The following is a 52,788-nucleotide window of genomic DNA, read 5'->3' on the forward strand; positions in this document are numbered from 1 at the left end:
CATTAGAGGGACAATATGGGCAGTCCAACGGGCCCGCGAAGCGGCCGAAAGGCTAGGTCTTTCGGTCCCAACGTGGGAGCGGCCCGCTTCGGCTAGGAAACTAGCACGAATATGGACCTCAATAAAGTTCTTTCATCCATCATAATAATATCTGGGGTTTAACGTCCCAAAACCAAAATATGATTATGAGAGACGCCGTAGTGGAGGACTCCGGAAATTTCGACCACCTGGGGTTCTTTAACGTGCACCTAAATCTAAGTACACGGGCCTCAGACATTTCGCCTCCCACCGAAAATGCAGCCGCCGCGGCCGGGATTCGATCCCGCGACCTTCGGGTCAGCAGCCGAGCGCCATAACCACTAGACCACCGTGGCGGGGCTTCATCCATCATCCAACACTGTTGCTTTCCCTGCCCGCAGCTCTGCTACTCCTCTTGCGACGCAAATCTTGCGGTTAATCAAGTGGTGCTGGTCGCCTTCAACAACGCCTTCCAGGTCTGCTGATTTCTGAGTGCCGACGGAAATGATGACGCTAGAGCGAGGGGGAATGGTGACCTGGTCTTCCAGCACATTCAAGGCGTGCTCTCTTGGCGGAGTGTGCTGTGCAGCGGTAGTGCCTTTTCCGTGGACAGTGTTATTGACTTGGACCTCAGGTCGATGATTGCACCATGAAGGCCTAAGAAGTCCATACCAAGGATGACATCTCTCGAGCAACGCTGCAGGACTACGAAGTTCGCGGGATAAATCCGGTTGTGAATGGTGAGTCTCGCTGTGCAGATTCCCTCCGGCGTTACGAGGTGACATCCAGCTGTCCGGATTTCGGGGCCTTCCCAGGCTGTCCTAACTTTCTTCAGCTTCGTGGCGAACGGTCCACTGATGACAGAATAGTCGGCTCTGGTGTCGACGAGGGCTGTGACGCTGTGGCCGTCGATAAGAACTGAGGGGGTCCGCTCTATGTACGGCTGGTGCAGAAGCCTAGCTCCGGTCCCAGCCGCAAATAGTCGTACCGTGTCAACGTCCCCTTCCCGTAGCGCGCGTCATCGCAGCTACGACGGGTTCGGGCGAATAAGGCAACAGGCTAGAACAACAAACAACACTTTATTGCTACGCTAGCAATAACGCGTAAATGTCGCCTAGAGGGATAGTCCGCTCTCGTAGAAAACAAAGAATAACGCTTACACCTTCGGTCGATGATCGGCTGGCGGGTCTCGGGGCGGTGAGGTGTTACCTCGCAGGTCAACAGGGCACGAGAGACCGTCTCTCTGCCTGGTCGGCAGTTTTGTTCACCTCCCGTGTCCTTCCCCACCGCGAGGGTTGATTCTCTCGCAGAGCGAGTTCTCTTTCCCGCGAGCCGGGAAGCGAGGATTGGCGCGCGGAGTGGCGGGAAAGAAGGGGTTGTCCGGAAAGGGCGACGGTGCTCCTCTCCTAGTGGTCCCCCGGCTCCCGCCGTCAGTTCGCGATCGCGCCAGCCTTAAGGAAAGGAAATGGGCGCGCGTGCTCCCCCACATCCTCCTCCCCTTAAGAAAGCCCTCGGACGACAGAGACTGAACCATGAGGTAATATTTTGTTATTCCTCATCGAGGAAGGCTTGGACGGATCGGTCCAGGTCCGTGCCCTCCTGCGGTTGGCCCTCTGCCGTGGGTGTCGCCGGTGCCCCCACTGGCGTCGCCGCTGCCTCCGAAGTAGCCACCACCGGCCTCGTTGCGGTCTTCGCTGCCGTGCCCACTTGCGTCATGGCTTCCCCAGTCGTCGCCTCCGCCGTCACTGCTGCGGTAGGTCTGGTCTGCTCCTGCAGCCCCGTGGTCCGGACCGCGCCTCCTTGGGCCCAGCCTCTCTGGTCGTTGGTGGCGATTGAGAGGAGGGAGTCAGCGAAGTGCTTCGTTACAGGCGGCTTCTCCAGCATGGTTCGGGCTCCTCCGGTCTGGCGGGGCTCGGGGTCTTCGGCGTACTGCGCCATGGCCTTGAGGGAGCATAGGCCATCGGGGTGTTCGCCATGTTCAGCGCAAAAAAAACGAACACGAAAACACAAGGAAGTGCACGACACAACTGGCGAGTACGTTCCAACTAGCCCAATTTGCCACCTTATATCGGGGTGTCCACACAACCCTGGCACGTCCCGGTGGCTGCGGCCCAGAGGCAGCTGGCTCTCGCAGTTGGGTTGGCATTGGTCTTCGGGCCTCTTCTGTGGAGGCCGGGTGGTGCGGCGATGGGCGGGGAAGTGGCGGTGGGATGTACCAGTCGACCTCCAGACAGGCGTCCATGGCGATGTTTGCCGGTGGTGGTGGGGCTGCAACAACGACGACGTAATGTGGGTGTGGGCTCGCAGTGAGGAGGCGGTCTCCTCTCTGAGCCGTCCCGGCGGCACCTATTTCCCTTTTGCTCATCCAACATGCAGAGTTGTCTCCGCTTGTTTCGCAAGAAGTACCGCGGCTCGGGGCTCTTCACTCGGTTTCGAGCGTTCTCAGCCGCCGCCTGCGGCTCGGAGGGGGACTGATAGTCGTCCCCATGCTTCTCCCGTGACACGTAGCGTTTCAAGTCGCATACGTGCACTGGTCCGCCGCTCGGTTTGCCTTTCATGTTCGCGAGCCGATAAACAAGCGAGGAAACCTTCTCTCGCACTCGGTACGACCCGGACCATTTCGGTGCCAGCGAGGCTGCAAACTGTTTGCTAGCGTCGCTAAGAACATGATGGCGTCGCAGCACCAGATCGCCCACTTCGTAGTGTACGTTCCGATGCGAGCGGTCGTACTGCGCCTTCTGTTGTGCCCTAGCAGTGCCGAGATTACTGCGTGCTTTCCGTAAAACTTCCGCTAGCTTCTCGCGCAACTGCGCTGCGTATTCAGCTCGTGCTGATGACGCCACTGGCACTCCACTGCGATCCGCGAGTACAGTCTCCATCGGATTCGGGAGTTCTCTCCCCAGGTTTAGAAAAGAAGGCGCATACCCAGTCGAGCGGTTCACAGTCGATCGCAACGCAAACCCGATCTCTGGAAGGTAGGTATCCCAGTCCTTGTGCCTTTCAGAGAACGCGACAAGCATGTGCTTGATGTTGCGATTAACTCGTTCTGTGGGGTTCGACTGAGCATGGTAGGTGGTTGTTTTCTTGTGCTTAATGCCAAGCGCGGCGCACGTGTCAACAAACACCTTCGCAGTAAAATAAGACGCGTTGTCTGTTATCAACTGCTCAGGGAAACCAAACCTGGTGAAAACCTCCATCAACTTATCCAAGATCACACGAGCCGTCAGCTTTCTAAGGGGGAAAAGTTCTACCCACTTAGTGAAGTGATCCGTGATCACCAGCAAGAATTTGTTTCTGCTAGGCGTTGTGGGGTACGGTCCCATTACGTCACATGCCGCGATTTGCCAGGGAGTCTGACTATTGATCGGCTGCATGAGGCCGGGCGGTCGTCCGCCGCGGGGCTTGACGCTTTGGCACACGTGGCATGAACGGGCGTAACGAATCACATCCCGCTTCATGCCTGGCCAGGTGTCCTCCTATATGTGACAATATATCTGCCAGGATCCTTTTTCTTATTTTTTGTTGTGGATCGCACGGATTTCAATGAGGCGGAAGGAATGGACTTGACGAAGATATTAGAGTTGGCTGCGAAGCTTGGTATGTCGAGTGGGGACCTGGAGTGTTCTAACGGCAGCGCGTGAGCTTGGAAAACTGGGGACGAGCGTCGCCGGCCTGTGTTCCGGGCGCTTCGGCTCTTCCTTGGGCTACGGGGTCGTACCGTAGCCACCGCCTGTTCGAGGACACGTCCACGGACCTGGACCTGGGACCACCAGCAACGCCCAGGACGCGCCATCGGCTTGTGCACCGAGAGCACCCTACGGCACTGCTCCGTAGGCTTCGACCGAGCCAGTTTCTCCTCCCGGGAGACGCTGGCCATCTCGAGGACCTGTGACGCCCAGGTCACTGAACCCGATGCTGCCAACCCTCATCTACAACGCCAGCCCGCCTTCGGCCACGGTTAAAGCCTCGGGCAACGACTGGGACGCCTACTTCAACGCCTGTGCCCCCCCGCAACGCCTCGGCTCTTCCAACGGGACAAAACGCCGTGAGTGGTGTAATCGATGAACGCCTCGTACATTTAGCTGTTTGTTTCTCTCACTCAATTGTTCTTTGAGCGATAACTGTGTTTAGCGCTAGTTTTATTTTTGTGTGTTCCTTTTTAATGTTTGCAGTGGTTTTTTTTGGTTAAGGTGTGTTTTCTTTTGTGTGTAATTAAAATATAGTTGTGTGTAGCGCTCTCGCCTCGTCCGTTCTTTCTGGTCAGCTGTTGTCCGAAGATCCGTGACAAAAATAACTTATTTTTGTCACGGATCTCCGGACAGCAATCGGCCAGAAGGAACGGACGAGACGAGAGCGTTACACACGCCTATTTTAATTACACACAAAAAGAAAAACACACATTTTTACCTCAAACCACTGCAAACGTATAAAACATACCGGTACTAAACAAAGCTATCATACAGACAACAAACAAGTGATACTAGTTGCTAAACCGTATGACGCGTTCGTCGCTTAATGAACTCACAGCGTTCCATGCGAGATGAGTCGAGGCGTTGCGTTGGTCCCTGGAGCCAACGTCGGCGTACAAGTCGGTGACGCTCTCTTTCTCTGGTGCGGAACGCGAGCTGGCGTTGTCATTGAGGCTGGGAGGCTCGGAGTTCAATGACCTGTGCGTCGCAGGTTATTGAGCTGGCCAGCGTTTAACGGGAACAGGACCTGGCTCAGACGAGGGCTACGGAGCGGTGCCGTAGGACGCTGCGCTCGGTGCACAAGCCGATGACGCTCACTGGCCGCTGCGGGTGTTCGGCCCGCCATCCATTTCCTAGGACGCGTCCTTGAATGGCCGGTGACTACGGTGCGATGCCGTAGAGCGATGGAGCACGAGACTACGGTGCGATGCCGTAGAACAAAGGGAGCCAGAGCGCCCGGAACACAGGCCGGCGACGCTCGTGCCCGCCTCACGCGCTCCCGATCGAACACCCAGGGCCCTTCTGCCCACGTCATCTTCCTCTTTTATATGTTCGACTTCGTTTTTCTCTTCTCCACGTCGTGCGGTTATACGTCAGGCTACGCTTGACGTCTTCCTCTTCTTCGATCACATTTTCTTTGTCACCTCCTATATGTGACACCAGGTAGCGAGGCGACACAACTTAGCATAAGTCTTAGGGCCGCTCGCATGCCCAGCAATGCACGAGTCATGAAAGTAGCGAAGCAGTGCTCCTCTCAACTTGCGCGGTATCACGACCTTGAATGACTCACTTGTGTCATCGTCGGATGGGATGTACCTCAGCAGGACGCCGTCAGAATCCAGCAGATAAGAATCCAGCGCGCTCACAGCATTACCAGCTGTTGCCGAGCGCTCCGCACCGACAGCAATACCAGCTGCTCCCGTGTGCGCGGTGGCCTCGCCACCCGGCTCCCGGAGCCCGTGGAACACCTTTCGACAAAACGGATCTTTCTGCTGAGCTTCTAACAGCTCCCTTCTGCTGAAAACAATCCCCGCGCTAACGACAGCCTCTACGTGGTTCACGCTTGTGCCTTGAACTGACGTTTGTTCTACTGTTTCCGTTAGCGCTACCTTGAGTGTCTCGCTCACAGTCCGTTCCGGGTCAGTCTCGTGACGGACTGGAGCACGCGATAGTGCGTCGGCCGCGGCATTGTTCTTGCCCTTGCGGTAGCGTACGGTGAAGTCGTAACGCTGCAGAAGCAATGCCCAACGAGCCAGGCGGCCACTTGGTTCGTCCAAGCGCCTCAACCACGTGAGCGCCATGTGGTCTGTCTCAATGACAAATGCCACTCCGTCGATGTAATAGTCAAACTTACGGAGAGCGAAAACTATCGCGAGACACTCTTTATCTGTTACCGAGTAGTTCCTCTCCGCCGGCGTTAACGAACGGCTCGCGAACGCAATCGGTCGGAGGGCACCTCCATGCTCCTGAAGCAAAATTGCTCCTAACCCCAGGTCGCTTGCGTCTGTTTGAATCACAAACTCCCTGTTCAAATCGGGTAGCTGCAGTTCAGCCGTGTTAGCCAGCAACTTAGTGAGGCGACGCAGTGCGGCCTCCTGCTCTTGACCCCAAGCCCAACGTTCGCCTTTCCTCAAGAGCTTTGTCAAAGGCGCCTGCACTGCCGCGCAGTCTGGAATGAATTGGCGATAGAAGTTCGCCATCCCCAGAAAGCGCCTCAGCTCACCGATGTCTTTCGGCGACGGATAGCTGACTATCGCTTCAAGCTTACCCTTATTCGGCAAAATGCGACCCTCGTCAAGCGTGAATCCCAACAATGTTATTCGGGTCGCCGCTATCTGAGCTTTGTTCGGGTTCAGAGTGATGCCCGCAGACCTCAGCCTTTTCATCGAACGTTTTCGAGTAAACCACTATGTCGTCTAGATATGCGAGGGCGTGCTGCCACTTTGCATCTCCCAGAACTTGGTCCATTAGCCTCTGATAAGTAGCGGGAGCCCCCACCAAGCCAAAAGACATTCTCCTGAATTGAAAAAGTCCCCTGTGGCATGTGAAAGCTGACTTCTCTCTGTCCCGCCCGTCCATTTCGACCTGAAAATATCCACGACTAGCATCGAGCGTCGTAAAGTACTTCGCCCCGCCAAGGTTGGGTACTAACGATGAAATGGATGGAAGAGGGTATGCCATGCGTCCTTCTTCGTAACCTCATTCAGCCTGCGGTAGTCTACACAAAGGCGATATGTATCATCCAGTGCTGGGCAGTATCGAAGATACATGTATCTTAGATACTATCTTAGATACTCATCGGGTATCTTGTATCTGTATCGCGATACGTCTCGCAAAATGAGTATCTGTATCTGTATTTCCAATGCATTCAATAATGTATCGTGTATCTTAAGATACAAGATACCGCTATCGCAACACCACTATGCGAAGCAATTATCGCTGGTTGAACTCTGCTTCTCAAGCTGGTACTGGCGCCACTGAGCCACCTGAATAAAACTAAGGGCGGCAACATAATTTTATTTTTCTGTCGGAGTCTTCTACTGAGGGCAGGCGACGAGGTCTGCACGTCTCTATTGGTGGAGTAGAGTCAAGTGGCAGCTCGCGCAGTCTCCACACAAACAAGCGCGCGAACGTCTACGTCCAGCCCACGTAGCTTTTGTTTTCTCGATTTTTTGTTCTTTTTAGTTGTGTCAGTTCCATGACACTTGCTCTTAGCCACGGCCCTGCATCGCGTATGAGTGCAGCGCCTATTACGCAAATTATTATGCCGCTTTCGTGCCGTAATTGAAGATTCTCTTGCGTGGTGCTTCGTAACGAAATCTGAAGTATGCAAGAACGAAGTTGCCTTGCGTCTCATGGCTTTCACACATCAGCGATTTGAAGCATCTCGTGGATGTACCTTTGCCTTACATGCGATGACATTAACCTATATGTAAATAACGTTCCAAGGACAATACATCCACCGATACCGATGCTCGAGCTAATAGAACAAGCCTTTACCTAACAAAAGATATCTCTGTGTGCCATATTATTTCTTTTCGTGCTAATTATATGTTCAAAGAATTTTTGAAATCATAATTTGATTATTAGCACTAATGCTTTCTTACCTGTTCCGTTGCATTCCGTACCTAGGTCTCTTTATTGTTTTTTCCAGTGTGGTCGCTGCAATATCGCTTTTGTAACGTGCTGCCAAAATAAGCTCTCTGTTTTATTGTAACTTTTAAATGTCTGCGTTATTTCTCCTACTGTTTGCACATTTATACTTCACTTGAGTTTACTGTTCTGCCAAGGTGATTTTGAAAACAAATATATAATTATATGAGCGTGCCTTTGGTACTATACAGTAAAATTATTATTTAAGATTTAACGTCCCAAAACAAAGTTATGATTATGAGAGACGCCGTGGAGGGCTCCGGAAATTTCGACCACCTGAGGTTCTTTAACGTGCACCTAAATCTAAGTACACGGGCCTCAAGCATTTTTGCCTCCATGGAAAATGCGGCAGCCGCAGCCGGGACTCGATCCCGTGACTTTCGGGTCAGCAGTTGAGCACCGTAAACTCCTCACAGCAGCATCTCTTCGAGATACCACGCCGGCCAGGGCAGAGCAGGCTGCTATAGCACTGGGCGTGGCGATACCCATGCGCACGCGCATTTTCACTGATTCTCGGGCTGCTGCACGAGCGTTCATGACCGGGTCAATCTGTGAGCAGGCGGCCCATATTCTTACCAAAAGACCAAATTGCACAGAAATCGACGGCAACATCACCTGGTTTCCTGCCCACATGGGCAAGGATGTCCACCCTGTTATCCCCAATGCCAATGAGCTTGCCCATGCCCGCGCACGCGAACTGTCCCACCGTGACGGGCAATCGGCATCTAATTTTGGGGATGGCATCCGGCAGCTTGATTCTCTCCTCACATTTAATGAGATCTGCAAACATTATCAATTGGCCAGGCGTAGCTTTCCACTCCCGCACCCGCAACTCTCGAGGACCCAGTCAGTCACTTTAAGAATGCTGCAAACGGGTATTTACCCGTCGCCTTTAGTGTATAGCAAATTTATTGACAGCATAAAGCCGCACTTCCCTCATTGTGACGAGACGATGCACGTTAGCCCACATGCTCTGGCAATGCACGGCGCTGCGCGATTGCGAGAATCTCAGCACAGAGGACGCCTGGAGGACGGCGATCACCAGCTCGGACCGGGAGGTCCAAATCCGGGCTGTCCAGAGGGCCCGCAATTTGGCGGAGGGGCTCGCTCTTCCTGTCCCCACGTGGGTGCGGCCCGCAGCCGACCCTCCCTCTTGAGGGAAATTGGCTCCTCAGGACAATTTATAAATAAAGTTCATTGACCGACCGACCGACCGACCGACCGACCGACCGACCGACCGACCGACCGACCGACCGACCGACCGAACCGACCGACCGAACCGACCGACCGACCGACCGACCGACCGGACCGACCGACCGACCGACCATAACCAGTAGACCACCGTGGCGGGTCTTGAGTATACAGTACCAAACATTCTGCTTACCGCTTAATAAAGCAGCGAAGTTGAGTTTGCGTTATAATAATAGATATTATTAGGAGCCATTTTAAAGACGTTGCTTGGGGGCCCTCGAGAAGATTTTAGATGAGGGATTCGAGAAATATATTTACCAAATGCTCCGTTTTTCTCATGAGCGTCCCAACGAGCCGTTTCAGGCAATTTTCCATGGGCAATGAATTTTCTATTGTCTTACCTTAAGTTAGTTCAGTAAAGAGTTTCATTTATACAATTTGACTGCCGCCATATTAGTCGCCGCTATACCACGTGACAATACAATACGTCTGCGACGTTTCCGGGTTGCAGATGTTCTTTTGTTTAAGAAAAATTGTTCAAAGATCGCACGTTAGTGAGTATATCGATAACGAGCGCTTTACATCAGCAGATACGTAGAATATGAACAGCCATTGCGGTTTTATGTCCCGTATACACCATTCGTTATAAAACTCGCTTCCAACTTAGTTGCTGCTGTACACCTGTCCGGTGATCTGGTATTGCGTAGTGGTGGTTTACAGACAAGGGTAAACTCCACGCTGGTATTTGCACCATCGTGCGAAGGCTTCTTGTTGAAGTTCTTCCCGGTAAGTTGTTTCGGAATTGAACTAATGTACTTTGAGCAAGACAGACAAAACTTTTAAGATACTAAAGACATTTCATTCAAATGAAAAAAAAATTGGTCAGAGTTAACGGGATTCAAGCAGACATTTTTGTGCATTGGCGTTTGCTACTGCGTCATATGGATATATAATAACTAACTTGCTAATGTATCGAAGTATCTTAAGATACAATTGGCAAGTATCGTATCGGATACAATTATCGCGATAGTATCTTGTATCTGTATCTCAAATACTTCTTGCCTCAGTATCTTGTATCGTATCGCGATACAATTTCAAAGTATCTTTGCCCAGCCCTGGTATCATCCTTCTTTGGAACTAGAACAACCGGGAAACCCCATGGGCTGTTTGACCTTTCGACCACGCCTGTGTCGATGAGTTCGTCCAAGGCGGCGTCAAGTGCTTTCCGCTTGGTCAAGCTAATGGGTCGGGGATTGCATTTCCAAGGTCGTGCGTCAACCGTATCAATTGTGTGCTTGACCAGCGTAGTGCGGCCCGGGCGGTCAGTGATAAAGTCCCTAGATTTTTCCCTGTTCTTTCTTAAGTACCGACAACCATTGAAGCGCCGGCGACGAATCTCATTGGCTAACGCTCGTTTTCGGTAGCCATGTTCTTCCTAACTCTTTTCCAACACCTGGTGAAACGCGTCCCCCATACACTAATGACAGGTGGTTGACGGGAGGAGAAAGGCTCGTCGCGGTAGCATATTGTTCGCTGAAAGATGCATGGCTAATGTACTTAGATGCACATGGCTTTCTAAATCTTCCAAGTTAGGAAGAAAATGGCGTCGGACGCCAGCTGCGCGTGAGAGAGGGCCGTGAAGGGAGGCAGTTGTCGGTACTTAAGTAAAAACGAAAAATCTAGGGACTTTAGTCAGTGAAAATCGCGTCGTACTCGTACAACAGCGACGACAGCTGCACCTTTTCCCTTTCTGGCATGCTGTGTGCTGTGCCAAAAGCGGGTGCACTTAGGTGCACTGACCTTCCCTGTACCGCGGCACATTGTTCTGGCGGGGTTACTCGCTTACTCCGCGCGCTTTCCTCCTCTCTCACTCGCGCTGCTCCCTGCGATTGGCATGCCGTTGTCAGGCCTACCGCTGAGCGTGGGTCCTTCCACCCCTGCCCTTGCTGCCGGTTTGATGACTGCCACTACGTCCGAGCCACAACGACACTCTTAACACTCCTATCCACTTTTCTCCCATCTCCCCCTACCCCAAGACGCTGCGCCGTGCTCCCTATAGGGCTGCAGAAATTAGGCGTCTTATTCTTCCTCTAATCACACAATCAATCAATTGTCAATGCGGGTGCTTTCGAGAAAAGCTTTAGCGCGTCTCCGTCGCGATCACGGTAACTCCCTCTTGCAATGTCAATGACAATACCTGACTTGGCGAGAAAGTCTCGACCCAGGATTAGAGGCATTGACAAACCGGGAAGATGGACGAAGCGTTGTCGCCTCACGCGTCTTTCCCAGCGGATCACAAGTCTAGCCGCACCACTCGATTGTGCTGTCCCCGAAGCAAGGCGGAACGTGGCGTTGCTTTATCTCAGGCGGATATTGTTCTCGCAGAGATGGTGCAACACCTCGTCCCCAAATAATGAAGCGCTTGCCCCAGTATCCAAAAGTGCTACAAACTTCTTTCGAGCTATCGTTAACTCGATTAACGGTGCGGGCGAGTCTACGGCATCACCTGCGCGACAGAGGTGCTAGTGATCCGAGCGCATCGGTAGGGCTGCTGATCGCCGCGCGGTGCCCGACGTGGTTCACCGGCGGCGTCGTCCGTTTCCCGAACCGCGTGTTCGCTCCTGAACCGGCGTGCGGCCGCATTCGCGGGCGATGTGCCCCGGTGCGCCGCACCGGTAGCAAGGACCGCGGAAACCACGCCGGCCCAGGCGCTCGTCGCCACGATCCGGCGGGCCTCGCTCCGCGTTGCGCCGCTCGTCTGGGCTCGTCTCGACCACGTGCTCCTGCCGCGGAACGTCACGTGCAGGCGCAGCACGGGCCGTACGAAGCGCGTAAGCGTAGGGGTCTAAAGCAGGGGCGTAGCCACGTTAGGGCACACCGGGCCCGTGCCCCTCCCCCCCCCCCGAAATTTTTTTTTGCCATAGCATACAGAGCAGAAAATGACACTCGACCACATCTGCCTGCTAGTGATGCAGAACTATCGGAAAATTGACTATCGATAGTATCGATAGTTTTTTTGAAACTATCGATAGTGTAGACAAACTATCGATAGTGCTACTATCGACAAACTATCGATAGTGCAATCGGTAGTACCATGATAAATATTACTAGCGATATTACTGCCACGCGTGTTTATTGATTTGTTTTGATGTATTCGGGTTTCACCCACAAAGACGGTTAGCAACGTTTGACGCAGACCGCGCCGTAATGTTTAAGAAGCTTCACGATTGTTTGAGATCGTTCTCTTAAGGTTACGCGCCGGACGTGAATAGTCAAGTTCATTCGACAGCTTACGCGAGCACGACCGATAACGCTGTAAGGTTCGATGACTGGTGCATAAAAGACGACGCTTTCCACCGATGATCAGATTACTCGACAACCGACGACTGTTCTCGCTGCTCTCAGTGCGCAGCCTGTATCGCTTGTATCTTGAGTTTTGATTTTCTGGTCACAAGATCGCCCAAATAAATAGCTCCATATCTCCCAGTCTTGTTGCAGCATTCTTCACCGTCACGACCACGTGACAATACTATCGATAGTGGTGTGAATAACTAAGCTGCTGCGGGTCGGCCATATTGCCAAAATATTTGTGATAGCCTACTATCAGCTTCATTTAATATATGAGCAATTCTTGGCAAAAGAAATAAAGGGCGGATTATGTCCATCAATAAATCAATAAATTCACATCCAAAAGCAACCTGTTACACTTTACAATGAACAAACTTAGTTCATGATATTTTTTTGTATTGAAATCATAAAGTGCAATATAAATTTGAAGCTGCGCAGTTCCACCCCATGTAACGCCTTCCTTTCCGCTACAACTGAACAGTTTTACTTTATGATCATGTGTCAGCAAAGCACTCAGGTGAAGAACACAAGCATGTCAACTTTCTTGCCCTTCAGCCTGCTCCTCCGGCTCCCCTATGTACCACGCGCTCAGGGAACCAAGTTTATTCTGCAATGAGTTCGTGCTGTTGGTTTTATACTATCGATAGTACCATCGAATTTTTAAATGCGAATGCATTTCTTAGTCGGGCTATGTGAGGCATCCGGCGTTGTCCGCGGCGCCCTCTCCCATGGCAACAGCTGCGGGAGCGCGCGCGCTTATCCTCGCCCTTAGCAACCGGAGCATGTGGTGCGAGAGAGTGTAGGAGAGGGTAGGTGCAGTGCTTCGCCGCTCCTTCTCTCGCCGCTCGCTGTCTCTCCTCCCTGCGCCCCACTCTCCCGTCCGCTCGCGCCTCACTCTCGACCGTTCGCTGCCTGGGCGCCTCTCAAGAACATCCGTAAATGTGTGCTCGAGACGCCGCTGTGAAACGCCAACGCCGAGCCGAGAACGCTGGCGCCCCACTCTCCCGTCCGCTCGCGCCTCACTCTCGACCGTTCGCTGGCTGGGCGCCTCTCAAGGCGATGGCAGAAGTCGGTGAAGGCGAATGTCTGACGGCAACGGTACCCTCTCTCGGCGCAAGAAATGCAGTCGCATTTCCTCACGATTCCATTCGGGGAGGTGGGGGCATTATTTTTTACTATCGATAGCGCTATCGATAGTATTTTTTGCCATCGACAGTTCGATAGTGACTCAGCTATCGATAGTATCGATAGTGCCATCGATAGTTCTGCATCACTACGCCTGCTCGTCCCCACTACAGATCAAGGAGGTACCCCCCCCCCCCCGAAAAAATTTCTGCCTACGCCCCTGGTCTAAAGCGCGGTCTGACAGTTCCCAACCGCGCGGTACGTGCTCATCAGCGAACGATGCTGACGCGTTACCCCTAAACGCCTCTGAACCGACCGCGCCACCGTTCCACGCGCAGCGAGGCTCGAGTGACTGCGCTGCGGGTGGAGGCGGGCGATACGCTCGCGCCGCGAGGATGTCCCCTTGTATGCCCTTCGCTTCGGCGGCGAGCTCTTCTAGGTCTGCGAACTTGCATCCCCTGAAGTGCGCCGCAAAAGTCGGGTGCGCTTGTCGTGTAACGCGCTCCACTTTCTCCGCGTTGGTGGCGAGAGGGTTAGCGAGGCGATAAGTTCGTCCATCGCCCGTACGTACTCCAGCAAGGATTCGTCCGGATGCTGGGTGCGTAGCTCCAACTCCCTCCTCAAACGCCACTCATAATTCGCCGGAAGGAATTCGTCGCGGAAGCTCTCGCGGAACTCTTCTACCGTGCGGGCGCGATGTCCGGTCAGTCGGAACCATCGGGCCGCTTGCTCTGTCAGCGACACCGGGACCACACGAGCGAGAAGTTCGGCGTCGGAAAGCCCCACTGCTTGCTGATAGTAGAGCAATCGGTCGAGATACTCATTTGCGCTCCTGCAGTAGTGGTAGCCACTGTATACAGTGGCTACCACTACTGTATACAGTGGCTACCACGAGTCAGCTTTCACAGGCCACAAACGACTTTTCCAATTCAGGAGAATGTCTTTTGGCTTGTTGGGGGCTCCCGCTACTTATCAGAGGCTAATGGACCAAGTTCTGGGAGATGCAAAGTGGCAGCACGCCCTCGCATATAGGTAGGCATGTCTACCATACACGTGGTCCCGCACTTTGCGAAGGAGGCTGCGCTGTGTTTTGCAATGCGCTGGCTAAGCTCTGCATAACTGACAGCGCATTCTGCAAGACTACCTCGCTCGAGGGCACACTATTGCCCGAAGACGCGACCACATCTGCGGCTTGTGCCGAAGCAACATGTGGCGGCATCTCGCTGTTCGCGTCGCGAGGTGACGGGGCGCCCGGCGTGGCGCTCTCCGTCGTAGGCCTAATCTCTCCTAACGCGGTCGCTGCAACACCTTGGTTGTCCCGTGTGAAACAACCAAAATTTACGCTGTCGGAAAGTCCAAACAATGCCCCCGCGTTAGCCATAGGATCGACATTCTGCGACGCGACATCAGACAACATGAACAAATCCTGGAATTCAGACATGCCCATTGTCCTACGTTGACGGAGCGTCTGTAGTCGCTCGCGTCCGCAAAACTAGTCGCGTTGCCAAATAGATGAGGGGGTCCGCTCTATGTACGGCTGGTGCAGAAGCTTAGCTCCGGTCCCAGCCGCAAATAGTCGTACCGTGTCAACGTCCCCTTGTGTAGCGCGCGTCATCGCAGCTACGACGGGTTCGGGCGAATAAGGCAACAGGCTAGAACAACCAACAACACTTTATTGCTACGCTAGCAATAACGCGTAAATGTCGCGTAGAGGGATAGTCCGCTCTCGTAGAAAAGAAAGGGTAGGTCAGCAGGGCACGAGAGACCGTCTCTCTGCCTGGTCGGCAGTTTTGTTCACCTCCCGTGTCCTTCCCCACCGCGAGGGTTGATTCCCTCGCAGAGCGAGTTCTCTTTCCCGCGAGCCGGGAAGCGAGGATTGGCGCGCGGAGTGGCGGGAAAGAAGGCGTTGTCCGGAAAGGGCGACGGTGCTCCTCTCCTAGTGGTCGGATGGTCGGATTCGCTCGCTGGATTTCAAGCAAGACGGACGTGCCTACCGCGATGTCCTGGATTACTCCTCGTACCTCTCGCTGACCGGTGCCCCGTGACGGACTCCTCGCCCGCTATGCCGTGCGCCGCTCATCGTCGGGGCCTTCGCCGATGTTGTGCATTGTGCCTCTAGCTGTGTTTCGCGGACCCGTCCCTGAACTCCCGTGACCGTTTCCACATCTTTCCTGTCCTCTTTTCTCTTCGTTGTATGGATGGCTCTATCACTTTTCTCTCTAATTTCCTACTATTATTTTACTCCCTCCTTACCCCCACCCCTACAGGGCGCTTAGCCGTGTCGCCACGAGGCAGACAGAAATTAGCGTCCTTTTCCTCTCCTTAAAGGCCAACTCCGGCGATTTTTCGAATTTGATGGATCTCAATGAAATTCGCTGGGTACGTTCATTTGCACGTTTCCGTCGTTTATGCCAAATTACAGGCTTGAGACATGCGCAGATTGTTTGCAAATGAATTTTAAAGATTGTCTGCAAACGCCCTCCTGGCTTCCCACAATTATTGGCAACATTGTGTCTGTGACGTCAGTATTGGGAAGGCGGCGGAAGTGACGCAGCCGAGGGCACCACTAACTTCGGCGCTTCGGCCGCTACAGCGAGCGTCTGCTGTGCACAAGGCGACAGACAGCGTTGGTTTGGTCGGCGCTTCGCTGGTCGTCCCGGCTGTCACAGTTTTCATACTCGGCGCCAGTGTGACCGGCATGCCTCGCACGACTTCCGGTTGGTTCGTAACAACATCTACGTCATACGTAGACAGCACACTCGGTTGGGTTTCGGTTTCGGTGTTGCGCTTTTTTGCTTATTTAAAATTATTCTCCAGTTTGCCGAGTATTTCTGCTATCGGGCCCGTAACAGGAGCGTCTCAGGAACATAAAAGCACCATTACTTTGACATGGCCAAAAAATCGCCGGAGTTGGCCTTTAAGAATAACAGACAGACAGACAGACAGTGGTCCCCCGGCCGCCCCAGCTCCCGCCGTCAGTTCGCGATCGCGCCAGCCTTAAAATGGGCGCGCGTGCTCCCCCACAGAACGTCGAGGTCGCTAGTTCGTCGTCTTGCGTTGCAGTTAGGTCGTGGCGTCGGGTCACGGCTACGTCGGTTTGTTCCGCTGCTTCCACGTTGCGTCGTCAGGTCTACTTCGGTCCGCGAGGTTTCGTCGTCAGGGGTTCGCGTCGTGTCCTGAAGCCTTCGTCGTTGCGTCGGCGGCGTAGGGTCTTCGGTATTTCGTCGTACAGCAACCGCACCTCCATCGGTTGCTGCCCTTATGCGGGCTAGGTGACCGGCCCCGGGTTGGGCCAGTGTATGGTCGGCGTTGGGAAGAGGCGTAGCGGCCTGGTGACGGCGATCGGGAAGGTCCTCGGGGGGTCCACTGCGCTCCTGCCAGATAGTCGGCGACAGGGGCGTAGCCAAGGGGGGGGTTGGGGGGTTCAACCCCCCCCCCCCCGAAATTTTTCAGTTTTGCTTGCGTATATATACACGCACACATACAAACGCACACACGAGCATACACAAAGTATGGTTGAACCCCCCCCCCCCCCCCGAAAAAAAATTTCTGGCTACGCCCCTGGTCTGCGATGTCACGTGGTCGTTCACCCTGGACGCGGCGCGTCGACGGCGAACCCACGCAGTCCCATCTGTCGATAATGGCAGCGGCGGTAGGTGTGGCCGGCGTCTCCGCAGTAGTAGCAGAGTGGACGATGGTCGGGGGCGCGCCAAACGTCGGTCTTCCTCGGCGTGTATCGCTGACCGGCAGGCGGGCGGTATGACGTCGGTGGTAGCGGCGGTGGTGCCTGGCAGCGGAACTGCTGGGGCGGCGCGGCGTCTTGACGTGGACGAGGAGGGGCGGCGTTGCGTCGGGCTGCAGCAGCATAGCTCATTGCTTGCAGCTGCGGCGGTGCCGGCATAGGAACACCCAGTGACTGTTGGATTTCGTCGCGTACAACGTCCGCAATCGACGTCACTTCGGGCTGTGCAAAAGGTGCGAGCTTTCGCAGCACCTCTCGCACGATGGCTCGGATCGTTTCGCGCAAGTCGTCGGATCCGAGGGCATGAACTGCTGCGCTGTCTTGGAATGCGCGGCGATTGTACTGCCGAGTGCGCTTATCGAGCGTCTTCTCGATGGTTGTCGCCTCCGAGAGGAATTCTTGGACGGTCTTGGGTGGGCTCCGCATCAGCCCAGCGAAGAGCTCCTGCTTGACTCCTCGCATGAGAAGGCGAACTTTTTTTCTCTTCGGGCATGGTAGGGTCTGCGTGGCGGAACAGCCTGGTCATCTCTTCCGTGAAGAGCGCCACATTTTCGTTCGCCATCTGCACGCGGGTCTCGAGCAGAGCCTCAGCCCTCTCTTTGCGGACGACGCTCGTGAATGTGGTGAGGAACCTGTCGCGAAAAATGTCCCACGTTGTCAGGCTTCGCTCTTGGTTCTCGAACCAGGTCCGAGCGGCGTCTTCCAAAGCGAAATAGACATGCCGTAGCTTGTCTTCGCTGGTCCAGGCATTAAAAACGGCGATTCGGTCGTAGGCTTCGAGCCAGCTTTCCGGGTCTTCGAACGACGATCCGCGGAAGGTTGGCGGCTCCTTGGGCGTCCGGAGAAGGATCGGTGCGGGCGGCACAGCGTGTGTCATCGTCGCTGTGGTCGAGGTCAGGGTCTTTGTTTGCCGGGTCTTTTCAGGTAGAGGCCCGTGCTCTGGCGGTAGACCTTGTTGCCTGCGGCTTGCTCGCTGCTCGGCCTTGGCGTCGACGTCTTCTTTGCGATTCGGGCTTGGTTCACGGCTTGACGGGGGCGTCCGGAGCATGGACGAACAGCACCTCCACCAGATGTCACGGGGTCGTGACGTCGACGAAGGCAGCAGTCAGCACGTCAAAGATGAAACTCCTTATTTGGCCGAACTTGTGGCCGGGAAACTGAACGTCAAACTACAGCAATACACTGATAGCGGCGAACAGAGCGTCGACCGTCGATCAACTGACAAGCGGTCAAGCGCGTCGGCTTTTATACAGGCGCTATGGAACTTTCCAGCAATATCGCTTGCGGCGGCGTTATCTCTCGACAAAGCTGGAGCATTCGCGTGCGGCGCGCAATCTTAACAAAACGATCTACTAAAATCGTGAAGCTTCTCGAACACTGCTTCGCGGCCAGCGTCGAGCGTTGATAACCGTCCTTGCTGGTCAAACTCGAACACATCAAAATAAAAGAAGAAGCGGGCGTGGCAATATCCACAATAAGTTGCGAATGCACGCAAAAATTGTTTTTCTTTTGATCTCGCTTAAGGATATTATGCATTAAATACAATCGAAGTGACTGACGAGCTTGAAAAAACATTAACGCACGAGGGAAGTGCAACTCGCTCCTCGTGAGTTAGCAGCTGATCGTTCATCGTCGCTGTCACTCGTCCAGTGAAAACTCCTCGTCGTCTAGAAGGTTTCTTTCAACATCAATTTTGAAGAATTTCCTCCGCCGAAAGACTTCGACCCCTCCGAGTCTCAACAAGAAAATCACTTGCAGTGTGCTGCCACCTATCAACGACGTACAAAAACAAGCGGCTCAGTGCACGGCCGCCTGGATCATCGGAGCGCCGCGCGCCCCGATCCAGGCGGCCGTGCGCAGTGCTGGCTATGAAAGCAACACACAGGTGAAGGACGGCGTTGAGAGCGTTCGCTCCACGATAGCCGTGAGCGGACGCGTCCTCGAGTGATTGAAACGTCGCTCGCACTATTCATAACAGCGCTTTTCTGATGAAGAATAAAGCGCCCTATTTTAAGGTATCGTCAATTTGAGATTGCTCAGTTATAGAAGAGCACGAGCCCGCGCGACTTCCCGCGTACAATTTATGAGATTCATGCGCTGAAAAAAACTGACGAATGCTACATGCGGGTAAAACGGTAGGTTTCAACTGAGTCAGTCGATAACATTTAACCAACCTACGTGGCTACAGAAAACATCGCGAAGCTGATATGTGTACGCTGTGGGCTATCATTGAAAGCGCGACTTTCCACGTATTTTCCCGAAAACTACGCGTCTCGCGCTAGAACGGATGAGATTTCTCCTGTTTAAGAGGGCCCGGTTTGTTCACTGATGCAGGAAACATGCAAATTCGTAGTGTTCCTTTCCTGCCAACGCGTTAACTGTCCGACTAGCACAGACGAACAAGGGAACGGCTGCCAGAGCAGTCAGTTTGTCGTCTGCTGACCCTCCTCGTGGGGGTTCTCCTGACATCCGCTTAGTGGCGTGACGGTCTATGCAAACGTTTTTGTTAAAGCCCCTCATCGCGTCTACTGCCGCTTTTTAGCCGGCGGAAAACGCGTGGAGGGGCTTTAGTTTTTCTAGCGGTCATGTAAACGTAGCTTATGGCACACGAGATATTGAACGCTGGCTGGTTTTTTTAAATGCAACCTATCACAATCATTTAACGAGTTCTAAGCTGCTGCAACGTCTTCTGATGGTCTTCTGGGCGCATGACAAGTCGGTTACAAAACCGAAACTAATTCTACTACAGCCGATGGTCCGATGGTGACTCGCGCAACCGAATCCAATCCAACACGAGTACTACTTTCAAGCTGGTATTGCTCGTGCTCGATCTCGTCTGAGCTGCGTTCTTTGCGATTGTCTCATCGGTGTTGCTGACGTATTTCTGATCCCTTGTTTGCTACTGTCATTTCCATTTTACGACGAGCAACAGCGGCCGAGGCTGTCAGATGTGTCACGCGACATGGTGTCGCGTCTTCGCCTCATCACCTTCGATGCAACGAACACGCTGTTGCGCTACAAAGAGTCGGTTGGACAAACCTATTCTGGGGTTGCTCAACTCTACGGAGTACCAGCGGATCCACATCACGTAAACCACAAGTTCAGGATTGAGTTTAAGCGCATGATGGCTCAGCATCCCAACTTCGGTAGTGACAGCGGTATGACGTCGCAGCAATGGTGGTCTGAGCTCGTTAGCCGAACGCTCTCCGGCTCAGGCTCCATCAGCGAGTCTCTTATGACATGCATCGCCAGACACCTTTATGAATCGTACAGGACGCCTGAATGCTGGGCGCCGAACGCAGGCACAGTTGAAACTCTTCAGCGACTCCGACAGTCAGGTCGCAAGCTTGGCGTCATCTCAAACACCGACGAGCGATTGGACAGCATTCTGACCGGTCTTCGACTGCGACAATACTTTGATTTTGTAATTGCATCTGCTGTGGTTAAAGTCCAGAAGCCTTCTAAGGACATTTTCTCTTTGGCTCTAATTTGTGCAAGCAGCGATGAGCGCCTAAAGCCCGATGACGCTCTGCACGTGGGTGATAACATCGAACTTGACTACCTAGCTGCAAAAAATGCTGGATGGAGTGCCCTATTGCTTGTCAATGATGAATCGCATAGACAGCGAGCACTGTCAAAGGGCCGTGTAAATCCCGGTGACATGATCCAACAGCTGGCAGATATCTTCAAGGTGGTCGACACACAGGAGTCGCGCTGCGCCACATAAGTCCGTTTTTCTGGCTCGGAAACATTCGTGTATAGAGCATGCGGTCCTGGGGTACAACGTGGACTATTAGAGACGCCGGTCAGTGTTACAGTGGATGAACGCCGGCCGCAGAGAGATCTGGCTTTGCAACGTGTTTACATTATCAGATGGTGCTGGCTTCTGCGGTATACGAGTTTCCACCGTGCTGGGTTTTCTTCTTTTTTTTTTTTCCGTATGCTGGCATACACTGAAAGTAGATTGAGAAATGTACTGTTTATAAAATATATTTTTAGTCCATTGTTTTAATTCATCTATTCCTGTTCTTAGTTTCCAGCTGTGCAGCGTGAAGTTCCCTTATCCACACTGCACATTGCATGTTTCCTGCCACAGTCACATTTTGTCTAAACTTTAAATTGCAATAATTGTTTACACTGCTTCTCAAAATAGATTCATTCTGAGCTCGCAGTACCAGAAATATCTTAGTTTACTCCTTGCATTGACGGTACACTGTCTCTGGCCCAGTAAGTACCATTAGCCTTGGCAACTTACTTTAATGTTCAATAACAAAGGTGTAAGGTGTGAACGAAGGAAGAAAAAAAGTTCAACCCTGTGTCTTACACCTTTATTATTGAACTATGCCGCCCAACAGCGTACGCTACTAACAGGGGCGTAGCCAAGGGGGGGGGGTTCAAACCCTCCCCGAAATTTTTCAATTTTCCTTGCGTATATATGCACGCACAATTACAAATGCACTTACGAACATACATAAAGTATGGTTGAACACCCCCTCCCTCCCCTCGAAAAAATTTCTGGCTACGCCCCTGGCTACTAAACTTTATTTCAGCGCATGTGGGCCTGAATGAGGAATAATATGCAGTATCTTTCACTTCTGTCTAAATGATATCTACAGAGTGTATTTAAATTGTCTACTATAGGTGCCTTTGCTTCAATATTATACTTTTCGTTATAAGCATGCACTGCCGTGTGGCCAGGGCTCTAACACTCAGTGCCTCATTGAATTGACTTGTGTGGCTACCAAATACCAATCCCAACACAAAGCAACCATAGCATTTCGGAGGCAACATATTTAGTGTATTCTTCTATTGCCATGTCAATGACCAATGCTTCAGTGGTTTACCCATCCAGTGGCACATGCGTAGAAGCAAAGCCATGTTGAAATGGTGACACACCTCATAAAAGGCCCAAGCACACACTGCATACTAAGAGAGTGAATGTACAAGTGAAATGCACAAACATTGAAGGTTACACTGGATAAGTGTACCCGCCTTGGCAGATTGGTGACTAAGGTGGTGTGCTGCTAACCTTGAGGTTGTGGGTTTGATTCCTGGCCACATCAGCCACACTTTGATTGGAACAAAATGCAAAAACACCTTTGCATTTAGGCTTAAGTGCATTTTAAAGGAGCACGGATGGTGAAGATATATCTGGAGTCTTCCACTACAGTACACTCAAAATCATTTGGTGGTTTTGACACAAAAAAACCACAAAATTCAATTTAGAATGGAGGATAAACGCATATGTGACACTTCAACGTACCAGGCTACAAAGTATCAAGCATTACAAGCAAACTGACCAGTAGAAGCTGCCAACTCTGTGCAAGCCTAGCTTCTGCCTTCCATGTAAAACTGCTCATAACTATGAAGTAGCGAGCTGCATAGCTTGAATTTATTAATTGATGAAGCTGGAACATCACTACAACTGGATGAAGAAAAAGTGCCATGCTCTCTAGGAACCAAGCCTCATTTATTGAATATAGTTTCTTTCAGAAGACTGGTAATCTGAGCAAGCTGGTATGATGAAGCACTAAGAGGGCAAATGAAATGAGGACAGCAAATGTGTCCTTTCATTCAGTGCCACCTTGTTATCTATAACAAGTTTCTTGTTGTCAATAATGTATGGCTCTGCCATGGCATATCATTCCAACATATCCTGATTTGAATAGCTCTTCACCATACTCTCACGGAAAAAGGGGGTTGGGGGGGGGCTACCCGCTGTTGTAGAACAGCAGGTAACTTGTCCTGCTGCTGAGCTTGAGGGTGCGGGTTCAATACCCAGCCATGGTGACTGAGTTTTGACTGGGGCAAAATGCAAACGTACAGCCATCAGCATGCTTAATGTGAATGCTCTGTAGCCTGGTCTGTACCAGCTTGTACTGATGCCAGCGACGCGATGTGTTGGTTACATTTGTGGCGGCTGACAATAGCTGGAGCTATCGATAGTGAGTGCACTCTCCCTGCTGTTCAGACACAAGCAAAAGACAAGTCGACCAGCCCAATTGAGCTACGGTGCAGCTATCGTCAGATGTTGCAAACATACCTGGCACAGGCGTCAGTCCAAGCCGGTCCAGGCCACGCTTTGAAGCGTTTGTATTAAGCGTGCCGACAGCTGTACTTAGATTTATGTGCATGTTAAAGAACCCCAGGTGGTCAAAATTAATCTTAGCCCTCCAGTACGACATGCTTCATGTAACAGTTCTGGCACTTAAAACCCTGGCAATTACTATTATCACTAAGAAATAAGGACAGATTTGAGGCGTATTTCTGCCACACAACAATAATCGTCTGCTTTACTTGCATTTCCTTTCTCAAAAACTGCACTCGCTACTTTCCTGTCAAGAATGCTACTTAAGGCCCCAACGCACATGCCTTTCGTGACCGAAAAATACTGGGTGCATGGTGAAACCGCAAGGAAAGACCATGAAATAGATGACAATAATTTTCCTATAGCAGAAAGATGCCCCAAATACAAAATACAGCCTAGCTTTTTAGGGTGTTGTTTAATGGCTACAGCATTCTCCCGCCAACTCCAATACTGCAGGTTTGATTCAGAGTGGCCCGGTTGAATGCAAAAATGCTTGTGGTACAAAAATTACCAGAAAATGTTCACTTTGCGGCCACAACACATGCTTTCGAAGTTCTAGTAAAAACTACACAAGTTTGCACAACCCAAATTATTTTCATGCTTGTATACTGAGTTGATAAGTATACATTGACTTCTTTTTCCTTTCTTTTTTCTAGCCAACAATGCTATATAACTAATACTTCTCCCCAAAAGGAAACTTCCCTTTATACAAATGCAAATTTTATACTGTTATTGTATGAACACATTATAACGAATATAAACTTTCAAACATGAATGAGCTGCAAGCCAAATTCGCATAAAATGAATTGATGAGTACAATTCATTTCCAGCAAGTGCAGCAATACTACCTGTGACACAGATCCGAAGGTCGCAGGTTTGGTCTCTGCCAGCGGTAAGTTGTCTTTTCGTCCACTTTACTTTCTTCACATCTATATCACAATTATTACAATACACTTAAAACAGCACAATGACATTCCCTATACCTTCCTCGGCTTCATTATCTGCTGGTGTTCATTAAGGTTGTGTCAAAGAAACGAGCCCTCGAAAATTTCCTTCCTTCATTCAGACTAACAAAAGTAGTTTCTAGCAATATTGGTACAAACTTGTAGTAAAACTATGCTTTTTTACCCAGGAACTAAAGTGTTCCCGTGCTCATGTACTGTCATGAGCAAATACACCAAAACACACAAAATAATCGGCTAGATTTTTAGGGCGAAAGCCTTAGGTGTCTCTGTTGGAGCTCCTCCTTGAAGAGCCGGTGACCTGGACACAAAATGTGCTGCAATGAAAAAATCCCTCCGCAAGCGTGTGGAAACACCTGTGTGCAAGTGAAAAAAAATCTATGCACATGCAGCTGACACATCCTCTCGGCTTTTCTCTGCAAGATTATAGGCAGTGCTGCAGTGTCGGCAGTTGCCGGCGGTGCTAATCGGTGGCAAGGAGCTGAGCTATGAAGCATGCACGCCCTTGCATCTTGCGGGGATGGCCATCATGTATGCCACTGTGGAAGAAGTGCGTGTTGTTGTTTGTGCTTCTGCATCTGTATGAGCACAACACGAAAAGGGGTTCGCATAAGGTATTCAAAGGGTCCACTTTGACACCAAACGCATTTACTGCTCATTGTAGCTCATCTTGTCTGACACGAGTGCAACAAGGCTTTTGCCTTCTTGCGCTACAAAAGTGTGCCATACTTTTTATTCAAGGGCAACTCTCCTCTTTATTCTCACATCACAGTGAAATGTTCCAGAGGAAGCACAGCCATCTCTGAAACAAATTACGCCCTTCAATATTCCACTTAGCATTACAAATGCATCACTGTGGTTACTCCTACCACAGCTACTTAGCCAAGTTGGTAACGCCTGGTTTCATTTTTTACTTAGAAGTATCACCTTTCCCCGATACACCCCACCCCCCTTCCTTTCATATACACCAAATCTACTGATATGACATTACTTAGTGTTAGTAAACATGCCAGTAATAGCGCAAAATGAATGTTTCGTCAGCTGAAAACTGCATCTAAATTGAGAACTGGGATTGGGCTTAAAGTGCCATGTTGGTCATTGTATTCAACTAAATCACAAAGCTAAAGAAAAATCATAGAGGGACACAGTAACACGTCCCTACTGATGGAGGCCACCCAGGTCGCCCACCTATAAAGCCAGCCCTGCTCGATGCCACAAGCAAATGACAACTTGGATGCCTTGCAGTGGTGGCGAGCACAGGAGCTGTATCCTGAGAGAATTGCTCTCAGCGACACTGTCACTTTGAGTGACGCAGAATCTCGCATGTCCAATGACTCAAGCGACTACAGTACTTGTCCACCTTTCCTCAAACAGCCAATCAGCGCACAATGAAAGCGATATTGAGGTGATATCTCCAACTTGGAATAAGCACCAGGGCTCCCTTCTACTGGTCGCAACGCCAGTTGTAAAGATTATGTGTGTCCCAGCAGCATCAACATCATGTGAGCGTGTCTTCTCGGCAGCTGGCATGGTTGTTAATAAGCAAAGAAACTATCCATTGCCTCTACAGCTGGACCTACGATTCTATTTGACTTGAATTTGACAATCCATTTGTACAAAGCCAACGTACAAGTAATAGAATAGGCAACTGTCGATTCAAATAGCAAGTGCTTATTCTTTCTTCAATGTATAATGTACTACTGTGATAAATAACTAGGTCTAATTGATTTTTACTCATGTTCGTGAATGCCTAAATCCTTTGTATATTATAAACTAATTTATTAAAACATACAAATTAATGGGTTCAAAAATGTTACCCGATGCCCAGCTCTAGCATAATCATAACACAAAAGGAATTCTATTATTCAATTGCTATGGGTGCCAGCCTTACGTGACTAACCACATCATTCATTGCCTCATCCAGACTTGATCATTGTTTTAATTGTTACCATCACAAATTAGGTACACCCACTGAAAAATAAAAGAAACGCAATTCTAGGTGAACAGTATCTTAGCATAACTGTCGCTACAAAAAAGCAAACCAGCACACAAAAAGCATTGGCAGGATGAGTGCAATTAATTAAGGGGAAAAGTAACTTCCAAATGTATATTTCACACTGATATCATACATTTACCAGGATCATGCTTATGTTGACATAACTACATATAATGTCTTCACTTACGCATACCCTGGCACTTCCTAGAGTGGAATTAACACATACGGTAAATTCTGTAGGCTATTTTTTAAGCAGATAACTATTTTTAGAGCAAGACTGGCTTAGCCTTGCTCTTAAATTAAACATGGCATCTTTAACAGTTGCATTTATTAATTTTTATTTCAGATAAAGTGAATAACTAGCTACTATGCTTGTACTGCAAAGGCCACAACCACATCCTAAGTGCAGCCATGCATAAAAACCAATGAAGTGCATTTCTCTTTTATTTCTTGTTACTTTGCATTACAGGTAAATTCACCATACAGAGGACACAAAAAAGGTGTACAACATTACCAAGAACAATGTGCCAGCAGGAGAAACTTTGTGCCACACCACTAAGCTGCAACAAATCTTCAGCTCAATAAATAACTGTACTACAAATATATTTTGTATAAGACATACTGGTTAAACAAATTATTATACACTGGAGAAGTTACACTTCAATGAGCATAAAAATATCCTGCTCAATGTGACTCGTCCATTCATATATGGCGTTAACACTTGTACTACAGCCGACCTGCCAACCTTAAAATTTGAGAAAATACTACTGCCAGTGCCTAAAAATACAGAAATCTGGTAAAAGATACTACAAACTACTATATCACTCAGGATGTTGGCTGTATCTTTTTTTTTTTAACAGAAGTTTTGTTCTGTAGGATCACCTGAAGAGGCACTCAGGGAACAGTCATGAAGTTTTATTAGCAAAATATTTACCTAATAGAGGCCAAAGTTTAAGTTCTTGTAACACCTTGGTTCTATCAGAGCAATGCTGCTGTGGGTAGGCACAAAGAATCTAGTCGGTCAGAAAAAATCAAGGTCTAAAACTTTGGCTGGCGATTGCATTCCTCAAGAGCAAATGTCCCCTTAACTGAACAGTAAAAATAGTTACACTAATGTCAAAATTACACTTGCAAGCAAGCTCTTAAACACTTCACAATAAAACTTTTGAAGTCGGCAAGTGTTCTACCACTTTCTGACTACTTGGAAAACAATTATGAAGTGTACACACCATCAAATATGTCAGCCAGCATGATCTTCAGTTCATGCTGACCTTGGCCAATGCCCATAAATAAATCAATGCAGTGTAACAAAAACATTCAAAAGTGAAATGGCATGAAGTGCTGCAATACAGAAACAAAGAGAGTGATGCATACAACTGATCCCAAATTAGCAGCAAGAAGGACATGGTATCTAATATTCACAAATCAATTTTTAGTACCCACAAAGCTGTATTCACACGATGGATGTGATCGCGGACGAATCAGTCACGTGATATGTGACGTGATTCAGATCGCTCTGCAGCCAGCATTCACACAAGAGGGGTGAATTCACACAAGAGGGGAGATGGCCCATCCCTTCGTATATAAATCAAGATCGTATTACCACACAAAAAAATACATGAAGTCATTTTGGGTTTTAATGCCCTTGACTTAAGTTTGTCAATATAACAGAAACAGTAAGCACACATGAGAAGTGAGGGTGGGAATAGAAAACATGCAGAAGGTACAGTACATGTTTCGAGCTTTCAAGCCTGCATTGTACTGATTGCTGCTGCGACTCACCAGCCAGCACAAACTCCTATGCTTGCGCCAGAAAGTCAGGCACAGGTTCACGCTTCAAGCTGAACCAGCATTTAGCAGCATATGAAAATAAAACTGGCTGTCCTTAAGCAGCAAGTTACTATACAATATAGAGCACGTTATTTTTAGTTTGCGGAAACCACCCACTTTGGGTAGTAAAACAAGCACTTTCTCAATTTTATGCAGATTTTACACAGAGTGACATCACATGAAGTGAAATGCTGCCACTCTGCAACTGCTTTCATGCATACAAATAAACTTTAATACCATGTGTAATGTTACTGTGTTTGATGCACACATATACATTAGCACAATGACTCCATGGAATAATCTACATAAAGAAAAAAATGATAGCACAGCAGTTGCACATTTTTAATTTTAGGCTGCTGATGTACTAGTAGCATTCCACCATAACACAGCTTGAAAGATCACTTTTTGATACTTTTGTTCCACTAGCAGGCAAGTCACTGCTAAGATAAGATTGGACAATGCTTCTAACTTTATTGCTTAACAATGTTCATGCTTCCACGCTTGTCACACGGAGTGTCAGATAGCAATATCTTTAATGACAATAACAGTGCAATGTACATTGTGCATACTTCAAATACATATGCTTACAACACATAGCTAGTAGTGCTCAATGAAAAAAATATCACTCGGAAAAATAGTCGAAGAACATTCACATGTACCAAGCATCACATTTTAACCTTGGTGGATAGGAGCTTTCAGTAAGGAAATATATCTACGCACAATCACTTCACCTCAGTTGTGCACAGTGCCTATATAACATACAGGCTCCTAAAGACCATTAAAGGCAGTGCAGGCTAGGAACATAGAAGGAGACTTCTTAGCCGCAAGCAAACATGCTTAACCAGACAGAGCTGTACCACAGTTGGGACAAATGCTATTCTTGGAGTCGTCCATCTAGCTCCATGGATACATGTTTGTGACTAGATGCTGTACGATGACTTTTGCTATCAGCAAAGTGGCAACTCAAAGGTGCAAGCACAACTGCACGACAGCGCAATTGATGCCAACATGCTGCAACAAGAGACATCAGGCAGGAGCAGAACAGAACCAGAACACTTTGCAGCAGCGGAACGCCTCATGGAGTCATTGATCACCTCACAAACACCGCTCTGGGGGCACGTTTCTTTAGCTCCTCCAGGCAGTCACGAGACCTAGCTGCAGCTTCACTGTTGTTTGTTTTGTTGGCCAGCTTTAGGGCTTCCCGGCATGCATCTTCTGCTTCTGCATAGCTTCGACCCTCCTCCATTAACACACCGCCCAAGTTGCAGTAGAACACAGCCAGATTGCTTGACTTAATGTCACGGCCCACTGCAATTGCTTCTTTGAGCAATTTCAGCGCTCTGTCATAGTCATGCAGCATTGAAGCCACAGTGCCAACATCATTCAACAATGAAAGAGTAACTTCATGACCCATGCCATTAACCTTTTTAGAGACAGTAAGTGCATCCTCAAAGCATTTCTGTGCTTCGAAGATTCTCCCCTGCTCCAGTTGATGCCGTCCAAAGGCCTCTGTGCTTCGTGCCCAGAGCACCAAAGTATCCTTTTCAACATCACTTAGCTCGGAAAGACAGGCTAAGTAATCCTTTTTTTCCAACTTTTTCTCCTGGGTGTCGATGCAAAAGCGGTATCCCTGCTCAGCCTTCTTTGTGTCCTTGCGGTGATCATAAATTTCAGCAAGCTTGAGTGACATCTCAACAATGGCATTGTCATCACGTGGCATCCCAGCAGCAATAGACCGTTTCATGACATCCACAAAGAGTTTCTCAGCCTTATCATAGTCGCCTTTCTCAAATGCTACATTAGCCAGGACATCAAAAATGTAGGTCTCAGCCTGTAAAAGACAGAGAAATATGATGTGAGAATCACGAAACAATGCTGAATGCCTGTGAGTTTTCACATATAGACTCAGAAAGTGGGGGCCGTAGCAGCTGGAAAACGGAAAATAGGCTTTTCTACAATGGACCACTGAAGCAATAATGCGGTACAGCCCACATCCTTCTTTATGCTTTTTTTTTTACCACTAACAACAAGCAAGCTGAGCAATCCTCCTCACGAACAGGTGCCTCTATTCCGATTTCAATGCAAGGTGTTACGCTAAAGTTCGTGGGATTCAGCTGTAAAAAGAAATGTTCTTACCATAAGCTCTAATCAGCACCATCTCGTTCAAAGTGGTCACATTGAGCATGTATGCACTGATCCCAGTGTTTCTACCCCAATTTCATGCATTTGAGGAAGTAGCTAAATCTTAGTGTGTTGCACACCTTCTGCTGTTTCAACTGGATCTCTTCAACAGTTTGAAACCGGTGCCCTTTTAGCTTCAACTTCATTTTTAGGAACAAGAAAAGTCATAGGGGGTAAGGTTAGGTGAACAGGGTGGGTGCAGAAGTACAGTAAAACCTCGGTAATTTGTACTCGGTTAATTGGGAATCCCAGATAATTTGTATTATTTGCGCAGTCCCAAATTTTTACATGTAAACTTAACCGGATAATTGGTGCGGCCAGTCTGCGACTTCCCGGTTAATTGGCACACTTGGCCGCGACTTCCAAGATATGCAAAGGGTGTTGCGAATCTCAGAGGCTGTAACTAAAACATGCATTTTTTTTTTTTTTTTTTTTTGATGTACGAGTCTCGAAGGCCATGTTTTTTTTACCGGAAATACGTCGTAGACGCCATGTTTTAGCAATTGCCAGGCGGCGATACGTGCGGTTGCGATCATGATCATCATCATCTCAACAGCGATGTTAGCCACTCTAGCGAAGTGAATGTTTGTGGAGTCTTTGTGCCATTTGGATGTCGGCTGGCGAGCATTGTGCGATTCGGTGCGACTGCTCCATTGTCTCCTGTCTCCGCTTGAGTGTCTTCCCTGTGAATTAGTTGATTGAGGTGTGCTTGGAAGGAAGATGCCGAAGTACAAGAGCTTGTCCCTGCACGAAAAGGTGTGCTTAATTGAAGAGGCCAGCAAGTCGACGGCGTCGAAAACGAGAAGAGGCAACCTCCGCTGAGTTTGCTGTCACCGCTGTCACTTGCCCGTTTGATGAAGAAGGGGAGACTCTCTGCGCTCGATATGACGCTTTGCACGCGGACGAGGAGTGCACTCCAATCGGATTCTCCGAGTACGCAAATGTCGAGTGCACAGTGCAGACGTGTTGCGCCGACATCGACAGCGAGATAGCTGCGAGATCGACCGATTCGGCCTCTAATGTTGACAGCGATGACGAGCCCTCCCGAGCACCCCCTTTGGCGGATGTCATCGATGCCTTGAGTGTTGTGCACAGCTTCGTCGAGTGCAACGGCGGCGAGGCTGAGATGCTGCGCCTCATTGACAGGCTGGAAAATATGACTTTCAGTGCTGGGAACTACCGAACGCGTCAGTCACGCATGGAGGAATTTTTCTCCAAGTAGGCTGACTTGCCACAATAAAGGTGTGACTTCCGTACATCACGTTTTCTGGCTGATTTCTTTGATTTCGCGTTGTTTCGGATAATTGGGAATCCCGCTTAATTGGGATATTTTTCTCGGTCCCGAGGCCATCGAATTAACGAGGTTTTACTGTACTGTGATGTGTTTGGAAGTCAGGAAAAGTGATGCGTGAGCAGGTGTGTTGCCATGGTTAAAGAGTCACTTGTTGTACTTCCACTTCTCCGGACGTTTGTGACAATGCTCTGGCTATTCACGGCTTGTCCCGTAAGTATAAATTTCATGTGGAGAATTCCGCGATGGTAAAAAAAAAAATGCAATCAGCATAGATTTCACATTGCCATGAGCTCGACATGCCTTTGTCAGTTGCGGTGAATTCGGAGACTTCCACTGTGACAACTACTGTTTGGTTTCAGGAATATAGCCATAAATCCAAGTTTCATCCCCAGTTTTAATACTGGAGAGGAATCTGAGACCGTCTCTTAGTTGCTGCCGCTGTTCCGTACAGACAGACACACAGCAGGGTTTCGGTTCTTCACAGAGCGGTCTTTGCTCAGATTTTGCAGAAATGTTTCTCACGTTCAAGACACCTGACAAAATTTGATAAACTTTGCCATACGAATGTCCTACAATATCACAGCTATCCTTTACAGTTAGCATGCAATTTGCAAGGATAGCCACACGAGCTCCTGCTATTTTTCCTATTTTTTCAATGCTGTGCTTGTTCACGGGCGTCCAAAGAATTCATAGTCAACAGACATTTCACTGTCTTTTAATCATTTACAGTGAAACCTCGGTGATACGATCAGAGCTCATACGAATTTCGGGGTGATACGAATTTTTCGTTGGTCCCGGCCAAGGCCCGTTGCCTGCAATGTAATGGAGTACGGTTGCTGCGAACTGATTTTCACCCAGCGACGTTTGATACGAACGTACGCTTCCGCCCAGGCACGAAGAGGTGCTGTTCACGCTGTCGCGGAAGACGCGCCAAGCACGTGCGAGCGCGGGAACGCAAGCGTGGGCATGCACGCCACACCGCCAAATCGTCAGAATTACGGTGTAAGAAAAACCCTTTTCTAAAGGTGGACGAGGACCGAAAGAAGGCGAGAACGGTCTTGGCGAAGGAGTCAGGCCTCACAACGTCAACATGCGTGACCGTTGAGGTCGCACTTGTGCGGGCACGGTGGTAAATCTCCCAAAAAACATCCCCAACACCTACACGATAACAAAATCTGAACACAGGACCGTGGTTCTGTAATTTTGTGGCCTTGATCCATCGCGTCAAAGCACTCCTTTTGTTACTTTCGCTGGAGTACTCCGGTGTCATGCAAAAAAGTATAGTACTAAAATTTGCAAGGGGCTACTGCTGTAGCGGGTCACAACGCACTTGTTTCATTAATTAAATACGCGCGTACGGGCCGTATATTTACGAGTGCTGGTGTGATTGCCGACATCCGAAAACCTAACTGACAATCATTCAGGGTTCTTCCTGAAGTTGCTGCGGCCCTGAAAAACAATAAATGAAAATATACACCAGCTTTCTTTGGTCACATGGTAATTTTCCATGCTTTCTGGTGATACGAATTTCGGGTGATACGAATATTTTTGGTGGTCCCGTGAGATTCGTATCACCGAGGTTTCACTGTATACCACACCTTTCTTTGGCTTATAGCGTCGACTCCAAAAGCATCCTATACCATAAAATGGGTTTCTGCAGCATTTTTGCCAAGTTTGAAACAAAACTTGATGCAAATCCTTTGCTCCTTAATGTCTGTCATCATACTCATTGAAAAGAAATGTGCTGAATCAGTGAAACAGTACTGAAAGACCACACTTCATGAAACAACACTTCCTCTTAGTGCATAACTGTCAGCGCACTGGTACACAAAGCATACTGCTTACCACATCTAGCGATGGAAATGTGCACTACACCCAGTTTGTGTGCAGTGTTCAAATCCCCTAAACTTTTGGGTAGCACTTTGTATACTGAAATGATTATGACTCCCAAATTTTTTATATCTTTGATTGCTAATGAGATTACGACTTAGTGATAAGTATGATGCCTGAATACCTCAGACATGCCACACAGCTTCTTAGGTTAGGGTGGCTTTACAATCGTTCCTCTATGGGAAAAAATGGGGAGGGGAGGGGGAGCGGTATCAAAGGCCACTGACAAATGTGTCAGTCAACATGGTGCAATGATATCAAGTTATACATTAACTATGTAACCGAAAGTGCATGCGTAATATATTAGCCATCCTTTATCCTTTTACTCAGTACTTCTCTGCATTCAACACAAAATAATAAGCTTAATCTTCTACTGTCACTTCCCCCATAACATATAATGCCCTTCACAATACTCAACTTCTCTCTGCCACCAAAATAGTAATCTAAAGCTGAAGCTTTCAGTCGAATGACAATGTGGCTTCAAAAATGCACTAAAATACACATTGGTGATACCATATGACCCACAGGCTAATTTTCATGATTTATAGAGGAGCCCGAGTTAAGAAATTAAACGGTAAGAAGCTGCGGTCCATGTTGCTTGTTTTTTCAGTTACAGTACTCTCGATAATTCAAGCTTTCGGTTAATTCAAACAGATCTTAAATTTTTGGTTGACCCGCTACGTTTTCAATGTATTTTAAGGCCACTTAGTTTCCCATTGCACAAATTCGGTTAATTAAAATTTTTTTTTTTGCTTGTCCATTCTTGGAAATATCTGCTACCTTTGTTGCTCCTAGCTGAACATTCACGTTTTTGTCACTAACCATCACAAAAAAAAAAATCCGATTGCCTGTGTAAAAAATGGCCAAACTAGCCAAACCACACACTAAGAATTGCATGATGACTGAGGAAGAAAAAGAAAACGATGCGGTCTGGCCTTGATCTATAGTGTGCCGAACGTCTCAAAGTCACTTTCCCCGCAGTACGCTGGTGTCAGGAGGGAAAGCGTCCTAAGCCTGGGAAGTGGCTACAAGCAGTCGTGGGACACATTCTGTCCCTTAATAATGCATGCATGCACGTTTTCTATAATAACAAGTACCAGTATGATCGTTGACATCTAAAAACTTTACTGGCAATCATGCAGAGCTGTCTATGATGTTGCTTCTGATAATTGATAATGATAATTGACAACTGATGATAAAAAAATCCTGAGGTCCCTTCGAGTTTGAATTATCAAGAGTCTACTATAGTCCCATTAAAGGTGGTATAGTAATTCACAATCTGTTGAGAGTTCAAAAAATTGAGCCTTCATACTTTGACTACAGATTCCATAGCTACCTAACAAAGCAAAAAGAAAAGGCTGGACAAAAATTATGCGCCGGTATTCCTTCATGCTGCAAGCAGTGAGTCTTGTGTAGAGGCATTTGTGCACGTGACCTTGACTCTCTGGCTCAAAGTGGGGCTCTCTCAATAGGAAGGACTCATGCAGGTCTGTTTAAAATTTCAGCACTTTTCACAACACAAAGCTTTCGATGCCTTCCAGAGACTGACACTGCATGATAATGTGCCGCGCTTGTCTGCCTGCAATGCCCACCCAGGCCTGATTAGGGTCACTTGAGGGGCTCCGAAAACGGAACAACAATTGGGGTGTGTCCCCTTGCAGGCTCCATGCAAGAAGGCACTGCCCCAATCGCTCTGTCCAATTCTCCCTTTATTATAGTAAATTAAACCTTAGTGTCATAGTGATGAAAAGAAGTTTGTGTAGCAAAATGAGAGTGCACAAATGTGAAATGAACCATGGGTGCTGTACCCACACTCAAAATACACTGAAAAACTTTAACAGGACTTTTGCGCCGCAGATTGTGGCAACTGTGGGAACATAGATTACTAAGACCTACTGTTGTTTCCTACTATACATTATTTGAAAGCTTGAAAAGTGAACATCACATTAGATATATGCTTCAGTTATGCTCCAGCTAAGTTGTATTTTGAAGTGCGCAGTTTGCTAGATTTTCATAGATTCACAAAGATAAAAATGTCTGTAAATCTATGATGCAAGACTGCACAGCATAAAATCTTTTGCATCAGGTGCAGGTGCTCACTGATCAGTGCAAAGAAAATACAATGCACAAATGACACTCTGCCCCACTCCTATTCATTGCCTGTTTTTCACATTTGGATTACCTGGCGATCTTCCCGCTCTTGGGCCATCTTGAGAGCTATATGAAGCATTGACTCAGCCTTATTGAAATCTTGTCTCTGAAGGTTCAATATGCCAAGCTTGATTGTGTGAATGAGTGGGTCCTCTGGTTCACGCTCCTGCAGCCCAAGAAGTGACAGCAACCCTGCCAACATGGCATTCTTGCAGCTGCATTAGCAGAAAAGGAGTAAGCATGTCACAAACACAGCCATACCAGCCTAAGTCTATGAAATGCATAACGCAATAAATCACCGATCTCTAGTAGCTTTTTATTCACCAAATCCTTGCTCAACATTCTGCAGTGGAGCTATCAAGCTTTTCATTATGCCGTGCGGCGACACCAGAAAACTATCATCATCACGAACTGGCACACGCTCTCTTCATCCTCTTCTTCATCTTCTGTTTCACTCCCAGAACATGTGCGTTAATTTGTCCAGCACAAGAGAACGAGTACAGAGAGAGAGAAAGAAAGAGATGGAAAGAGAAAGAGGGAAGTAGAGAGAAAGAAAGCAAAGAGAGAAAAAGATAGAAAAACAGAGAAATAGAGAGAGAGAGAGAGAAAGAAATACATACAAAAAAAGAGATAGAAAGGAGAGAGAGCAAGCATAGCCATGTATAGTATAGTATATCAAGGGCTGGGAAAGTGATGGTGAGGAGGAGGGAAAGAAGAAGGGCAACGACACCAGCTCCGCTGCTGCTCAGTTTTCGCACGACAAGTGCATAGCTGCCCCAATTTTTTGTAGTGCTGTCTGAAATTTTGGGTAACATACAGTGTCAGCATTACACAGCATCATCATTTTGCAGCAAAAGCAAAGGGAGACAGCTATATAGCAACTTAACTCGTAATGTGCAATGCTCATGCAATGAAACGCATTAATGTAGGGCTAAAAATAATGCATATACTTTCATTTCAACCACCTTCAGTTTGTGTCACATAGGTGCAATGTTGACTCAAACACTTACATCAGAGCTCAGATTACTTTTAGTGGTGCGATTTATAGTAACCAGTATTAATTGCCTCGAGAAACAGCGCAATTCAGTTGTTATTCTTGAAGTTTTACCGTCGCATTTCATTTCGTGAGCAGTGTACATTTTTGAAAGTTAGGCACTAAAGAGGCAGTGAAAGGACAATGTTGCAATAGTAATGGCAGTTAGTTATTTAAGCGTAGAAAAGTCGCATAGAATGAAGCTGCTGTTGTGCTTGTGTCATCCCCAAGCGGATGCTGCCTGGTGCTTTGTAGAATCCATAGCAGCATAAGGAACAGTGGCAAGGTGGACCACTTTATCGCACAGTACAATAAAAGTACATTTTCGTACCAGTCCATTACATCACAGCAAGGTTGCACAGCTAGCCGTATTTTACAGTTGTGTGTGCAAATAAGGTGCATTTCTTTTATTTGAATTTTATTTTTAGATGTAAACACAACCTACGGGCAAAAGCTGAAAGAGCACTTCATTTGCACTGAACAGACTGGCATAAATACTAGAAGCCAGCCATTACTTCTAAGTTCTCTCTTTTGTTGATTCGTGAACATGATGTGAACCTTATCGTGGATTTGTGTCACAGCTTCATCGCACAACAGCGTGCACCACTTCCATACGTAGGGTGTTCCAGCTAATGTGGGGCAAGCTGTTAAAACATAGGGGACTACAAGATACAAGAATGACACCAACAATGTTTATTAGTAGTTGCCTTGAGTGCAAACTCAAGAATTCTTGCTGTTATCACTGACAGTCTTAACAGTCACAGAAAAAGATAACCAGAAGAAATGCAGCAAGCTGGAAACTGCTGAATGTGATGTTTTTCATTCTAATGCACGATTCAACATTGGTGCTTGTACAATTATGAGTACTTATTCATTTAAGTAATCAATTTTGGCTAATTAGTTAATCAATGTCAACAAAAAATATTATCCAGTTTGACCAGGGCAAGGGACCACAAAAAGTCGTCGGTCGTTTCCCCGTACCACCATAGCTTCTTTTGTTCAAATAACTCGGCCCACGATAGCCAGAGCACCCTGTGGAAAAGAAATTTGTTTCATATCTGTCTTATGACGCTCAACTAGACCCAATACTTGTATTTAATTGCATTTAGCAAATGTTTATTTATGTATTTCTCTTAACTTTGGTAAACTGAGCTGTGCTTACCAACTACACATATACCAATTCACTAAATTTGTATCATGATCAGAAAGTTGGATTTGTGTCATGAATACAATGCATACATTGGAAGCTGCACTGTCATGGCCAACCGAAATATGAACTAGTTAGCGTTAACTAAGATGTGTTTGTTTTTCCATTCCTGTTTCCATAAGTATGCACAATGTCACTGTGATTTCAGATTTCACATTTAATTGACGCACAAACCATCATTGACAACCACATAATTAGTAGTTCAAGATAGTGCTCTCAAGTTATCACTCGCGAAACCTACTATGCATTGTAATTTCTTGTTTGCATTTCTTTTGTCCAAGATTGCACAGGCTGTTTCAAACTCCGGGAAAAACTCGGAGCACATTGTGTAACGCGCTCCAAGTTTTCCCCTAAATATGAAACAGCCTGTATCGTACTCACGGATTCAAATGAGACATCACATTTTTTAGTATAACGACTGGTATTTGCAATTTGTCGAGACAACAATGTCATGTTGCAATTAACCTGGTCTCTAAAGATAACATTGGCTCTGATCTACGCGTTCCAGTCAAAATTACGCAGATATGACCCGAACTCATGACAGTGGAGACGAAAGTATGTATGTGCGTTACTTAACCCTAAGTTGTCCTATTTCAAACCGCGAGTACTGTACTTACGCACAGTCAAATGTCTGAATGCCTCTGTTTTATATACCTATGTCGTACACATCATATATATGTTGTTTTCTTAAAGGGGTACTGACACAAAATTTCACGACCGAGATAGCCTGCTGGATCGATTCCCGTGTACGTGCGTGCACCATCTGCAAAATATTGACAGCGAATAAAGCTTGGAAGGCATTTTATATGAATTTTGAAGTTCGCGAGCGCGATCCAGCATTATAGGCCGCACCTAGTGCATTGACACCCTCGGAGGTGACCCGAGGTGACCCCCCTACTTCCCCTACGTAACCGTTGCAGCCGGTACAAGTTACGATGACGTCGTAGCCGCCATTTCTGTTTTGACGCGCTTCCCGACGAATCGCTTGTCGCCAGTGGGTCAAACCTGAAGTGATTCGCCACGTCGAAAATTCCTTCGATCCCCACCGCAAGAAAATCGTCGCCATCAGACGACGATGAGCCCGACGACGACAGACCGCGCGGGAATGCGTCACTGTTCTGTGTGCTCACGTGACCGAGCGTTTCACTCGCTAGGTGGTGATAGTTGCACCCGGCAGCTTGCCATTTTTGGAGCTCTGTCAAACCGAAACTGAGGCTGTGCCGGTAATGAGGAGCTTGTAATTAATTATCTGTCGCGCTGCAGCAAACGATGTGCCGTGTTATGACTACCAGGCTTCCAGCAACACATTGCAGCAAAAAAACGCGGGGCGAAAATTTTTGTGTCAGGACTCCTTTAAATGCCAACTGCCAAATACAATTGGAGCAGAATGCTTGTCAAGCTGCTGGTAAGCGAATTCTTGCACTGGACCTGGTACATCACCTTTCTTCTCTACAAGAAGTGAATGTAAAAAAATAAACAATATCAAATTACTGTATAATTTACTGGCAGTTGTCTTGATATACCGTAAAATGCCGAACAAGCGCCCCCCCCCCCCTACGGTGAAGGATAATCCGACCATATTTGAGATTTGTGGGAGGGCCGCTCAAAATAAAAAATGCCCATCCATGTTTCTAATGAAATGCTTTATTTGTTTGCTATTTTTATTCTCCTTCGTCACTTTCAAACCACTGAAGCAGCAACCGGTTTGACCAATATAAGACCGGCCACATGACAACCGAATTTCATAAACAACATTAGATACGCATTCAGTGTACTCATCCTTATGGTTCTTTTTGCACAAACGATGCTCGTCTTGAAAAAAAAAAGTGGCTGCAGGGGAGGAAGGGGAGGGGGGGCGCTTGCTCGGTCACTGGCGCTTATTTCAGATCTCCCGAAAAAGGCAGGGGGGCGCTTGCTCGGGTGGGGGCGCTTGCTCGGCATTTTACGGTACATGGTAATTTTGAAATATGAAAACATGGAACTAATTTTTTGGATGATTCCCTTCAACTTTCAAGTGCTGTGACTTTTAGAACTAAGACGAAATTTACATAATTAAATTAGTGAATAGATTACTTAGATTTTTTTAAATTGATGTTTGCCTGAGAAAATAATGCATCTTACTGATGCAATTAAAGCCAACTGTATAGGCTTATCAAGAAAAATAACCGTTCAAGGTTAAAAACACTATGGGCACATGTATCGCTTGCAACACGTCATGCAGATGGTAAAAAGTATTCGCTTGCACAGGACATACAAATAATTCAAATGCAGAATAAAAAAATTGTAAGAGTGTACAAAACAATTGTAAAAAACAAATGAAACCTAAAAAAAAAACTGCTTGGCAAGTTGTACCGTGCTCATGAAAATGTACAATGTACAAGGTTTTCAGTTTCATATTTGGGCCTCTACTTATAAACATAACAGCTATCACTTGCTATAGCACAATAAAATAGGTCCTACTCCAGTATATTAGAAAGAACAAAAACGACAGCTTAAATGTGTTGGTATATTGTCCATTAGTGCAGATGTTGGCTTTCACATGATTGAATCAGAAAAATATTAGGCCAGTCAATCCTAAAGTATTCTCAAGTATTTTCAATAGGTGGGCCTGTCAAACTCGGTCCTTATAATGTCTGAATATTATAAACAACCAACAGGTTTGTAAGAGAATCCGTATGTCGTTTTTTTTTTTTTTTTTTTTAGGAATGCGCCTGTCAGTGTTACAATGAAAGCTTTTGAGCACACAAACCATGCTGTGTTGGCATGTTCTAAGACACTGGTAAATTCTAGAACACAGGTCACGTAGCTTAGGAGTTAGGTAAATGCAGATCATAGCCTCACACAATTCAATTTAAAAGAGTCTGCATAGTGCAGTGGTAGCAATGTTCCTGCCTTCTTTGCACTCCGCATACTTTTTATATATTTTCCTGTGCCATGGAAACAAGCACACAAAATAAACACGATGAGGACAACAGCATGAAAGCTCGTGTGCCACATAAAATACCAGCACTAATAATTTAATGCCATAATGACCATTTGGCAATAAACTAAGTAGAACACCCTAAATCCAAATTGAGCTTGAGCTTACACATATTGCTTTATGCAGGGGCGTAGCCAGAAATTTTTTTCGGGGGGGGGTTCAACCATACTTTATGTATGTTCGTGCGTGCGTTTGTATGTGTGCGTGCCTATATACGCAAGCAAAATTGAAAAATTTCGGGGGGGGTTTCAACCCCCCCAACCCCCCCCTTGGCTACGCCCCTGGCTTTATGCCTACCTAAATAGAGAAAGGCAGTGGAAAGGATAGGTTGGTGGGTGAGTGGGGGGCACACAATTTTCTTGTGCAGCATGAAAACCACACAAGAAACACTTCACCTTAATTTATATTTTAAAATGTTGAAGATGAGTGAGGGCTGGAACAGTACTTTTTGCGTCACTAGCATAAAAACACAGGGGACTATCTCTTTTTTTCTAACCTGGCCCAAATTTATGCCACTGCTTACTTTACTGCTTGCATTACTAAAACTGTCAAACAAAACTAATGGCTTAATGTTTGAAATAATCATTACTAGGTAAAAGAAAAACTATATATAAAAAAAAGAAGAGAACTCAGCATATGGGAGCACTGTTCTCTAGAAATAAGGAAGTTGTGCACACTGACAATGGATATCCCTAACCAACATCATCCTGCCAATGACTAAGGGAACTTCATGCCCACATTTCCCTTTGCAGCATTCAAAATCTATCAGGCGTACTGTGGGAGCATGGAGTGATTATAACAACCTTGTGCTCTCCGAGCAGGCCTTTCTATTTTTCAGACTTCAAACATGAGGTGTAATGACCATGTTCAGTATTCAACTCTTGTAGCCACTTGTGATTTTACAGCACACACTGAGCTACAATGTGACGCTCACGCAAGAAAATATTATATTCCAACACAACATGTAATGCACCCGATTAAAAACAATGCATAGGCATGCCACCATCTCCGACTTAGAGCAGTGGTACATTTTCCATCAAAGCTGAATGCTTTACAAAACATGGGTGTCCACATGCATTCACGTGCACAAACTGAAGTCATTAATCAGCTTCGCAATAACTTCTTCACAAGTTGTGCAGGTACGAAAGACAGCTCATCATCCAAGCCACACTCAGTGACAGACTATCTCGATTAAAGGCGCTCATTCTCATGCACAAGGTGGCCATCTCAGATTCTTGTTCTGTTTTTGTACCACAATTTGCACCAAGATGTGGCAAAAGGGAGAAAAAACAATAAGAGTTCCACAGAAGACTCTCGCAAAACAGTTTTCAGGATTGTATGTGTTGTAGACTACAGAGTGCTTTCTTAAGCTGCATAACAAAAAAATTAACAGCACTCATTACTTTAACACCACCAGCACGGGAAACCTCAATTCTCGTGATAGAATGCAAACACTGCAGAATAAGTCGAGTTCAATGCACATAAAACTAATTTTGTGGCAAACATGCAGCAGTAGAAATCAGCTTTTACATTTAAATGAGGTTGTCTACTACTGTGTACTGCAGGAATGCTCTGTGTGGGGCAGCTGCACATTAAGCTGCGATTGTTTAAACAGAACAGGTTCATTTTTGTCATATCACCAGCTTTAAATAATCCAATTTCGTAAGAAAGTGACATTTAAAATTTCTAATAAGCAATATTGCACACGTACGGTTTCCTCAGAATTGTGTTTAAAAAACGTCTGTGATTTTCATACCCCTCAGCAAAATTTCGGTTAGTTATAACCACGTACACAACATATATACTATTCTGGCTATACTTCTCATGGGTACAAACCCGTGCACTAGAATCCGGAAAAGCGCGGGAGCAATGTTCAAACTTTACCCAAGTGCGTCAACACCATCATAAAGGATTCAGTATATTCGCAAATAACTTTAACACCCGCTCATTTTCGTATGTCAATGAACAGCTCACTTGCTGCCATTGACTGCTGCTCGATAGCAGTATGCACTGAACCGCATAGCACATGCCCGTTAAAATGCGAAAACTAGTATCCTTACATCGCTTAGATTCAGAATTCAGCCTTGTTTCAAATTCGAGCTTAAATAGCAGAGACACACTCAAGCGTAGACCTCTATGGCGACAATAAATACTCGGGATGGTCGCAGCGATGGCGGGTTTTAAAGTTCTTGCAAGGTAAGCACGGCAGCTACAGATAACACGAAATAAGCACTGTCACCCTTCGTTTGAGATATTTCGCTAATATGCAATAAAAATGCCAGGCAGCAACTCATTTACGTTTCTCAGTGCCCTCAACATGTCAAAAAGCATTTGCTGCGCAGCGTCAATGTTAAATTTTTCAAGGCCAAGATTACGCTCGCGGCTGCCGTGCGCAAGCATGCTAGAACCAATCAGCAATTAATTCACCTTGGCAACTTCTGGCAAAAGCTCTGCGTGACTTGCGGGAAACTGGACGAACTTATCTGCGACGTTGGCGAACTACTTTGCTTGAATATGTAGTTAAACGGTCGCCTAACAAGGCGAAATAGAACACGGTACGAGGACGCCATTGACGCCATTTAGCATGCCTTCAAGTGTTCAAGGTTAGCCGTTCCTCGGTTCTGTTGCGCAGTTTCGGTTTCATTTTCATTTAATGGATATATTGCACTTCGTTTTAAACATCAAAACGCTTTTGTTTTATATGTAGATAACACAGCTCACTGCGACTGGCATGGAGTACGCAAGCGCTGATGTTGTGTGTGTCTTTGCATTTGCCTAGTCTGGTTAAAACTTGGCAATCTGTGCATGAAACTCGTGCGCTGGCCACAAACCTGTGGAAGAAATGCAATATTACGTGCCGCGCGCGCTGGATTCGTGGATTCACCACGTGCAGGGGTCCCTCGATCCATAGGCGGAGAGTACGGGGGGGGGGGGGCTGGGGGGCTTGCCCCCCCCCCCCCCGGACTGCCTCATGGGGGGGGGCAGAGCCCCCCCCCCCCTGGCGCCGGCCCAGGGTATTAAGAGCTTAGCTGCTTAGCTCCCCGGGTCGTCCTGTCTGGCAGCTATTTCACAGGAGGCTGTTTATGCCCACTTCTTTTTCATTTCAGCCATTTAAAGTTCGGCACATGGGCCAGTGACAAGTCAAACATTCAATGGAAAAATGCCCCTCAAACGGGGTTTTACGTGCAGAATATGTTGTGCTGATGAACAACTGAAGCGACGACTTAAGCTATGACACATTAAAAAATTCACCGGCGATTACGATACTGCCTAATTCGCTGAGCGCAGCCTCGTGTTCGGGCAACGCCAGCTGTGTTTGAAGTTTTGACTATCCGCAGTTGTAGCAATGTAACATTCGTTACATATTGCCGCAGAAACTGCCAGCGCTCGAGTGCTACGCTGTGCATTGCAGCTGTCGCGAACCAAGTGAAACGCCCACAGCCCCGTTACGACAAGCGAAGCCAGCCGCAGTGCACGTGCCAGCCATGCATGCGCACGAGCTCCGACCGAGGGGCCAGCGCGCGCAACAGAGATAGAAAGCGAGGTTAGAGGCCAGTATCTCATGATATCGACAGACTCCGCGTTCGCTCTCTTTCGTCCTCGTTCGCGCTATCGGTTACGCCGCCGACGCCAACGGCGATGCCGCTCAACGCAGGAACGGACGCCTAAGAGCTGCGCTCTAATTGTCTTGAACCCCGTAGTGAATGGTTTTGAGAACACAAAAAATGATACTGAGAATACAAAGCAATCCCGACACAGTCAGTTAGAGCATAGGCGTGCGCACAGGGGGGCAGGGGGGGGGGCGGCCGCCCCCCCCCTAATCACCTAGGAGGGGGGCGCAAAATCTGCCTCGTACATTGACCCTTCTAGTCACCTAAGAGGGGGGGGGGGGCGCAATATTTGCGTCATACATTGACTTAGTAGGGTGGGGGGGGGGGGGGGCGCTGCGATGAACCTTTGCCCCCTCTGGTCGCTCTGGTGGGGAACCCTGCGCACGCCTATGAGTCAGAGAACGCTTTCGCACAGACTTACTCGCCCATAAAAAAGCGGGTAATTTCTTGGTCGCCTACATATCGGTACCCTTCGACATGCCTGCTTGTAAAAGTGCCGAGAAAAGCGTACGCAGTTTTGATTTATCAGTAAAGGGTTTTACTAAAAGTTCGGCCACCAATAAGCAACTTCATTACTCGTCCAGATTCATAACCGCAGCTTCGCACAAGGTGTAGTGGTAGCAAATGGTATTTCCTACCATCTTAGAATTACTTTCGGCCATCTTGAATTGAACTCGCTGGCATATAATTAAAGCTTCCCGTGATAGCGTTAACCTACTGTCTCCTGTGTAAGGGACCATACTTGTGTGGCGCATGTTTTAACAAAGTAAAGCCTAACCCCACGCATTGCGTGAATCGATTTTACGCGACGCGGTCAACGAAAAACGTCGCCTACGCGACCTTTTATTGCGATAGCAATTATATGGACAGTCTCGGCTGGATTTTGCCGTCGCCGTCGCCGCCGTCATGCACCGTATATGTATAAGTATGTATATATATATATAAAAGCCCCAAAGAAGAATGATTCAGAAAAATGCTTCCGAAGCGCGGAATCGAACCAGGGACCTCTTCCTCCGCAGCGAGTAGCGCTGGCCACTACGCCACGAAACGCAGATCCTCCACGTAGCTAACGGAGACGGCTGCGCTTATAAGCGTTTCTTCATTACCAGCGAGATGGCGTTAGGAGCGCGACAGGCGCATTTAAAAGCATCGGCGAGCTCGCTGTCTGCTCGCGCGGTTTTCTTGTGCTGAGGGGAAGAGGGATGTTTCACGCTTTCACTGTGATGTCCGCGCTCATGTTACGGAGCGTACGAAAGCCACTCGAGCTCAAGGGACGCCGCTAAACGAACAAACAGAATATGAGCGCGAACTATCAAGTGTCACAGCTCGACACTTGAAGCACGCTAGTTTCCTTCGCTGCTTCGGCCGCCTTTGCAACAGGAGCGCTGTTCAAACTGAGAGTATCCATTGGCGAGCCTCACTTCATATAGCATTAGTTTCTTGCTATCGCATTCATTGCTTCGGCCTTGCGGCGAAACTGTGACTTTTTTCGCTTCGAGCCAAGAGTTACGAGGTGGATCGGTGTCTTTGTGTAAATTGAAAAATAAATCTAGTGTCTTCCACTTACAGATCTTCATTATGATATCGCGGGCACCTAAGAGACTAAAGTTACATTAAATTCTTTAATTTGGAAGTTGGACTCCTCTCTCTCTGTCTGTCTGTCTGTCTCTCGCTCTTTATATATATATATATATATATATATATATATATATATATATATATATATATATATATATATATATATATATTATATATATATATTATATAGAGAGGAGAGAGAGAGAGAGAGAGTGAGAGAGAAATGTGGAAGAGCAAGTCGGGCCCCCGCCCCCTCCGGTAAAATGAAAACTCTCCGCCTATGCCTCGATCCGTTCCTGGAGTTCGCCCCGGCATGTACACTATATATGCAGGCGTATATTGTTTTACCAGGACCCATGCCTGGCAGAATTGTTAAATTTAGCTGCGCTCAGTCGAAAATCATGCGCAACGTGCCACCGGTCAGGGAAGAAGCCTAAAGTCGCCAGGTGCACCGTGCACATTTTCGCGACCCCGGAATGGAATGGGAATGGAATAGGGACAACGCTTGGAGGAATGGAATGGGAATGGAATTAAGCGATTTTTGCACGGAATAGAATGGGAATGGAATTACGTTTTTTTTTTTTTTCGAAAATAGAGCACGTTTTCGTCTACGCGCTGTTTTTCAAACTTAAAACAAAGAGGGCATTGGGGAGGAAGGTATTTTGCTACACCCTTAATTGCTACTGCTGTAATATCATGCTCAAATTAGTCATGTAGGCCTGCGTGCATGTTTTTTCGAAGTCGAAGGCCATAACGCATTCTCTAGGTCCACCTTTAGTTAGCCAGAGCCAAGGGTAAGCGTAATGTAAAAGTGTGAACGATTTGCCCATTTGTAAAAGAGAAACCGAGGCATAAGTTAGTGTATACAAACAAATGCATTATCCCAGCAGATACTGAAGGGAGAAACGAATTATCCCTGCGAGTTGGTTCCTAGAGCACTGCACGGGCCCGGGCCGGCCTGAAAGCCCGGGCCCGGCCCGGCCCGGCCCGCGGGCCAGGCCGGGTAAGGGATTGTTGGATCGGGCCCGGGCCGGGCTCGGGCCCGTGATCTTCGGGCTCGGGTCGGGCTCGGGCCTGAGCCAGGCCCGTATAAGGCCCGGGTCTCATACGTATCTGTATAATCACGCTGCGGACACCCGACACGTCACGTCGACGGGGATCGCTAAGAGGCCGCCGGCTGGTTCACTTCGGCGCTCTAATAGACAGTTGTTTTGGAAGCCCTTAGCCCGGTCTCGCTTTAAGGCGTAACATTTTCAAAGATCGAAGGCGGTCACACGAAGACGACGAGACAGCCATCTTCAGGGAACAGCGAGGACGGTGGTTCGCTCTCTAACGGGTGTGCCTCGCTTTGACAGATCTATGGCACTGCGCGGTGGCGGTGACTCGGGGAATAAGGGTGGGACAAAGAACGTTCTTGTTTTGAACACGAAAACGTTGTGCACGTTGAGTGCAGTTGCCTGCCGAGGAGTCAACACGACAGCTTTAATTTATGTAACGCTGCCCAGCCTAGTGTATTCCTACCAGAAGCAGCTAGAGCACGTTTTTTTTTTAATTGCATTGTGCAATAGATGAAGTTTGCAGACTTCTTTTACTCAGCAGCCCTAGCTCGTATGCAATTGATGTAAAACTTAAACTAAAAATGTCTGCCATGTTTTTTTTTTTTTTTCAGTTTATGGAGGTATATTTTGTAGTCGTTCTTTGAAATGCAAAAATAAGATTGCGTGGTTAGCACTGCGTGCGTACATGAAACAGCCAGCTATGACTCCAATTATATTTTATATTGCCCTGCAATTATTTCGCAAGAGTGTTACGGGCGGAATTAACCGAAAGTATACACAGTACCAGTGAAAGTCGTGACACTGAAAGAAGTTCCCAAAACAATCTCTAGAAAATATCTTGTGTGTGGCAGGTATCTTCACAATAACCGAAGGTTAGACAGTGCCTCCTTTATGCTCAAGGCATAACTAGCTGAAACGGGTCGGGTCGGGCCGGGCCGGGCCGGGCCGGGCCCAAACCTTTCGGGCCCGGGCCGGGTACGGGCCACATTTAAGAACACCGGGCCGGGCTCGGGCGGGCCGGAGCATGGCGTTTCCGGGCCGGGCCGGGCCCGGGCCGGAAAAATCGGCCCGTGCAGTGCTCTATTGTGGTACCCCCACAAGAAGGTGGCGAATACTCTATGCACAGCCTGATCTTTATCTCACGAGCAGTTTATTACCTGACACACGTAAATAACCTTCGCGACAAGGAAGACATTGCATACCTGCGCACAGGCGAACACAGAAACTTCTCCTCACCCCATCCATGCTTGTGAGGCGCGCTTGACAAGCGCGATTGCTGACGAGCAGTGCGGCCCAGGGTTCCGTATTCGATGCAAAGGCACAAGGTACCCGAGCGGTGCACTGTTCCAACTAATACCAGCAGATCTAGAGGGTTTTGTTCGCCATTAACCAAATATTAGTTTTCTCCATACTCACGAACACTCCAGACGCGTGGCACACCTGCTTAGTCTTCTTGAACTATACTTTTGCCAGCATAAAAATACGCTATGTCGTCATTTTAGCATTAATACATTTAAGCTCAAACAATATTCAAACATCACCATTAGTTCAAACATGCTGACCATGTAAATACTATAGGAAGCGGGAGAACTGCCCCTATGGGAATTAGTAGGGTGGTTGTACTGCACGAGATATATGTCACCAAGCTATCATCCCTCGACCTTCGTAACGTGTTTGGCGTACTTTTGCAGTTCTTAATGCATCTGATGACACCAGCTTTATGGGTCGTTCATTCTTAACCCGATAAAACTATCAAGATGTCTTTCCTACGTAGAGGAATTACAGGAATGGAATTGCACTGCCCGGCCATTCCCGGAGTGTGAATGGGCTTTTTTTTTTCATTCCGAGGAATTCAAAGGAATGGAATTGCGGCAAGTTCTAATTCCCCGGAATGCAATTGGAATGCAATGGAGACGCCCATTCCGCAACACTGCTACACTCTAAGAAAAAATCGAGTATTTGGGGAGTATTTCTGCTACACAAAATAATCGTCGTGCACCACGCGTACTTTCCTCGCGTTATCACCATGATCCAGGCACTTCCCGATCACGAACGGCGCGCGCGTTATCAGAGTGACAATGCGTTCTTGATAGGAAAGTGACGAGCCGGGTTTTCAAGAAAGGAAACGCGAGCAAGCCGGATGACGATTATTGTTGTGTAGCAGAAATGCTCCCCAAATACTCGACTTTTTCTTAGAGTGTAAGACAAAATCGAGTATTTGGGGAGTATTACTGCCACACAACAATAAGCGCGTCATCCACCTCGCGTGCTTTCCCTCGCGTTATCACCGCGGTCCCGGCACTTCCCGGTCACGAACGGCGCGCGCGTTATCAGCGTGACATGTCATTCTTGATAGGAAATTAAGTGTCCAGAGCCGGGTTTTCAAAAAAGGAAACGCCAGCAAGCCGGATTACGATTATCGTTGTGTGGCAGAAATACTCCCGATATACTCGATTTCTTTTCTTAGAGTGTATATCGTTGTGTGGCAGAAATACTCCCGATATACTCGATTTCTTTTCTTAGAGTGTATACGCTCTAAACCAAAAAAAATTTCTGGCTACGCCCCTGGTGCCGCGGGTGGCCGCCGCGGAACCTCTCGTCTTGCCTCCTCGCGCTCTTCTCGCTATCGCCGTCTTTCATCCTCCGCTGCGCTCGGCGTTCGCTCTGCCGGTTATGACGACGCCGACGCCGCTAACCTTTCTAGTACACTCTAACGCCGCTCAACGCAAGAACGGGCGCCTATGAGCTGCGACACGCAGCAGTATTTGATCAAATCCGAATAAAGATAATCAAACAGATGGGTCAAAAAAAATAAAGCGCACAGCTGTAGCTATATATTGTTTAATTCAAACAAGGAAAAGACCAAGTGGATAACGTACAAGCAAAATTAAGTTTAGCTGTAAAGGCAAACGAAAGGGAATAAGAATAAGACAGACTTGTACAGGCCACGGTAATGTCGGTCTATACATAATGACAATGCAAGCCCTAAAATTGGAGCTGTCGAAGGGGGCTGAGAATATATATAGTTGGGGGAAGTACAGAATCGCTTCAGACAAAGATAAAAATGATAGGATAATATTTTTCTGCTCACTAGCTCAGTACATAAAGATTTCAGTAGCTCAAAATTCCCATGTATACGTCTAGATAATACGGGAGCCTACGATAACCTACACACGGAACGCTATGGGATATTCCCAAGCACGATAGCCCTCCCCCCCCCCTTAAATCAAAAGTATGGGGTAGACTTTGCGCCCCCCCCCCCTCCCTCTCGTCCGCACGCCTATCCCTGCCGCGTGTTAACCATGGACATGCATCAATTCTAGCTTTTGTAAGCTTATATCTATTCTTTATAATCAAATATTGTAATATCCTAGAAATGTGCACTTTTTTTTTTGTTTTCCGAACCATAATTCCATGCCTGTTTTGCTCATTTGCCACTTAGTAGTAAGACCATGTTTTCTTTGCTGCCCAACTGTAAGCTTGTTCTACTTCTTTCATGTCTTCATTTTATTCCCTGCCTTTTCCGGGCGTATAACGCGCAGGTAAATGATAATTAGTGATCGATGAGATGCGAACTTGCATGCCACAGCTAGGGAAGCCAACCGAAATTCACACCTCTGCAAATGTTTTGAGCACCTCCTCCCCATTCCTTGAATAACACTTCAGAGAAGCCTCTAGCTGGTAATATTCGTGCGACGACCCGGACTGAACATCATGCCAGTTCTTTCTTGATGCAGGTCATTAATTTTGTGTGCCTTTAGATGGCCGGTGCTTTTACATTGAATGTTAAAGCCAGTTCCACGCCTGTGAAATAGATAACTGCGGAGCTGGCAAGCAAGCGCCTCCACCTGGCGAACGCCGATTCATTTCTTCTTTCTTCTTTCTTTCTTCTTTCTTTCTTTCTTTCTTTCTTTCTTTCTTTCTTTCTTTCTTCCTCACCCTCACATCACTACTCGCACTACTCCTCAACCTCACTTCTCTTTCCCACCCCCTTGCTCTGCTATACCCTTGCTATACCAAGGCCACGCTTCATGGAACGCACGCGCAGCCGTACATTGCTATGGTACCCTCTCATCTCCTCCTCACCCTTACATCACTCTCCTCACCCTCTCTTTCCCTGTTTGCAAACAGTGTGACGTCATTCCGAGTGCCCCACCCACAAGTCCCGCCCTCGGGGCAAGCGCTGGTCGGCAAGAAAGTTCCGCTGGCGGGATCTCTATGCATAGCAGCGCTGCATGTGTATGGGTTCCTTCGATAGAAGTTTCTACAAATTGCTATTTTCTGAACTCACAGCTGTTAAAAGGAAGAGTCGCTGCCTATAATGCACGATTCTTTTAGGTCAACATATGGTGATTTGCTCGTCGTTGATGACAGCCATAAAAAATCTTATGCCCTTCGAAAGCGAGCATTGTACATGTTCACGATGACTGGTATTTGGAGAAATACTTACATAGCATGGATGTGGACGTACTCAATTTCCGTCGCGACATCTGCGCTGCACTTTCAAACTATGAACAGCATTGGCGGCATGTGTATTTGTTGTCATCAAGAATATTGAGTTTGTGTCCAATGCTTGTTCCTTTTTTTTGTATATTCTTTTTTATTATTGTACTTGATACCTGTAAATATGTCATTACCAATCATGTACTGTGTAACCCCCCCCCCCCATTCCGTCTGTAATGCCATATGGCGCTGAGGGCACTGTGATAAATAAATACCACACCACTTGGCCAAGCCGCGCATGCAGCTTGGCGAAATGGTGTGTTATATGGTCACTATAGACGCAAGGGCGCTGGGCCCTTGCTTCGCTGTGCCAAGCTTTTCGCGACTTAGTGCAAACTGCCCGAAAATTTTCTTATGAGCTGGACCATTCCCATGAGAAAAATAATGAGATAACGTGTGTGTGTGTGTGTGTGTGTGTGTGTGTGTGTGTGTGTGTGGGTGGGTGTGTGTGTTGTGTGTGTGTGTGTGTGTGTGTGTGTGTGTGTGTGTGGTGGTGTGTGACCGTGCTAGGCCACTCAAAAAACTTTTTAGGAGCAGCCAGCGTTGAAATAACTCTTCTTCAAAACAAGCATGCCTATTTAACTGAACCCCATTATAGTGCAAAATATGAATGATTTTTTGGGAGGGATCTTGTCAAAAATTGCCTTAAAAGTGGTAGTCACACCAACCGTGATAAGTGACTAATGGGTGGCTTAATTCTGTAAAGCTTGGCATTTATGTGAACTAAAGGTTGGAGCTATGCGATGAACTAGGATAAATATTATGCAGCAAATATCAAGGAAGTAATGTTAAAAAAAAACAAAAAAAAGACGGAAAAAAAGACCCAATTTAAACTGAAACTGTTTGCAAATTAGCTGTGAATTTAAAACATATTCCATCAATTTCTTTTATTCTAGTTCATTGCACAGATATATACGTTGTAAACTATTATACAAAAATTCAGTCGATGTACACACTGAAAAAAAAGTTATGAAAGTTGCGTCACATGACTTGGAGCAAATTCGGATTTTGAGAAAAACGCAAACAAAGATTTCCGAGCTTGCAAGAGGTGGCGTCCCCCCTGTGCCCGTTTTAGTGATCTAAAAACAAATAAAAACACAAGGTTATATTTAATGAATCCTCCTTAGGTAACCGTCACAATACAATATAAAGTATTTGAATATCATTAATATTATAATAATATAGACGAAACAACATTACTTTCGAAAAAAACACAGTGTGGTTCGGCTTCGCTGTGCGGGCATATGGAAAACTTGCTGTAACTTGCAAACTAATGATTATAGAGGATAATTTTTGTCGCAACATATTTGAATGTTGGGCGTGAAAGAAAAAATAAGAAACTAAAATCGACCCGTGAAAAATTCGACTTTGAAGGTGGCC

At 47.5% G+C, this 52,788-nt stretch overlaps 2 protein-coding genes across 2 annotated transcripts; one reads left to right on the forward strand and one right to left on the reverse strand.

Annotated features, from left to right (window-relative positions):
- Window positions 1–19,836: 19,836 nt before the first annotated feature.
- Window positions 19,837–21,043, forward strand: LOC119404058 (rhythmically expressed gene 2 protein). The gene has a single exon (XM_037670676.2). It carries the CDS (start codon window positions 20,009–20,011, stop codon window positions 20,771–20,773), a length of 765 nt encoding a protein of 254 aa, XP_037526604.1. The 5' UTR covers window positions 19,837–20,008; the 3' UTR covers window positions 20,774–21,043.
- Window positions 21,044–26,518: 5,475 nt separating this feature from the next.
- On the reverse strand, window positions 26,519–43,261 carry LOC119404068 (tetratricopeptide repeat protein 19 homolog, mitochondrial). The gene is made up of 3 exons (XM_037670685.2): window positions 43,086–43,261; window positions 35,470–35,653; window positions 26,519–29,753 (listed from the first exon to the last, which is right to left on the reverse strand). Exons 1-3 carry the CDS (start codon window positions 43,235–43,237, stop codon window positions 29,013–29,015), a joined length of 1,077 nt encoding a protein of 358 aa, XP_037526613.1. The 5' UTR covers window positions 43,238–43,261; the 3' UTR covers window positions 26,519–29,012.
- Window positions 43,262–52,788: the final 9,527 nt, after the last annotated feature.

The sequence above is a fragment of the Rhipicephalus sanguineus genome, chromosome 1 (assembly GCF_013339695.2).
Source record: "Rhipicephalus sanguineus isolate Rsan-2018 chromosome 1, BIME_Rsan_1.4, whole genome shotgun sequence".
Classification (NCBI taxonomy): Eukaryota; Metazoa; Arthropoda; class Arachnida; order Ixodida; family Ixodidae; genus Rhipicephalus; species Rhipicephalus sanguineus.

Excerpts from the sequence above, each read along its gene's own strand:
- LOC119404058 (XM_037670676.2), top strand. The coding sequence starts at position 20,009 with ATGGTGTCGCGTCTTCGCCTCATCACCTTCGATGCAACGAACACGCTG.
- LOC119404068 (XM_037670685.2), bottom strand. The coding sequence starts at position 43,237 with ATGGCGTCAATGGCGTCCTCGTACCGTGTTCTATTTCGCCTTGTTAGG. Across the intron at positions 35,654-43,085 it reads TTTTGCCAGAAGTTGCCAAG|CTGCAAGAATGCCATGTTGG; the intron begins GTGAATTAATTG and ends CTGCTAATGCAG. Across the intron at positions 29,754-35,469 it reads AAGAGCGGGAAGATCGCCAG|GCTGAGACCTACATTTTTGA; the intron begins GTAATCCAAATG and ends TGTCTTTTACAG.